Raw genomic sequence first — 72,089 nt, forward strand, 5'->3', positions numbered from 1 at the left:
CACACATAAATTAAATAATTGCTAATTCAAGACCACACATAAAGTTTATTTGGTTATGTATTTTATTAGTAGTTCGCGTGGAGAATGGTTATGTGTGCGCTGATATACATCATAAGTTAAATCTATGGATTTTTGCCAATAAATATGTGTGGATTTTTAATAGTGTATTATTATTATTATTATTGACATATATTTTTAGATTTACTAACGGTATACATGGGACCCTCCGTAGCCGTACGGTAAGACGCGCGGCTACAAAACAAGACCATGCTAAGGGTGGCATCGTGATAGCCTTATGATATACTAATGCATTATATATTTCTTCAGTGTAAACTACAATTTATGATCACAAGATAATCTCTACTGTTCAAAGTGAGGCTTCGCCTTAAATGCACCATTATTTTCAGTTCAGCTCGAAAATATTGGCATCGTGAAAGTATTTGAAAGAATGATATGATATTTTCGTATGCATGTTGTTAGATTCAAACGATTTCAGAAGTTGGAGGTTTGATTGCTTTATTCAATACGCATTTTAAGATATTGTATACAAATGTTGGTATAATTTCATTTTAAATTAATAAAACACACCCAAAACTGTGTTCCTATAACATATGCGGTATCTTCATAATTTTATTTTCAAGTATTTTTTTAAATGACTTTTCAATATACATGTACCTAATGCAACTTAAAAACGAAAGAATTTTTAAATTTACTTTTGGTTTTTATTATTTATTATTTTATTGGGAGCAGGGAAAAGCCCGCTTGAGTTGAACAATTTTTAAATCTCACTCAAACGGGCGCAAAACCTCCTCATCTTTTCTGTATATAAACAAGGTACAATTATTTAAATTGTCTTATAACTACATTTTACATCATGAAGTTACTTAAATCTAGACCTAGCTACATAGTCCAACTACTACTGTGGGTTATTAAATTTATTAATAATAACATTTCTTTTTAAATTTATTTCCCGTTCTCCGAGGCGTTGCTGGATCCCGACCAGTGCTGCATCTTACGCTCGATGGTACATGAAAATAAACAAAACGCAAATCAGTAGTAAACTGCAAAACTCAACGAAATAAGACTATAAATAGAAACTGTTTTAAACGTATAAATTATTTTTCTTTACATAAATCAATCATACAACAGTGGTGCTTATACTGGGTAGAACAAGTGCCTCACGCTTGAGAACACCTGGGTGGGACACTTGAAGCATTGTCCTATCTATAACTATTATAAGAATACATCAACTAAAGATAATAAATTGACATCTGTGAGAGACTTTGAACATTTTAGAAATTCATTCTATTTGTTGAAGTTTTTCGGGATACATGTCCCAGAAGATGAAACTCCATGAAATTTTCGATATAGGCAATTTATAGAATAGCGTAGAAATTGTTCTACTAAAACATTTGTTAAGCTTGTGACTGCTTTGAAATCCATTTCCAAAATAAAATCATTCTTTTTGCCTTTCTGGTATACGAACATCTATAGGATCACTTTAAAATACCCTTTTATATAGGAGGCCCCGAAACCCACAATGTTATTATTCGACTCAATTCGGAGAACTAATGTGATGTCTGTGTGTGAGTGTTAGCGTAAGTACGCAACTAATCTCCCTCATTTACCCTTAAACGATATACTTGCATCTAAACACATTCGCGTCTACAAAGAAACATAGCTAGGATACATACGCTCCACAATCAGGAAAGAGTGCTGCGTCTACAAAGAAACACAGCTTGGATACATACGATCCACAATCAGGAGAGCGCTGCGTCTACAAAAAAACAGCTTGGATACATACGCTCCACATCTGGGAAAGAGTGCCGTGTCTACAGAGAAACACAGCTTGGATACATACGCTCCAAAAGCAGGAAAGAGTGCTGCGTCTACAAAGAAACACAGCTTGGATACATACGCTCCACATTTAGGAAAGAGTGCCGTGTCTACAGAAACACACAGCTAGAAGACATACGCTCAACATTGAGGTAAGAGTTCCGAGTCTACAGAAAAACACAGCTTGGATACATTCGCTCCACAATCAGGAAAGAGTGCTGCGTCTACAAAGAAACACAGCTTGGATACATACGCTCCACAGTCAGGAAAGAGTGCCGTGTCTACAGAGAAACACAGCTTGGATACATACGCTCCACAACCAGGAAAGAGTGCCGCGTCTACAGACAAACACAGCTTGGATACATACGCTCCACATTTAGGAAAGAGTGCCGTGTCTACAGAGAAACACAGCTTGGATACATACGCTCCAAAAGCAGGAAAGAGTGCTGCGTCTACAAAGAAACACAGCTTGGATACATACGCTCCACATTTAGGAAAGAGTGCCGTGTCTACAGAGAAACACAGCTTGGATACATACGCTCCAAAAGCAGGAAAGAGTGCTGCGTCTACAAAGAAACACAGCTTGGATACATACGCTCCACATTTAGGAAAGAGTGCCGTGTCTACAGAGAAACACAGCTTGGATACATACGCTCCACAATCTGGAAAGAGTGCTGTGTCTACAGAGAAACACAGCTTGGATACATACGCTCCACATTTAGGAAAGAGTGCCGTGTCTACAAAGAAACACAGCTTGGATACATACGCTCCACATTTAGGAAAGAGTGCCGTGTCTACAAAGAAACACAGCTTGGATACATACGCTCCACAGTCAGGAAAGAGTGCCGTGTCTACAGAGAAACACAGCTTGGATACATACGCTCCACATTCAGGAAAGAGTGCCGTGTCTACAGAGAAACACAGCTTGGATACATACGCTCCACAATCTGGAAAGAGTGCTGTGTCTACAGAGAAACAATGCTTGGATACATACGCTCCACATTTAGGAAAGAGTGCCGTGTCTTCAGAGAAACACAGCTTGGATACATACGCTCCACGATCTGGAAAGAGTGCTGTGTCTACAAAGAAACACCGCTTGGATACATACGCTCCACAATCTGGAAAGAGTGCTGTGTCTACAGAGAAACAATGCTTGGATACATACGCTCCACATTTAGGAAAGAGTGCTGTGTCTACAGAGAAACAATGCTTGGATACATACGCTCCACAATCTGGAAAGAGTGCTGTGTCTACAAAGAAACACCGCTTGGATACATACGCTCCACAACCAGGAAAGAGTTCTGTGTCTACAGAGAAACACAGCTTGGATACATACGCTCCACATTTAGGAAAGAGTGCCGTGTCTACAGAGAAACACAGCTTGATACATACGCTCCACAATCTGGAAAGAGTGCTGTCTACAAAGAAACACAGCTTGGATACATACGCTCCGCAATCAGGAAAGAGTGCTGTGTCTACAGAGAAACACAGCTTGGATACATACGCTCCACATTTAGGAAAGAGTGCCGTGTCTACAAAGAAACACCGCTTGGATACATACGCTCCACAATCTGGAAAGAGTGCTGTGTCTACAGAGAAACAATGCTTGGATACATACGCTCCACATTTAGGAAAGAGTGCCGTGTCTTCAGAGAAACACAGCTTGGATACATACGCTCCACAATCTGGAAAGAGTGCTGTGTCTACAAAGAAACACCGCTTGGATACATACGCTCCACAACCAGGAAAGAGTTCTGTGTCTACAGAGAAACACAGCTTGGATACATACGCTCCACATTTAGGAAAGAGTGCCGTGTCTTCAGAGAAACACAGCTTGGATACATACGCTCCACAATCTGGAAAGAGTGCTGTGTCTACAAAAGAAACACCGCTTGGATACATACGCTCCACAATCAGGAAAGAGTGCTGTGTCTACAGAGAAACACAGCTTGGATACATACGCTCCACATTTAGGAAAAGAGTGCCGTGTCTACAAAGAAACACAGCTTGGATACATACGCTCCACAGTCAGGAAAGAGTGCCGTGTCTACAGAGAAACACAGCTTGGATACATGCGCTCCACATTTAGGAAAGAGTGCCGTGTCTACAGAGAAACACAGCTTGGATACATACGCTCCACAATCTGGAAAGAGTGCTGTGTCTACAGAGAAACACAGCTTGGATACATACGCTCCACATTTAGGAAAGAGTGCCGTGTCTACAGAGAAACACAGCTTGGATACATACGCTCCACATTTAGGAAAGAGTGCCGTGTCTACAGAGAAACACAGCTTGGATACATACGCTCCACAATCTGGAAAGAGTGCTGTGTCTACAGAGAAACAATGCTTGGATACATACGCTCCACATTTAGGAAAGAGTGCCGTGTCTTCAGAGAAACACAGCTTGGATACATACGCTCCACAATCTGGAAAGAGTGCTGTGTCTACAAAGAAACACCGCTTGGATACATACGCTCCACAACCAGGAAAGAGTTCTGTGTCTACAGAGAAACACAGCTTGGATACATACGCTCCACATTTAGGAAAGAGTGCCGTGTCTTCAGAGAAACACAGCTTGGATACATACGCTCCACAATCTGGAAAGAGTGCTGTGTCTACAAAGAAACACCGCTTGGATACATACGCTCCAATCAGGAAAGAGTGCTGTGTCTACAGAGAAACACAGCTTGGATACATACGCTCCACATTTAGGAAAGAGTGCCGTGTCTACAAAGAAACACAGCTTGGATACATACGCTCCACAGTCAGGAAAGAAAGCCGCGTCTACATAGGAACGCAGCATGGATACATACGCTCCACATTTAGGAAAGAGTGCCGTGTCTCCAGAGAAACACAGCTTGGATACATACGCTCCACAATCTGGAAAGAGTGCTGTGTCTACAGAGAAACAATGCTAGGATACATACGCTCCACATTTAGGAAAGAGTGCCGTGTCTACAGAGAAACACAGCTTGGATACATACGCTCCACAATCTGGAAAGAGTGCTGTGTCTACAAAGAAACACCGCTTGGATACATACGCTCCACAACCAGGAAAGAGTGCTGTGTCTACAGAGAAACACAGCTTGGATACATACGCTCCACATTTAGGAAAGAGTGCCGTGTCTACAGAGAAACACAGCTTGGATACATACGCTCCACAATCTGGAAAGAGTGCTGTGTCTACAAAGAAACACAGCTTGGATACATACGCTCCACAATCAGGAAAAGAGTGCTGTGTCTACAGAGAAACACAGCTTGGATACATACGCTCCACATTTAGGAAAGAGTGCCGTGTCTACAAAGAAACACAGCTTGGATACATACGCTCCACATTTAGGAAAGAGTGCTGTGTCTACAGAGAAACAATGCTTGGATACATACGCTCCACATTTAGGAAAGAGTGCCGTGTCTTCAGAGAAACACAGCTTGGATACATACGCTCCACAATCTGGAAAGAGTGCTGTGTCTACAAAGAAACACCGCTTGGATACATACGCTCCACAATCCAGGAAAGAGTTCTGTGTCTACAGAGAAACACAGCTTGGATACATACGCTCCACATTTAGGAAAGAGTGCCGTGTCTACAGAGAAACACAGCTTGGATACATACGCTCCACAATCTGGAAAGAGTGCTGTGTCTACAAAGAAATACAGCTTGGATACATACGCTCCACAGTCAGGAAAGAGTGCTGTGTCTACAGAGAAACACAGCTTGGATACATACGCTCCACATTTAGGAAAGAGTGCCGTGTCTACAAAGAAACACAGCTTGGATACATACGCTCCACAGTCAGGAAAGAGTGCCGTGTCTACAGAGAAACACAGCTTGGATACATACGCTCCACATTTAGGAAAGAGTGCCGTGTCTACAGAGAAACACAGCTTGGATACATACGCTCCACAATCTGGAAAGAGTGCTGTGTCTACAGAGAAACACAGCTTGGATACATACGCTCCACATTTAGGAAAGAGTGCCGTGTCTACAAAGAAACACAGCTTGGATACATACGCTCCACAACCAGGAAAGAGTGCCGTGTCTTCAGAGAAACACAGCTTGGATACATACGCTCCACAATCTGGAAAGAGTGCTGTGTCTACAGAGAAACAATGCTTGGATACATACGCTCCACAGTCAGGAAAGAGTGCCGTGTCTACAGAGAAACACAGCTTGGATACATACGATCCACAATCAGGAGAGCGCTGCGTCTACAAAAAACACAGCTTGGATACATACGCTCCACATTTAGGAAAGAGTGCCGTGTCTACAGAGAAACACAGCTTGGATACATACGCTCCAAAAGCAGGAAAGAGTGCTGCGTCTACAAAGAAACACAGCTTGGATACATACGCTCCACATTTAGGAAAGAGTGCCGTGTCTACAGAGAAACACAGCTTGGATACATACGCTCCACAATCTGGAAAGAGTGCTGTGTCTACAGAGAAACACAGCTTGGATACATACGCTCCACAGTCAGGAAAGAGTGCCGTGTCTACAGAGAAACACAGCTTGGATACATACGCTCCACAATCTGGAAAGAGTGCCGTGTCTACAGAGAAACACAGCTTGGATACATACGCTCCACATTTAGGAAAGAGTGCTGTGTCTACAGAGAAACACAGCTTGGATACATACGCTCCACAAGCAGGAAAGAGTGCTGCGTCTACAAAGAAACACAGCTTGGATACATACGCGCCACATTTAGGAAAGAGTGCCGTGCCAACACAGAACCACAGCTTGGATACACACGCTCCACATCTAGGAAAGAGTGCCGTGTTTACAGAGAAACACAGCTTGGATACATACGCTCCACAATCTGGAAAGAGTGCTGTGTCTACAGAGAAACAATGCTTGGATACATACGCTCCACATTTAGGAAAGAGTGCCGTGTCTTCAGAGAAACACAGCTTGGATACATACGCTCCACAATCATGAGAGTGCTGTGTCTACAAAGAAACACCGCTTGGATACATACGCTCCACAATCAGGAAAGAGTGCTGTGTCTACAGAGAAACACAGCTTGGATACATACGCTCCACATTTAGGAAAGAGTGCCGTGTCTACAAAGAAACACAGCTTGGATACATACGCTCCACAGTCAGGAAAGAGTGCCGTGTCTACAGAGAAACACAGCTTGGATACATACGCTCCATATTTAGGAAAGAGTGCCGTGTCTACAGAGAAACACAGCTTGGATACATACGCTCCATAATCTGGAAAGAGTGCTGTGTCTACAAAGAAACACCGCTTGGATACATACGCTCCACAACCAGGAAAGAGTTCTGTGTCTACAGAGAAACACAGCTTGGATACATACGCTCCACATTTAGGAAAGAGTGCCGTGTCTTCAGAGAAACACAGCTTGGATACATACGCTCCACAATCTGGAAAGAGTGCTGTGTCTACAAAGAAACACCGCTTGGATACATACGCTCCACAATCTGGAAAGAGTGCTGTGTCTACAGAGAAACAATGCTTGGATACATACGCTCCACATTTAGGAAAGAGTGCCGTGTCTTCAGAGAAACACAGCTTGGATACATACGCTCCACAATCTGGAAAGAGTGCTGTGTCTACAGAGAAACAATGCTTGGATACATACGCTCCACATTTAGGAAAGAGTGCCGTGTCTTCAGAAAAACACAGCTTGGATACATACGCTCCACGATCTGGAAAGAGTGCTGTGTCTACAAAGAAACACCGCTTGGATACATACGCTCCACAATCTGGAAAGAGTGCTGTGTCTACAGAGAAACAATGCTTGGATACATACGCTCCACATTTAGGAAAGAGTGCCGTGTCTTCAGAGAAACACAGCTTGGATACATACGCTCCACAATCTGGAAAGAGTGCTGTGTCTACAAAGAAACACCGCTTGGATACATACGCTCCACAACCAGGAAAGAGTTCTGTGTCTACAGAGAAACACAGCTTGGATACATACGCTCCACATTTAGGAAAGAGTGCCGTGTCTTCAGAGAAACACAGCTTGGATACATACGCTCCACAATCTGGAAAGAGTGCTGTGTCTACAAAGAAACACCGCTTGGATACATACGCTCCGCAATCAGGAAAGAGTGCTGTGTCTACAGAGAAACACAGCTTGGATACATACGCTCCACATTTAGGAAAGAGTGCCGTGTCTACAAAGAAACACCGCTTGGATACATACGCTCCACAATCTGGAAAGAGTGCTGTGTCTACAGAGAAACAATGCTTGGATACATACGCTCCACATTTAGGAAAGAGTGCCGTGTCTTCAGAGAAACACAGCTTGGATACATACGCTCCACAATCTGGAAAGAGTGCTGTGTCTACAAAGAAACACCGCTTGGATACCCACGCTCCACACCCAGGAAAGAGTGCTGTGTCTACAGAGAAACACAGCTTGGATACATACGCTCCACATTTAGGAAAGAGTGCCGTGTCTTCAGAGAAACACAGCTTGGATACATACGCTCCACAATCTGGAAAGAGTGCTGTGTCTACAAAGAAACACCGCTTGGATACATACGCTCCACAATCAGGAAAAGAGTGCTGTGTCTACAGAGAAACACAGCTTGGATACATACGCTCCACATTTAGGAAAGAGTGCCGTGTCTACAAAGAAACACAGCTTGGATACATACGCGCCACAGTCAGGAAAGAGTGCCGTGTCTACAGAGAAACACAGCTTGGATACATACGCTCCACATTTAGGAAAGAGTGCCGTGTCTACAGAGAAACACAGCTTGGATACATACGCTCCACAATCTGGAAAGAGTGCTGTGTCTACAGAGAAACAATGCTTGGATACATACGCTCCACATTTAGGAAAGAGTGCCGTGTCTACAGAGAAACACAGCTTGGATACATACGCTCCATAATCTGGAAAGAGTGCTGTGTCTACAAAGAAACACCGCTTGGATACATACGCTCCACAACCAGGAAAGAGTGCTGTGTCTACAGAGAAACACAGCTTGGATACATACGCTCCATAATCTGGAAAGAGTGCTGTGTCTACAAAGAAACACCGCTTGGATACATACGCTCCACAGTCAGGAAAGAGTGCCGTGTCTACAGAGAAACACAGCTTGGATACATACGATCCACAATCAGGAGAGCGCTGCGTCTACAAAAAAACACAGCTTGGATACATACGCTCCACATTTAGGAAAGAGTGCCGTGTCTACAGAGAAACACAGCTTGGATACATACGCTCCAAAAGCAGGAAAGAGTGCTGCGTCTACAAAGAAACACAGCTTGGATACATACGCTCCACATTTAGGAAAGAGTGCCGTGTCTACAGAGAAACACAGCTTGGATACATACGCTCCACAATCTGGAAAGAGTGCTGTGTCTACAGAGAAACACAGCTTGGATACATACGCTCCACAGTCAGGAAAGAGTGCCGTGTCTACAGAGAAACACAGCTTGGATACATACGATCCACAATCAGGAGAGCGCTGCGTCTACAAAAAACACAGCTTGGATACATACGCTCCACATTTAGGAAAGAGTGCCGTGTCTACAGAGAAACACAGCTTGGATACATACGCTCCAAAAGCAGGAAAGAGTGCTGCGTCTACAAAGAAACACAGCTTGGATACATACGCTCCACATTTAGGAAAGAGTGCCGTGTCTACAGAGAAACACAGCTTGGATACATACGCTCCACATTTAGGAAAGAGTGCCGTGTCTACAGAGAAACACAGCTTGGATACATACGCTCCACAATCTGGAAAGAGTGCTGTGTCTACAGAGAAACAATGCTTGGATACATACGCTCCACATTTAGGAAAGAGTGCCGTGTCTTCAGAGAAACACAGCTTGGATACATACGCTCCACAATCTGGAAAGAGTGCTGTGTCTACAAAGAAACACCGCTTGGATACATACGCTCCACAATCAGGAAAGAGTGCTGTGTCTACAGAGAAACACAGCTTGGATACATACGCTCCACATTTAGGAAAGAGTGCCGTGTCTACAAAGAAACACAGCTTGGATACATACGCTCCACAGTCAGGAAAGAGTGCCGTGTCTACAGAGAAACACAGCTTGGATACATACGCTCCATATTTAGGAAAGAGTGCCGTGTCTACAGAGAAACACAGCTTGGATACATACGCTCCATAATCTGGAAAGAGTGCTGTGTCTACAAAGAAACACCGCTTGGATACATACGCTCCACAACCAGGAAAGAGTTCTGTGTCTACAGAGAAACACAGCTTGGATACATACGCTCCACATTTAGGAAAGAGTGCCGTGTCTTCAGAGAAACACAGCTTGGATACATACGCTCCACAATCTGGAAAGAGTGCTGTGTCTACAAAAGAAACACCGCTTGGATACATACGCTCCACAATCTGGAAAGAGTGCTGTGTCTACAGAGAAACAATGCTTGGATACATACGCTCCACATTTAGGAAAAGAGTGCCGTGTCTTCAGAGAAACACAGCTTGGATACATACGCTCCACAATCTGGAAAGAGTGCTGTGTCTACAAAGAAACACCGCTTGGATACATACGCTCCACAACCAGGAAAGAGTTCTGTGTCTACAGAGAAACACAGCTTGGATACATACGCTCCACATTTAGGAAAGAGTGCCGTGTCTTCAGAGAAACACAGCTTGGATACATACGCTCCACAATCTGGAAAGAGTGCTGTGTCTACAAAGAAACACCGCTTGGATACATACGCTCCACAATCTGGAAAGAGTGCTGTGTCTACAGAGAAACAATGCTTGGATACATACGCTCCACATTTAGGAAAGAGTGCCGTGTCTTCAGAGAAACACAGCTTGGATACATACGCTCCACAATCTGGAAAGAGTGCTGTGTCTACAAAAAAACACCGCTTGGATACATACGCTCCACAATCAGGAAAGAGTGCTGTGTCTACAGATAAAAAAACAGCGCGGATACATACGGTCCACATTTAGGAAAGAGTGCCGTGTCTACAAAGAAACACAGCTTGGATACATACGCTCCACAGTCAGGAAAGAGTGCCGTGTCTACAGAGAAACACAGCTTGGATACATACGCTCCACATTTAGGAAAGAGTGCCGTGTCTACAGATAAAAAAACAGCGCGGATACATACGGTCCACATTTAGGAAAGAGTGCCGTGTCTACAAAGAAACACAGCTTGGATACATACGCTCCACAATCAGGAAAGAGTGCTGTGTCTACAGATAAAAAAACAGCGCGGATACATACGGTCCACATTTAGGAAAGAGTGCCGTGTCTACAAAGAAACACAGCTTGGATACATACGCTCCACAATCTGGAAAGAGTGCTGTGTCTACAGAGAAACAATGCTTGGATACATACGCTCCACATTTAGGAAAGAGTGCCGTGTCTACAGAGAAACACAGCTTGGATACATACGCTCCATAATCTGGAAAGAGTGCTGTGTCTACAAAGAAACACCGCTTGGATACATACGCTCCACAAGCAGGAAAGAGTGCTGTGTCTACAAAGAAACACAGCTTGGATACATACGCTCCACAGTCAGGAAAGAGTGCCGTGTCTTCAGAGAAACACAGCTTGGATACATACGCACCACAATCAGTAAAGAGTGCCGTGTCTACAGAGAAACACAGCTTGGATACATGCGCTCCACATTTAGAATAGAGTGCCGTGTCTATAAAGAAACACAGCTTGGATACATACGCTCCACAGTCAGGAAAGAGTGCCGTGTCTACAGAGAAACACAGCTTGGATACATACGATCCACAATCAGGAGAGCGCTGCGTCTACAAAAAAACACAGCTTGGATACATACGCTCCACATTTAGGAAAGAGTGCCGTGTCTACAGAGAAACACAGCTTGGATACATACGCTCCAAAAGCAGGAAAGAGTGCTGCGTCTACAAAGAAACACAGCTTGGATACATACGCTCCACATTTAGGAAAGAGTGCCGTGTCTACAGAGAAACACAGCTTGGATACATACGCTCCACAATCTGGAAAGAGTGCTGTGTCTACAGAGAAACACAGCTTGGATACATACGCTCCACAGTCAGGAAAGAGTGCCGTGTCTACAGAGAAACACAGCTTGGATACATACGATCCACAATCAGGAGAGCGCTGCGTCTACAAAAAAACACAGCTTGGATACATACGCTCCACATTTAGGAAAGAGTGCCGTGTCTACAGAGAAACACAGCTTGGATACATACGCTCCAAAAGCAGGAAAGAGTGCTGCGTCTACAAAGAAACACAGCTTGGATACATACGCTCCACATTTAGGAAAGAGTGCCGTGTCTACAGAGAAACACAGCTTGGATACATACGCTCCACATTTAGGAAAGAGTGCCGTGTCTACAGAAAAACACAGCTTGGATACATACGCTCCACAATCAGGAAAGAGTGCTGCGTCTACAAAGAAACACAGCTTGGATACATACGATCCACAATCAGGAGAGCGCTGCGTCTACAAAAAACACAGCTTGGATACATACGCTCCACATTTAGGAAAAGAGTGCCGTGTCTACAGAGAAACACAGCTTGGATACATACGCTCCAAAAGCAGTAAAAGGGTGCTGCGTCTACAAAGAAACACAGCTTGGATACATACGCTCCACATTTAGGAAAGAGTGCCGTGTCTACAGAGAAACACAGCTTGGATACATACGCTCCACATTTAGGAAAGAGTGCCGTGTCTACAGAGAAACACAGCTTGGATACATACGCTCCACAGTCAGGAAAGAGTGCTGTGTCTACAAAGAAACACAGCTTGGATACATACGCTCCACAATCAGGAAAGAGTGCTGTGTCTACAGAGAAACACAGCTTGGATACATACGATCCACAATCAGGAGAGCGCTGCGTCTACAAAAAAACACAGCTTGGATACATACGCTCCACATTTAGGAAAGAGTGCCGTGTCTACAGAGAAACACAGCTTGGATACATACGCTCCACAATCAGGAAAGAGTGCTGCGTCTACAAAGAAACACAGCTTGGATACATACGCTCCACATTTAGGAAAGAGTGCCGTGTCTACAGAGAAACACAGCTTGGATACATACGCTCCAAAAGCAGGAAAGAGTGCTGCGTCTACAAAGAAACACAGCTTGGATACATACGCTCCAAAAGCAGGAAAAAGTGCTGCGTCTACAAAGAAACACAGCTTGGATACATACGCTCCACATTTTGGAAAGAGTGCCGTGTCTACAGAGAAACACAGCTTGGATACATACGCTCCACATTTAGGAAAGAGTGCCGTGTCTACAGAGAAACACAGCTTGGATACATACGCTCCACAATCTGGAAAGAGTGCTGTGTCTACAGAGAAACACAGCTTGGATACATACGCTCCAAAAGCAGGAAAAAGTGCTGCGTCTACAAAGAAACACAGCTTGGATACATACGCTCCACATTTTGGAAAGAGTGCCGTGTCTACAGAGAAACACAGCTTGGATACATACGCTCCACATTTAGGAAAGAGTGCCGTGTCTACAGAGAAACACAGCTTGGATACAGACGCTCCACAATCTGGAAAGAGTGCTGTGTCTACAAAGACACACCGCTTGGATACATACGCTCCAAAAGCAGGAAAAAGTGCTGCGTCTACAAAGAAACACAGCTTGGATACATACGCTCCACATTTTGGAAAGAGTGCCGTGTCTACAGAGAAACACAGCTTGGATACATACGCTCCACATTTAGGAAAGAGTGCCGTGTCTACAGAGAAACACAGCTTGGATACAGACGCTCCACAATCTGGAAAGAGTGCTGTGTCTACAAAGACACACCGCTTGGATACATACGCTCCACAATCTGGAAAGAGTGCTGTGTCTACAAAGAAACACAGCTTGGATACATACGCTCCACAGTCAGGAAAGAGTGCTGCGTCTGCAAAGAAACACAGCTTGGATACATACGCTCCACATTTAGGAAAGAGTGCCGTGTCTACAGAGAAACACAGCTTGGATACATACGCTCCACAATCTGGAAAGAGTGCTGTGTCTACAAAGACACACCGCTTGGATACATACGCTCCACAATCAGGAAAGAGTGCTGTGTCTACAGAGAAACACAGCTTGGATACATACGCTCCACAATCTGGAAAGAGTGCTGTGTCTACAAAGAAACACAGCTTGGATACATACGCTCCACAGTCAGGAAAGAGTGCTGCGTCTGCAAAGAAACACAGCTTGGATACATACGCTCCACAATCTGGAAAGAGTGCTGTGTCTACAGAGAAACACAGCTTGGATACATACGCTCCACATTTAGGAAAGAGTGCCGTGTCTACAGAGAAACACAGCTTGGATACATACGCTCCACAATCTGGAAAGAGTGCTGTGTCTACAAAGAAACACAGCTTGGATACATACGCTCCACAGTCAGGAAAGAGTGCTGCGTCTGCAAAGAAACACAGCTTGGATGCATACGCTTCACATTTAGGAAAGAGTGCCGTGTCTACAGAGAAACACAGCTTGGATACATACGCTCCACATTTAGGAAAGAGTGCTGTGTCTACAAAGAAACACAGCTTGGATACATACGCTCCACAATCAGGAAAGAGTGCTGTGTCTACAGATAAAAAAACAGCGCGGATACATACGGTCCACATTTAGGAAAGAGTGCCGTGTCTACAAAGAAACACAGCTTGGATACATACGCTCCACAGTCAGGAAAGAGTGCCGTGTCTACAGAGAAACACAGCTTGGATACATACGCTCCACATTTAGGAAAGAGTGCCGTGTCTACAGAGAAACACAGCTTGGATACATACGCTCCACAATCTGGAAAGAGTGCTGTGTCTACAGAGAAACAATGCTTGGATACATACGCTCCACATTTAGGAAAGAGTGCCGTGTCTACAGAGAAACACAGCTTGGATACATACGCTCCATAATCTGGAAAGAGTGCTGTGTCTACAAAGAAACACCGCTTGGATACATACGCTCCACAACCAGGAAAGAGTGCTGTGTCTACAGAGAAACACCGCTTGGATACATACGCTCCACATTTAGGAAAGAGTGCCGTGTCCGCCGAGAAACACAGCTTGGATACATACGCTCCACAATCTGGAAAGAGTGCTGTGTCTACAAAGAAACACCGCTTGGATACATACGCTCCACAATCAGGAAAGAGTGCTGTGTCTACAGAGAAACACAGCTTGGATACATACGCTCCACATTTAGGAAAGAGTGCCGTGTCTACAAAGAAACACAGCTTGGATACATACGCTCCACAGTCAGGAAAGAGTGCCGTGTCTACAGAGAAACACAGCTTGGATACATACGATCCACAATCAGGAGAGCGCTGCGTCTACAAAAAAACACAGCTTGGATACATACGCTCCACATTTAGGAAAGAGTGCCGTGTCTACAGAGAAACACAGCTTGGATACATACGCTCCAAAAGCAGGAAAGAGTGCTGCGTCTACAAAGAAACACAGCTTGGATACATACGCTCCACATTTAGGAAAGAGTGCCGTGTCTACAGAGAAACACAGCTTGGATACATACGCTCCACAATCTGGAAAGAGTGCTGTGTCTACAGAGAAACACAGCTTGGATACATACGCTCCACAGTCAGGAAAGAGTGCCGTGTCTACAGAGAAACACAGCTTGGATACATACGATCCACAATCAGGAAAGAGCGCTGCGTCTACAAAAAACACAGCTTGGATACATACGCTCCACATTTAGGAAAGAGTGCCGTGTCTACAGAGAAACACAGCTTGGATACATACGCTCCAAAAGCAGGAAAGAGTGCTGCGTCTACAAAGAAACACAGCTTGGATACATACGCTCCACATTTAGGAAAAGAGTGCCGTGTCTACAGAGAAACACAGCTTGGATACATACGCTCCACATTTAGGAAAGAGTGCCGTGTCTACAGAGAAAGACAGCTTGGATACATACGCTCCACAATCAGGAAAGAGTGCTGTGTCTACAAAGAAACACAGCTTGGATACATACGATCCACAATCAGGAGAGCGCTGCGTCTACAAAAAAACACAGCTTGGATACATACGCTCCACATTTAGGAAAGAGTGCCGTGTCTACAGAGAAACACAGCTTGGATACATACGCTCCAAAAGCAGTAAAGAGTGCTGCGTCTACAAAGAAACACAGCTTGGATACATACGCTCCACATTTAGGAAAGAGTGCCGTGTCTACAGAGAAACACAGCTTGGATACATACGCTCCACATTTAGGAAAGAGTGCCGTGTCTACAGAAAAACACAGCTTGGATACATACGCTCCACAATCAGGAAAGAGTGCTGCGTCTACAAAGAAACACAGCTTGGATACATACGCTCCACAGTCAGGAAAGAGTGCCGTGTCTACAGAGAAACACAGCTTGGATACATACGATCCACAATCAGGAGAGCGCTGCGTCTACAAAAAACACAGCTTGGATACATACGCTCCACATTTAGGAAAGAGCGCCGCGTGTAAACAGCACCCCAGCCTGGATACACACGCTCCCGAAGCAGGAAAGAGTGCTGCGTCTACAAAGAAACACAGCTTGGATACATACGCTCCACATTTAGGAAAGAGTGCCGTGTCTACAGAGAAACACAGCTTGGATACATACGCTCCAAAAGCAGGAAAGAGTGCTGCGTCTACAAAGAAACACAGCTTGGATACATACGCTCCAAAAGCAGGAAAAAGTGCTGCGTCTACAAAGAAACACAGCTTGGATACATACGCTCCACATTTTGGAAAGAGTGCCGTGTCTACAGAGAAACACAGCTTGGATACATACGCTCCACATTTAGGAAAAGCGTGCCGTGTCTACACAGAACCACAGCGTTGATACATACGCTCCACAAGCAGGAAAGAGTGCTGTGTCTACAGAGAAACACAGCTTGGATACATACGCTCCAAAAGCAGGAAAAGTGCTGCGTCTACAAAGAAACACAGCTTGGATACATACGCTCCACATTTTGGAAAGAGTGCCGTGTCTACAGAGAAACACAGCTTGGATACATACGCTCCACATTTAGGAAAGAGTGCCGTGTCTACAGAGAAACACAGCTTGGATACAGACGCTCCACAATCTGGAAAGAGTGCTGTGTCTACAAAGACACACCGCTTGGATACATACGCTCCAAAAGCAGGAAAAAGTGCTGCGTCTACAAAGAAACACAGCTTGGATACATACGCTCCACATTTTGGAAAGAGTGCCGTGTCTACAGAGAAACACAGCTTGGATACATACGCTCCACATTTAGGAAAGAGTGCCGTGTCTACAGAGAAACACAGCTTGGATACAGACGCTCCACAATCTGGAAAGAGTGCTGTGTCTACAAAGACACACCGCTTGGATACATACGCTCCACAATCAGGAAAGAGTGCCGTGTCTACAAAGAAACACAGCTTGGATACATACGCTCCACAGTCAGGAAAGAGTGCTGCGTCTGCAAAGAAACACAGCTTGGATACATACGCTCCACAATCAGGAAAGAGTGCTGCGTCTGCAAAGAAACACAGCTTGGATACATATGCTCCACAATCTGGAAAGAGTGCTATGTCTACAGAGAAACAATGCTTGGATACATACGCTCCACATTTAGGAAAGAGTGCCGTGTCTACAGAGAAACACAGCTTGGATACATACGCTCCACAATCTGGAAAGAGTGCTGTGTCTACAAAGACACACCGCTTGGATACATACGCTCCACAGTCAGGAAAGAGTTCTGTGTCTACAGAGAAACACAGCTTGGATACATACGCTCCACATTTAGGAAAAGAGTGCCGTGTCTTCAGAGAAACACAGCTTGGATACATACGCTCCACAATCTGGAAAGAGTGCTGTGTCTACAAAGAAACACCGCTTGGATACATACGCTCCACAATCTGGAAAAGAGTGCTGTGTCTACAGAGAAACAATGCTTGGATACATACGCTCCACATTTAGGAAAGAGTGCCGTGTCTTCAGAGAAACACAGCTTGGATACATACGCTCCACAATCTGGAAAGAGTGCTGTGTCTACAAAAAACACCGCTTGGATACATACGCTCCACAATCAGGAAAGAGTGCTGTGTCTACAGATAAAAAACAGCGCGGATACATACGGTCCACATTTAGGAAAGAGTGCCGTGTCTACAAAGAAACACAGCTTGGATACATACGCTCCACAATCAGGAAAGAGTGCCGTGTCTACAGAAAAACACAGCTTGGATACATACGCTCCACATTTAGGAAAGAGTGCCGTGTCTACAGATAAAAAACAGCGCGGATACATACGGTCCACATTTAGGAAAGAGTGCCGTGTCTACAAAGAAACACAGCTTGGATACATACGCTCCACAATCAGGAAAGAGTGCTGTGTCTACAGATAAAAAACAGCGCGGATACATACGGTCCACATTTAGGAAAGAGTGCCGTGTCTACAAAGAAACACAGCTTGGATACATACGCTCCACAATCTGGAAAGAGTGCTGTGTCTACAGAGAAACAATGCTTGGATACATACGCTCCACATTTAGGAAAGAGTGCCGTGTCTACAGAGAAACACAGCTTGGATACATACGCTCCATAATCTGGAAAGAGTGCTGTGTCTACAAAGAAACACCGCTTGGATACATACGCTCCACAACCAGGAAAGAGTGCTGTGTCTACAGAGAAACACAGCTTGGATACATACGCTCCACATTTAGGAAAGAGTGCCGTGTCTTCAGAGAAACACAGCTTGGATACATACGCTCCGCAATCAGGAAAGAGTGCTGTGTCTACAGAGAAACACAGCTTGGATACATACGCTCCACATTTAGGAAAGAGTGCCGTGTCTACAAAGAAACACAGCTTGGATACATACGCTCCACAGTCAGGAAAGAGTGCCGTGTCTACAGAGAAACACAGCTTGGATACATACGATCCACAATCAGGAGAGCGCTGCGTCTACAAAAAAACACAGCTTGGATACATACGCTCCACATTTAGGAAAGAGTGCCGTGTCTACAGAGAAACACAGCTTGGATACATACGCTCCAAAAGCAGGAAAGAGTGCTGCGTCTACAAAGAAACACAGCTTGGATACATACGCTCCACATTTAGGAAAGAGTGCCGTGTCTACAGAGAAACACAGCTTGGATACATACGCTCCACAATCTGGAAAGAGTGCTGTGTCTACAGAGAAACACAGCTTGGATACATACGCTCCACAGTCAGGAAAGAGTGCCGTGTCTACAGAGAAACACAGCTTGGATACATACGATCCACAATCAGGAGAGCGCTGCGTCTACAAAAAAACACAGCTTGGATACATACGCTCCACATTTAGGAAAGAGTGCCGTGTCTACAGAGAAACACAGCTTGGATACATACGCTCCAAAAGCAGGAAAGAGTGCTGCGTCTACAAAGAAACACAGCTTGGATACATACGCTCCACATTTAGGAAAGAGTGCCGTGTCTACAGAGAAACACAGCTTGGATACATACGCTCCACATTTAGGAAAGAGTGCCGTGTCTACAGAAAAACACAGCTTGGATACATACGCTCCAAAATCAGGAAAGAGTGCTGCGTCTACAAAGAAACACAGCTTGGATACATACGATCCACAATCAGGAGAGCGCTGCGTCTACAAAAAACACAGCTTGGATACATACGCTCCACATTTAGGAAAGAGTGCCGTGTCTACAGAGAAACACAGCTTGGATACATACGCTCCAAAAGCAGTAAAGAGTGCTGCGTCTACAAAGAAACACAGCTTGGATACATACGCTCCACATTTAGGAAAGAGTGCCGTGTCTACAGAGAAACACAGCTTGGATACATACGCTCCACATTTAGGAAAGAGTGCCGTGTCTACAGAAAAACACAGCTTGGATACATACGCTCCACAATCAGGAAAGAGTGCTGTGTCTACAAAGAAACACAGCTTGGATACATACGCTCCACAGTCAGGAAAGAGTGCTGTGTCTACAGAGAAACACAGCTTGGATACATACGATCCACAATCAGGAGAGCGCTGCGTCTACAAAGAAACACAGCTTGGATACATACGCTCCACATTTAGGAAAGAGTGCCGTGTCTACAGAGAAACACAGCTTGGATACATACGCTCCACAATCAGGAAAGAGTGCTGCGTCTACAAAGAAACACAGCTTGGATACATACGCTCCACATTTAGGAAAGAGTGCCGTGTCTACAGAGAAACACAGCTTGGATACATACGCTCCAAAAGCAGGAAAGAGTGCTGCGTCTACAAAGAAACACAGCTTGGATACATACGCTCCAAAAGCAGGAAAAAGTGCTGCGTCTACAAAGAAACACAGCTTGGATACATACGCTCCACATTTTGGAAAGAGTGCCGTGTCTACAGAGAAACACAGCTTGGATACATACGCTCCACATTTAGGAAAGAGTGCCGTGTCTACAGAGAAACACAGCTTGGATACATACGCTCCACAATCTGGAAAGAGTGCTGTGTCTACAGAGAAACACAGCTTGGATACATACGCTCCAAAAGCAGGAAAAAGTGCTGCGTCTACAAAGAAACACAGCTTGGATACATACGCTCCACATTTTGGAAAGAGTGCCGTGTCTACAGAGAAACACAGCTTGGATACATACGCTCCACATTTAGGAAAGAGTGCCGTGTCTACAGAGAAACACAGCTTGGATACAGACGCTCCACAATCTGGAAAGAGTGCTGTGTCTACAAAGACACACCGCTTGGATACATACGCTCCAAAAGCAGGAAAAAGTGCTGCGTCTACAAAGAAACACAGCTTGGATACATACGCTCCACATTTTGGAAAGAGTGCCGTGTCTACAGAGAAACACAGCTTGGATACATACGCTCCACATTTAGGAAAGAGTGCCGTGTCTACAGAGAAACACAGCTTGGATACAGACGCTCCACAATCTGGAAAGAGTGCTGTGTCTACAAAGACACACCGCTTGGATACATACGCTCCACAATCTGGAAAGAGTGCTGTGTCTACAAAGAAACACAGCTTGGATACATACGCTCCACAGTCAGGAAAGAGTGCTGCGTCTGCAAAGAAACACAGCTTGGATACATACGCTCCACATTTAGGAAAGAGTGCCGTGTCTACAGAGAAACACAGCTTGGATACATACGCTCCACAATCTGGAAAGAGTGCTGTGTCTACAAAGACACATCGCTTGGATACATACGCTCCACAGTCAGGAAAGAGTGCCGTGTCTACAGAGAAACACAGCTTGGATACATACGCTCCACAATCTGGAAAGAGTGCTGTGTCTACAAAGAAACACAGCTTGGATACATACGCTCCACAGTCAGGAAAGAGTGCTGCGTCTGCAAAGAAACACAGCTTGGATACATACGCTCCACAATCTGGAAAGAGTGCTGTGTCTACAGAGAAACACAGCTTGGATACATACGCTCCACATTTAGGAAAGAGTGCCGTGTCTACAGAGAAACACAGCTTGGATACATACGCTCCACAATCTGGAAAGAGTGCTGTGTCTACAAAGAAACACAGCTTGGATACATACGCTCCACAGTCAGGAAAGAGTGCTGCGTCTGCAAAGAAACACAGCTTGGATGCATACGCTTCACATTTAGGAAAGAGTGCCGTGTCTACAGAGAAACACAGCTTGGATACATACGCTCCACATTTAGGAAAGAGTGCTGTGTCTACAAAGAAACACAGCTTGGATACATACGCTCCACAATCAGGAAAGAGTGCTGTGTCTACAGATAAAAAAACAGCGCGGATACATACGGTCCACATTTAGGAAAGAGTGCCGTGTCTACAAAGAAACACAGCTTGGATACATACGCTCCACAGTCAGGAAAGAGTGCCGTGTCTACAGAGAAACACAGCTTGGATACATACGCTCCACATTTAGGAAAGAGTGCCGTGTCTACAGAGAAACACAGCTTGGATACATACGCTCCACAATCTGGAAAGAGTGCTGTGTCTACAGAGAAACAATGCTTGGATACATACGCTCCACATTTAGGAAAGAGTGCCGTGTCTACAGAGAAACACAGCTTGGATACATACGCTCCATAATCTGGAAAGAGTGCTGTGTCTACAAAGAAACACCGCTTGGATACATACGCTCCACAACCAGGAAAGAGTGCTGTGTCTACAGAGAAACACAGCTTGGATACATACGCTCCACATTTAGGAAAGAGTGCCGTGTCTTCAGAGAAACACAGCTTGGATACATACGCTCCACAATCTGGAAAGAGTGCTGTGTCTACAAAGAAACACCGCTTGGATACATACGCTCCGCAATCAGGAAAGAGTGCTGTGTCTACAGAGAAACACAGCTTGGATACATACGCTCCACATTTAGGAAAGAGTGCCGTGTCTACAAAGAAACACCGCTTGGATACATACGCTCCACAGTCAGGAAAAGAGTGCCGTGTCTACAGAGAAACACAGCTTGGATACATACGATCCACAATCAGGAGAGCGCTGCGTCTACAAAAAACACAGCTTGGATACATACGCTCCACATTTAGGAAAGAGTGCCGTGTCTACAGAGAAACACAGCTTGGATACATACGCTCCAAAAGCAGGAAAGAGTGCTGCGTCTACAAAGAAACACAGCTTGGATACATACGCTCCACATTTAGGAAAGAGTGCCGTGTCTACAGAGAAACACAGCTTGGATACATACGCTCCACAATCTGGAAAGAGTGCTGTGTCTACAGAGAAACACAGCTTGGATACATACGCTCCACAGTCAGGAAAGAGTGCCGTGTCTACAGAGAAACACAGCTTGGATACATACGATCCACAATCAGGAGAGCGCTGCGTCTACAAAAAAACACAGCTTGGATACATACGCTCCACATTTAGGAAAGAGTGCCGTGTCTACAGAGAAACACAGCTTGGATACATACGCTCCAAAAGCAGGAAAGAGTGCTGCGTCTACAAAGAAACACAGCTTGGATACATACGCTCCACATTTAGGAAAGAGTGCCGTGTCTACAGAGAAACACAGCTTGGATACATACGCTCCACATTTAGGAAAGAGTGCCGTGTCTACAGAAAAACACAGCTTGGATACATACGCTCCACAATCAGGAAAGAGTGCTGCGTCTACAAAGAAACACAGCTTGGATACATACGATCCACAATCAGGAGAGCGCTGCGTCTACAAAAAAACACAGCTTGGATACATACGCTCCACATTTAGGAAAGAGTGCCGTGTCTACAGAGAAACACAGCTTGGATACATACGCTCCAAAAGCAGTAAAGAGTGCTGCGTCTACAAAGAAACACAGCTTGGATACATACGCTCCACATTTAGGAAAGAGTGCCGTGTCTACAGAGAAACACAGCTTGGATACATACGCTCCACATTTAGGAAAAGAGTGCCGTGTCTACAGAAAAACACAGCTTGGATACATACGCTCCACAATCAGGAAAGAGTGCTGCGTCTACAAAGAAACACAGCTTGGATACATACGCTCCACAGTCAGGAAAGAGTGCCGTGTCTACAGAGAAACACAGCTTGGATACATACGATCCACAATCAGGAGAGCGCTGCGTCTACAAAGAAACACAGCTTGGATACATACGCTCCACATTTAGGAAAGAGTGCCGTGTCTACAGAGAAACACAGCTTGGATACATACGCTCCACAATCAGGAAAGAGTGCTGCGTCTACAAAGAAACACAGCTTGGATACATACGCTCCACATTTAGGAAAGAGTGCCGTGTCTACAGAGAAACACAGCTTGGATACATACGCTCCAAAAGCAGGAAAGAGTGCTGCGTCTACAAAGAAACACAGCTTGGATACATACGCTCCAAAAGCAGGAAAAAGTGCTGCGTCTACAAAGAAACACAGCTTGGATACATACGCTCCACATTTTGGAAAGAGTGCCGTGTCTACAGAGAAACACAGCTTGGATACATACGCTCCACATTTAGGAAAGAGTGCCGTGTCTACAGAGAAACACAGCTTGGATACATACGCTCCACAATCTGGAAAGAGTGCTGTGTCTACAGAGAAACACAGCTTGGATACATACGCTCCAAAAGCAGGAAAAAGTGCTGCGTCTACAAAGAAACACAGCTTGGATACATACGCTCCACATTTTGGAAAGAGTGCCGTGTCTACAGAGAAACACAGCTTGGATACATACGCTCCACATTTAGGAAAGAGTGCCGTGTCTACAGAGAAACACAGCTTGGATACAGACGCTCCACAATCTGGAAAGAGTGCTGTGTCTACAAAGACACACCGCTTGGATACATACGCTCCAAAAGCAGGAAAAAGTGCTGCGTCTACAAAGAAACACAGCTTGGATACATACGCTCCACATTTTGGAAAGAGTGCCGTGTCTACAGAGAAACACAGCTTGGATACATACGCTCCACATTTAGGAAAGAGTGCCGTGTCTACAGAGAAACACAGCTTGGATACAGACGCTCCACAATCTGGAAAGAGTGCTGTGTCTACAAAGACACACCGCTTGGATACATACGCTCCACAATCTGGAAAGAGTGCTGTGTCTACAAAGAAACACAGCTTGGATACATACGCTCCACAGTCAGGAAAGAGTGCTGCGTCTGCAAAGAAACACAGCTTGGATACATACGCTCCACATTTAGGAAAGAGTGCCGTGTCTACAGAGAAACACAGCTTGGATACATACGCTCCACAATCTGGAAAGAGTGCTGTGTCTACAAAGACACATCGCTTGGATACATACGCTCCACAGTCAGGAAAGAGTGCCGTGTCTACAGAGAAACACAGCTTGGATACATACGCTCCACAATCTGGAAAGAGTGCTGTGTCTACAAAGAAACACAGCTTGGATACATACGCTCCACAGTCAGGAAAGAGTGCTGCGTCTGCAAAGAAACACAGCTTGGATACATACGCTCCACAATCTGGAAAGAGTGCTGTGTCTACAGAGAAACACAGCTTGGATACATACGCTCCACATTTAGGAAAGAGTGCCGTGTCTACAGAGAAACACAGCTTGGATACATACGCTCCACAATCTGGAAAGAGTGCTGTGTCTACAAAGAAACACAGCTTGGATACATACGCTCCACAGTCAGGAAAGAGTGCTGCGTCTGCAAAGAAACACAGCTTGGATGCATACGCTTCACATTTAGGAAAGAGTGCCGTGTCTACAGAGAAACACAGCTTGGATACATACGCTCCACATTTAGGAAAGAGTGCTGTGTCTACAAAGAAACACAGCTTGGATACATACGCTCCACAATCAGGAAAGAGTGCTGTGTCTACAGAGAAACACAGCTTGGATACATATGCTCCACAATCTGGAAAGAGTGCTGTGTCTACAGAGAAACACAGCTTGGATACATACGCTCCACATTTAGGAAAGAGTGCCGTGTCTACAGAGAAACACAGCTTGGATACATACGCTCCACAATCTGGAAAGAGTGCTGTGTCTACAAAGAAACACAGCTTGGATACATACGCTCCACAGTCAGGAAAGAGTGCTGCGTCTGCAAAGAAACACAGCTTGGATGCATACGCTTCACATTTAGGAAAGAGTGCCGTGTCTACAGAGAAACACAGCTTGGATACATACGCTCCACATTTAGGAAAGAGTGCCGTGTCTACAGAGAAACACAGCTTGGATACATACGCTCCACATTTAGGAAAGAGTGCCGTGTCTACAGAGAAACACAGCTTGGATACATACGCTCCACAATCTGGAAAGAGTGCTGTGTCTACAAAGACACACCGCTTGGATACATACGCTCCACAGTCAGGAAAGAGTGCCGTGTCTACAGAGAAACACAGCTTGGATACATACGCTCCACAATCTGGAAAGAGTGCCGTGTCTACAGAGAAACACAGCTTGGATACATACGCTCCACAATCTGGAAAGAGTGCTGTGTCTACAGAGAAACACAGCTTGGATACATACGCTCCACAATCTGGAAAGAGTGCTGTGTCTACAGAGAAACACAGCTTGGATACAAATAAAATTAAAAAACCAACAGCGGACTGAACCGATTTGCCACTCTTCACCGTTTGAACAGCCACATTTCAATTAATCAATGGTCATTTTTCTGTTTCAATCGCAGTAATGCGGTTGTAATTTTCCCGTAATGAATCTTACATATATGATAATATTCTTGTATTTGACTACTGAAATTCGAACTTTTCGCATTTTAAGGCCTGATATCTTGCTCTGTGCAGGTATGCCCATAGTGCCCCATAGAGACTGGTTTTGGAAAAAAAAAGTTTTATGCTAAATTCAGATTTGTATCAATACAAACATGTGTGCACAATATTCAATTTTAATATATCTTTTGATTGTGGTGTAGTATTATCAATTCAGTGCAAATCCGAATTATAGCCGCCAACAAAGTTGGATTTTTCTCACAATTCGTACGTTAAACCTAACTTCGGAAGTGGTGCGCTGTTTTCATTTGGTGATGTGCTATACAGTGCACTACTTCCGAAATTAGGTTTAACGTATGGATAGTGAGAAAAATCCAATTTCAATAGCGGCTATAATTCGATTTTCTACTGAATTTATAATATTTGTAGGTAGTATTTGAATCAGTTTTGTGTCAAAACCTTATTCATAAACTTCAAATCTTATAATAATTTTGCATATGCTGCGAAAATTTGTGTATTTTCATGTTTGAATTGAATTTGGAGCATCCTCTTAAAGATCGTATAACTTTTACGTGATAAAACTTGTCAATAAGCTCAAAATGAGGGTGGCTCATATTGCCCCTACTGCCCCTATTTTGTTTGGTGCATAACGCTTGAACTGACCCCTCCAGAGTTGCGCAGAATAGATACGTTTTTATAGTTATCCCATGGGAAAACTGTCAAAACGTACGTAAACGTATCTATTCTGCTCAGCTCTTCCCTCGAACATCGTTTCGCCACCACCGCCAGAAAAAAAACTTACTTACCAAGACTTAGTTTCGCCATCTGCAGACATCCTGGAGAATGCCCATGTGACATGCAAGACCAATGCGCCTTAGTCTGCGCCACTCCGGCCTTGGTCTGCAAAAATTCAATGAAACAGATAATAAATAAACAAAACTCAAAAATTTTAGTCAAAATAATGTCACCTACCTGTGGCTTTCTGCGATGCGGGCGCGGCTTCCTGCCATTTTGGATTTGGACATGAAACATTCAAATGATCTCGGGTACTTATTCAAAAGGTCGTATGTGATTTTGTAAACAAAGATTCAAACGTCGATTTTTCCCCTCTGATGGCACACCCACGCAAACCATCACCTCCGACAGGTGGGGAGGGCTTTGGCTACCTGTTGATGGTGTTGGTTTGCGTGGGAGTGCCATTAGATATTGGACAAATCAACGTATGAATCTTTGTTTACAAAATCAAATACGTCCTTTTGGACGAGAATATCCTTTTTAAACACAACATTCAACATTACACGATTAAAGTAAAATACTTAGATATAGGAGTAGTGCAGCATTGAACCTTGTGCTCGATAGGCCTTTTCATGTAAGGGGCTGTTCAGATATTACGTATCCCCTAAAAATCGTTTACTGCAGTCATGTCATTAATTGACCTTTGGGGTTGTTCAAAAGTTACGTCCATGGCTTAAGGGGGGAGGGGGTCTAGAATTTGTGACAGGTTGTGACAGGGGGAGAGGGGAGGTCTCGTTTTGTGTTATGTTATTTAAGAAACAATATGATTAGCTAAAAATGTTTAAATTTGCGATTAAAGCCCCAAACGCAATACAACGGAACGGCGACGGAAACGGCAAATTTGACAGAAAATATATGGGCTAACTGTCAAATTTTCCGTTTCCGTCACCGTTCCGTTGTATTGCGTTCGGGGCTTAAGAGCAAGATTACCGGTGGTGAGTTTAAGCCGTTTGGCAGCGCAGTATCATTACTTGACACATTACCGGTCGCTACTAAACGCGCTGCTATAACAGTAGCGCGACTGACGGGTGACCAAATTTGGTAGCGCGATAAGAGCGCTGCTATTTGATGAACTGTCAACTGTCAAACGTCACCGGTACGGAATACAGCAACCAAATTGAGAGCCGAAAATAGTGACCGATACGGAAACGAGTGACGAAACTAAAATGAAAGCACTGCGCGGGTGATTAAAATGCTCGCGACCGATAATGATGCTCTAAGAGAGTCAATTCTCACCTGGACTCAACCAAGAAAACTAGTGATAACCATACGAATATCTTAGGTTTTTTTGCTGTAAGAATTAGTTATAAGTTTTATATGATTTTCTTATGAATGAACCGAGAATGATTTTCATAAGTTTGTCTTATGAAAATATTAAGTCTAATCAGTGCACGTGAAGTAATTCATAAGGGAATCTTATGAACATCAAAAGTTGATTTTTATGAAGGTCATGATATTTTCAACACGATTTTTATATATTGCGCTTTTTGCTCTTTATAAGAGTTTTGCGAGATTTTTTTTCTCACAGTCATCTTTTTCTCACACTCAATACACTCAAAAAACTTTGATTTTCCGTGTATAATATTTGTGTGTGAGTGCTCAATCTGAAAACAAATAGACGTCAAATCACGGCGGGAATCGATTTAGTGTACACGCTTACATGTGACTCACGAGTAATGGGTTATAATTGGGTAAATTTCAGTAACAAAAATCGACCAACCCGAAATGAGAGTGAGTGTGAGAAAAAGAAGCGGGCAAATCACAATCTACACATAACTCTTCAAATTGGTGAAATCGTTCAAATCCAACTACAAATGAACTCCCCCAAGAAATTACGACGTTTGAGCGGGGCGCATAATGAACGCAAAATGAACTTTTGTTCGAGAAGTCGACCCGCTCAAATGTCAAAATCCGTCGGGTGAGTGAATTCGATAAACCCCTGCATAAGTCTATTGCGACCGGCCTAAGGCCCTGTTCAGATATTACGTATCCGCTAAAAATCGTTTACTCATTAATTCAACACAGTTGTTTCTTAAGGGCCGAAGTCGCAAATGTAAACAAATCGAGTTTATTTCATAAAATGAACCCCCTGAAAATGTAGGGGAAATGACGGCTTTGGCAGGTTTTGTTCTATCGTTGACAGGGGTTTTTTTGTTGACCAAATTTTATGAAATTCGGTTTCAACATTCTTTGATATGCAAAGTGTGTTTAGGCCAAATTTGAGCATAATTGGTTATAGAAAACCCCCCTAACAATAATAGAACAAAATCCGCCAAAGCCGTCATTTCCCCTACTATATGTAGCATACTTAAATTTCTATAAAACGTTGTTTTATTGTTGTAAAATAAGGAAAACGCAAAAAGGCGATATTACATTTTTATTTGTTTTGCCTTCTGGTGCAATTTCGCCCATTTTCTCCATAGTAAAAATCTGCAACAAAACGGCTAAACTGAATTCAAGTTTTGCAATAGGACACTTAGTTGGATTCAATAGCGATAATAGTCATAATAGCAAAAAGGGTGTCTAATAATCTAACAAAATTCTATCTTAAGAGATTTCAAGACAAAATTTTCAAAACGACTTATCTGCTTTTGTAAACAAAGATTCAAACGACGATTTGACGAATCTGATAGCTTCCCCACGCAAACCAACATCATCAATAGGTAGGTGAAGGATTCCGCTACCTGTTGATGGTATTGGTTTGCGTGGGAGAGCTATCAGATTCGTCAAATCGTCGTTTGAATCTTTGTTTACAAAAGCAGATAAGTCGTTTTGAAAATTTTGTCTTGATTTTTTTGTTAAGTGTCTGAAAATTGTAAAAATCAACACTTTCGTAAAATTCACATAGGAACATAATAAAAACTTACCTTTTAGCCAAAATCCATCAACTAATTAGAAGAGATTTTTAGTATAAAACAGCGGCCCTACCCTTTTATCCATCCGGACAAATCTGATATAGGAATAAGTAGCCATGTCAAATATGCGTGGAAGAAGGCTTCGACTGCTGTGGCGGCATTATCGAGGATGATGTCCAACAGCTCCAAGGTGTGCGCCAGTAGACGTAGGCTACTGGCAAGCGTTGCCGCATCTATTCTTAGGTACGGCGGCCCGTCCTGGGCAAAAGCACTGGGGGTAACCAGTTACCTGCAGAAACTGGAGAGCACCTACCGCTTGATGTGTCTCAGGGTGATATCGGCCTACCGCACAGTATCGCACGACGCATCCTGCATGATAGCGAGTATGATGCCAGTTGGGCTGGTCATCCGGGAAGACGAGGAGTGTTTTGACCTACGTGGCACCAGAGGAGCCCGCGAGCGTACCAGGGTGACTTCGGTTGCCAGATGGCAGCGCGAGTGGGATAACTCCTCGAAAGGTGGACCGGCTGATTCCTAACATATCAAGCTGGGTGGGGAGACCCCATGAGGAGGTTCACTTCCATCTGACACAATTCCTGTCAGGCCATGGATGTTTCCGACAGTACCACCACAGGTTTGGGCACGCGGAGGTCCCCGTCTGCCCTGACTGCCCAGGTGTTGACGAAACTGCAGAGCACATACTGTTCGTATGTCCTCGTTTCGACGTCGAAAGAAGAGCAATGCTAGACGTTTGCGGCCGGGACACAACTCGCCATTATATTGAGAATCTGATCTCAACATTTTGGTTTGACCAACATAGCTTTCAAGCACATTCCAATCAAAAGCAACTGCAATCACTGCAATCAAAAGCTTTCATGTTTTTCTGTTGATTGCGCTATTCAAATTAATTCATGAAAAAAATATTACTTACACGTAAAAAAATTTAATGTTGTTTATTATTAATATTTCTAATACTTTTTTGCCAAAGCAGGCGCTTAATGACATGTATAAGAAAAAACTTATACATCGCATTAGTCACATACATTCGAAAACTTATACTTTTTATTAACTTATGAATGTTATTAGCTTTTTGATATGGAATCATTCATTGGGTGGCATAATGAAGAGTATAAGTATTTTCGAATGGTTTTTTGCCATAACATATAAGGTTATTTTTTTACGTGTAGGTCGTTTTGAAAAGTTAAGCAAGAATTTTCCATCATCTTCCGTTGTCTATTCAAATCTTGGCTTTGTCTCAGATCTGCGACCAGTATTGCAAAATGTCGTGACCATCATCAGATGATCAGATATGAAAAAAACCACTACGCTTTTAAACGATGTTCTTTAAGGTAGCCTCACACCTCGGGAATTTGGTCCGCGGATTTTTTCCCCATGTATTTTTACATATGCGATGTTTTCGGGATTTGGGCACGGAAAATTAAAATCCCGGCCCCATTTAAAATGCACGGGGACCAAAATCCGGAGGAAAATTTTCCAGAGGTGTAAGGTGGCCTTTACTGACAATCACTGCAAGCGCATCATGACATGTAGAAGCTGACACGTGAGTACCTTAGTTAAGCGCCAAGTGTGACACCCAGATTGACAACCACCAGCTAAGAGCCATAAAGAGCATCAGGTCGGTCAGCTGTCAAAAGTGCAGGTGAGCACCGTTATTGATTGATTTTGTTGTCGTTTGATTGCACTGACGTCGTTATTAATTGTAAATCAATAATAAATTGGGTTCATTCACAAATTACATAACGCTAAAATCATTGACGAATACATAGACGGAGGGGTGGCCATTTTTTCGGGCACCACTATATACCCCTGGGGAGTGACGGATTACAATTATTACAATCACTCGACCATTGAGAAGCCCCTCAATTCTAATCACGTCAGTTTGACAACAGTTGTCAGTTGTCAGCTTATTTGTTTATTTCTCGGGTACTTTTTCAAATCGGCGTATGTAACATTTTGATCAAGCTGAGAAATTGGGCTTAGAAGTTTTCAGATTTTATTTTTATTCCTATTTAGAAACTAAACATTTTTATAGCAAATGAATTCACCTCAACGATATTGTGCATTTAGACCAAAACTGTTTATATGACGCTGATGAACTGGCAGCAAGGCCCACTTCGGACGAGATTCTCACGGAAAAATAAAATAAATATGCAGCACTGCACGGTGTCATCTGTCACAAAATCGAGCTTGTTTTGTCGCTGAAAACGTCGCTGGCACCAAATTGAGGTTCGGAAGTCGATTTCCACACTTCCGAAAGCTCTTCCGACAATGTTTTGATAGCAAATTCAAATTTTGTTCTGACGTTCATGATGTCGGAAGTAAGTTCGGAAGTAAAACGTCGGAAGTCGGAATACAATTTAGTGCTGGCGACACAATACATTATGAAAATGTTCATCGTCACTGACTTTGAAATCTACACAACGTGTGAACATTTCAGTTATTTTGATAAAAATATATGTTACAACGTTCTGCAACAGATAAATCGCATACGTCGTTTTGATAAGTCAGCATAACCGAGGTCATGCTACTTTCGTCGAAAGGTTACGCTGCTCTGTATACGCTGTATTGTTGATACGTCGAAATGTTGCGTCAAGTTGAAACGTTTCACACGGATGCGACAAAAAAATTGCAACACTTACAACACGATGTAACAACATTTACTGCAAAAAAAAACAACGTAAAATATTTTTCTTAAGGGAAATCAAAAAAATCAAGCAACAAGCTTAATTTTGAAACCAGCGATGCAAAAGTACAAGCAGACGCACGTTTTAAACTATTTAGTTGCTCGAAAAAACTTTTTAAAGTACATTTTCTGCTAAGCGATGTATGTGCAATATTTTCAACAATGATGTTACATCGTTTTGAAAAAAAAATGATTGACATTTTTAATTTTCATGTAGCTTTGAAGATATACACATTTTTAGATAAATTTGATGCCATATACTGTTGAAAACGGGTTTGTTTACACTTTGCGATATACGCCGTTTTGTAAAAGTACCCGAGATTTGTTTTTCCAGGCTCGTTACTCCGATGTTTGTTTTTGTTTTCGAATTTTTCAATCGCGTTCAAAATGTTTGTGCAAAAACGAATGAACCGTGTTAAATTGGTTCCTTTTGGTGTATGGAAATATTGATCCAGCTTTGTGTTGCCTTGTGTTGGAACCGATCAAGGGATTCTACGACAAATTCATCCTGCTGATGGATTTCAACTCCCTTTACCCCGCAGCATCATCCAAGACCAAGAGTACAACATTTGTTTCGCTAAGTTGCTACCAGCGCCGACGACCGATGCAGTAGATGAGAACATAGCCGCTCAGATCCTTCAAACAAGTGAAATGGGAATATTGCCCCACTAAATTCACAAACTCGTCGAGAGCAGAAAATCACCCGGTCTGTCTCAGGAACATAGAATGCAGTACAATATTCGCCAGAGAACACTGAAGCGCTCATCCCTGTACGGATGTGCTCAGTACATGGCCGCTCTGATCACACTGAAAGGTCGAGAAATTCTTATGAATACCAAAAGCATCAACAACACTTGTAATCAAATTTCTTTTCCTTTCTTGCCCAACAGGTTATTTATGACGACACGACACACAGTATCATGATCAACACCAACAGCATCGATTATGACGAGGTGTTCAAGATCGGTGTTAGCATCAAGCAGATCGTCATTGAAACAAACTAATGGGTGAAGCTGGACATCGACGTATTGTACAAGTACGAACTGCTGTTGAAGAAAAAAAGTACGTGACCGTTTCGATAGCCAAGATTGGGGAAAAAATCGAATGCAACCAGGAGTTGAAAAGTTTTGATGTCATTCGGAGGAGTTGGTCGAGGCTGACGGTAATTACTGGAACCGTAACATTGAATGAAATCCTGTCAAACAAGCCGATTGAAGAGCGGATAGATGACCCCATCTCATGACCCCACTACAGCAGTTTCTCTTCTGGAAGTAAAGCAAATAACAAGACCGCTTAATGACTATCAGCTACCTATGACTCTTGCAATATGGATGAATAAAACAATGAATTTAATACGAAACGACGTAATTGTGTACATAATTTATGAGGATGGAACATCCGCAGCAGCCATGAAGCAAGCTCATCACATCGATGAAATGAAAGATCCGGTCAAAAAGTCAAATTAAAACCAGTCGTGGATTATTATCTATCGCAGTAGGCCTTTCCAGTAGTGACCTTGCAGTTTGTCCTGGGTTGTGTTAAGATTAATTGATGGATTGAGATTGATTAAAAATGAATGATTGAGATTGATTGATCAACTGATTAATTTAAATTGATTTATTGATTGATTAAGATTGGTTAAAATTGATTGATTGAGATAGAGATAGAGATTGATCGATTGATATTGATTAGGATAGATTACTTGATGGATTTAGTGATATTATTTGATTGAGATTGATTGAATGCTTTTGCTTGATTGATTGATTGAGATTGACTGATTGAATGATTTTATTGATTGAAACTGATATATTAATATTAAATGCTTGATTAGTTGATTGATTGATTGACTGAAGCTTGATTGAATGATTGACTGATTGATTGAAATTGATTTATTGATTGATTAAGGTTGATTGATTGAGACAGAGGTTTATTTGTTTTATTGAGATTGATTGATTGATTTATTGATTGTGATGGATTGAATAATTGAGATTGACTAATTGATTGAGATTGATTAATTGGTTTTATTCATTGATTGAGATTCATTGATTGATCGATTGAGATTGATTATGGTTGATTGAGTGATAATGTTGGATTGAGATTGATTGATTCATTGATTTAGATTGATTGAATTATTAAGATTAATTGATTGATCTATTGAGATTGATTAATACTGATTGATTGGCTGATCGATTAAGATTGATTTTTTGATCGATTGAGATTGATTAAGATTGATTGGTTGAGTGCTATTGTTTTATTGAGATTGATTGATTAAGATTGATTAGTTGAGTTTTTTTTTAAGCTTTATTAATGTGTTTTAGATTAGTTGAGTGCTATTGTTTTATTGAGATTGATTGGTTGATTCATTGATTGAGATTGATTAATTGAGGTTGATTTATTGAGAATAATGGATTGCTTTTAAATTGATTTATTAAGATTGATTGATTCATTATTTAGTTGATTAACTGAGCTTGGTTGAATGATTGATGGATTGAGATTGATTGATTGTTTGATTGATGGATTGCGATTGATTGATTAAGATTAATTGATTGGTGAGGATTGTTTGATTGCTTGATTGAGATTGATTAATCGAGATTAATTGATTATTTGAGATTGATTGACTTAAGGATTAATTGAGATTGATCTCAAGATTAATTGATTGGTTGAGATTGTTTTTTTTTAATATGATTGATTGATTTTAATGAATGAGATTGATGGATTGAGAATGATTAATTGATTTTTTTATTGATTTAGATTGATTGTCTGAGCTTGATTGAATCATTGAGATTAATTGATTTTCGGAATTAATTGACTGAGCTTGATTGAATGATTGATATTTATCGAGTGTGTTTGATTGATAGATTGAGATTGATTGAATAAGCACAGACAGTCTGTGGAATAAGATTTATTTTATTTTATTTATTTTTTATTATCTTTATTACGGAGACTTCCAGCAATCATTGGGTGAAGTTGGTGCCCTCGAAGAACAATTCATTTTCAAAGCTGACCCCTGCCGGTGAAGACAATCGGTAGTCAGAGTCCTTACCGCCAAGATGGGTGTCATCGGCTGCAGACTTTGAAGATGCTATCATCGATTGACAGGATTGACTCATCAATAGTACCGCCACCAAGAGTGATAAACATAACGTTTTACTCGCTGGTGGTCTTTTCATCCAGATTGTGGACAACGGCAGCTGCTATTAGTTCATCAAAAAGAAGATGTGACTGACTCTGACTTTGCAGGTCATTGTAAGTGAAAAGGCAGCATCGAGGGCAGCATCATCCTAACACAACGGCGTTGGACACCGTTTTTAACAAGTGCTTCATGTTCGCCTCGTATCTAAAAGGTCAAACTTGCGATAGATTGCGATAGACAGGCACTTGATGTTGCGATGTGAGCGGGAGATGTTACGATCCAACCGCGGTCTGTGCAGTTGATGTTGATGATGTTGATGAAATAATACGAATTCAGGTGTGGGTTTATGTCAGACCAGGAGTACCAAATATGGCGATTCGATCCCGAAAGTTTTGATGACGAGAAGCGTGTTTTCTCTCCCGAGTCGGTTGGTACATGAATGAGGTGTCCGGTGCTGGGAATACTGTTGTTGAGATGCGGAATGATCTCGATTATGCTGAGGTTGTTGTACAGGCCACTGTAAATAAAGGATGAAATGTATCAGTTTGCTTGTAATATTTCTGGGGAAACAACAATATCTTATAAATCACGAATACTTACCGCTTTTCGAAACTAGGACTGCCGATTGTCTACTGTACTATCCGGCTGCTGTCGTAGCAGAACGTATTCCCTAAATTTCACCAGAAGACTCATCGTCGTCGTCAATTCTGGTCTTTTCATATTCGAATCCCGGGATGTCGGGCATCTCGTACGAAAAATTGTTTATTTTCAACAGCTCTTGGTTGAGTATTTACTTCTCCAAATGAATAGAGTGTGCGTGATTCCGCCGATTCCGCAGTATTCCTCTCAAAGTGGTTGTGATAGTTTTGCTGCAACTGGATTACCACCCACTTTTGCTTTACACATCCTATACAGTATCATTAGTGTTTGTGATTCCGGTTTTGGAGAAGTCTTTCGGTTGTTTGCTGGATGTTCGGTTGGACCCAATGGCAATGATGAAATCGTCCTCCACTTACTTTATTATCCGATGAGACGACATAAACAACCGGCCATTGTGATTGACCTTTAGTGTCATTGACGTCATTGTTGATGTGATAAAAGACACCATCTATAATTTGAATTAACTAGTAATAAAATAAAAGACTTACCACAAAACAATTAATTTCACCTTATGAAATCTATGAAATGTATTGAACCATCCAGACTATCCCGAAAGCTATCGTTTTTTTATTAATCATCAATTATTTACCAATAAGATTTAAGTTTAAGAATTTAAGAATTAAGAATTTAAGTTTTGAAAATTTTGTCTTGACTTGTGAGAAGAATCAAATGATTTTGTTGTTGCAGTTTGGATTTGACAGTTGGCCCGAAAGTGTGAGAGCGAAACAAACAGACAAAATGTCAAAAGGTTGGGAGGGGTCAGTCAATTCGTTGGTGAAATTAAATGTAATTCGTCAACCACGAGGGGTATTTTTCTCAAAATGAAGAAGAAGACATGGTGCCCGAATTTAAAATGATTTGTACCGGACATTGCGGTCTATGTATTAGTCTATGCTAAAATGGAACATTTTCAGCAACCACCCACCCACCCTCGTATCGTATTTTGTATGGAAGGGTTCTAAAATTTGTATGGGCCGTAACGCTCGGACAGACACCCTCCCACCCCCTAAAGCGTTATGTAATTTGTGAATGGCCCTTAACTAAGTTTTTCCAAATTCAATCTAGACTATCTTTTGAAAAGGGCCAAACTTTGTTTTGCTGAATTTTTCAAATGGATATAATCGAAAAACAACGCATCCTACAAAAAAGTGTTGTATGGGTGACTATCGCAAAATCAGTCAAACTTTCTAATAAAGATATTGGAAACAATTCAAATTAAGCCCTACGCTAAAAAAAATCCGTTTAAAAAATTAAAACTCGATTTGCAAAAAAACGCCCTTTTTGATTTGAATGAAATTGTGTCTCACGATAGGTGATTATGTTCTCTACCAACCGTCCATACATCGCAAGCTGGGCACTTTGAAGGAAAAAAAGTTTTTCTAACAAAAACTTTTTCTTGTCGGAATTATTTTCAGTGTATTTTCATCCGTTGTGACCAGTTACGACCTAAACATTGTACTCTGCCTGACTGTACAGGAATATTGAATATATGTATATATGTATATGTTAAATCCACTGACACTACTTGACACTGAAAAAAAACGAGCAATGGGTAATGTTTTCAGCATAACCGCGAGTAGACGTAGGACTTGTATAAACGTAACGTTTTTACATTTAACTTCTAACTTTTGAATCTATGGAGTTTGATTATAGTATTGATATTAGAAACGACAAATTCCATGCTGTGTAGAATTATTAGCAATTTGTTTATTCAAAACTTCTGGAAATAAAACTAATAATTAAATACATATTAATTAGAATTGCTTTGTTTCTAACTATTAAGCCCGTATTTACTCAAGCAAATGTAGGGCATTAATAGATTTCTTATTGGACTGAAAGTTTCGCTAATAAAGACAAAAACAAGATTTCTTATTGATGATAGTATTTGAAGTTTAAAAATTCTATTTATAGAATTTTCAAACTTGGGCAAAATGTGCTATTTTAAGGGAACTGTCCCGTTTTCCAAACAAAGAAATGCAGCACCAATTTCGTTGCTTCTTTTTGCTAACATACGTGCTAACTGATGAATAAATCACAACAATAAGAAACAAGTCAAGGAGCAGTACCCCTACTAATATATCAACGAAAAATTATTTAATGTTTCGATTCCAAACTCCGAGTCTACAACAAGTTTAATAATACAATTTCTCAGAAAATGAAAAACAAAGAATAAGATAGTTTATTTAAATATTCTTCTGGAAATTATTTTTTGCTGACTTTTTTAAAACATTTACATGATTGGGATCGCAGCAAGCCATGCGCGCTGATGGTTGCTTTTAAATTTGCTGTCACGTTTTTGTTCGTTTCCGCAAGAAATAGATTCAGCTGATGTATATTTTTGCATAAGTACTAGAAGAAAAAAGTTTAAGTTATCTGAAGTTTGAGATTTACGAGTTTGGTGACATTTACTCAAGTGTATTCTTATTAGAGCGCGCGAAATCGTTTGTGTAGTTTGTATACGCGGATGTGTTTGGTGAAAATATGTTTGAATGTGTAATAATACCAGGAAAATATGGATCATTAACGAAATGCTCGAATTAGCGCTGGAAGAGTAGTGATTTTTTCGTGGACACTAGTTGTGGTCTTTTCTTCCTCAGTTCATTCATACGGAATTGATCAATTTGGTGAGATTGTTTCAATTTGTTTTTATATGATTCCAAAACTAAATACGCGCTGGATTTAAAAATCCGGAAGTTTGTTTATGGATCCATCATCCAATTGATAATGGTAGCATAAACAGGCGGGGCTTATTGCAAGTGAAAGTAACCTCGGACTGGACTGGACTGGACCAGTGAGTTACCAGGCAGTCTGAAATGGGTTACTGGAGCTGCAGTAGAGCTAACACCTTCTAACTTCCGGGCTAAAGCTGACTTTATTAAAGACAGCTTTCTTCCATAATACCACTGCCGGACAGTGGGGGTTAGATTGAAGATACACACACACACACACACACACACACACACACACACACACACACACACACACACACACACACACACACACACACACACACACACACACACACACACACACACACACACACACACACACACACACACACACACACACACACACACACACACACACACACACACACTTTTTTTTAAACATTTACATGTAATACAGCGAAATTTTCCAATCTAAAATGGATATGACCACTATTGCTGATTGTGCATCTTTAATTGCTATTCTGCAAATAAATGAAAGTAATTATTTTAATCAAATTTTTATTTTCATCAGTATAGTTGTTTTTTTTTTTGCTGGGGAATCAGAACTGTTATAGTATAACCATGTTTTAATGTACGTGTCGTTTAGTACCAAGCACAACTTAACATATGGTCAGTCATATGACATGACTCGTACCCATCCTGGGATCATGTGGATTATGAAACCAAACACCTGGATGAGCAGACCAAATCTCTCTAATGTAATTTTTCTTCATCCACCACCGCTACCCTCGCTGCCTCAGCCATCATCACTCAGCCATCATCATCATCACTCATTAGCCGTGAACTCCGAGCGATGCGATGGGCGATTGCATCCATCGCAACCGACCATCATTAAACACAGAATGATAAAAAATGCGCCCAATTCTTGCATGCATATTCGCAGATCCACCGGCAGCTCTACCGCTGGTGACTGCATGCTCTCGCTGTGAAGGTAAACAGCGAACGAACGAACGAAACGAAAAATGCGCGAGCAAAAAGCACGCTGCTGTCACAAACTGTAATGACTCACACACGGCAGGCACTGCTTCTTTTATACACAAAAAAAATCTTCCGCTTGACCCGAAGGCCCGTGACATACCGCATTCTGATGTCCGTGTTAGGAATGCACGGAATTGGTTACATATGAAATTTTTACTGTCTTTGACAAGAATTGAAAATTTCAATAGCTTATCGTTAATAATCTTAAGTTTCAATAAAATAGGCAAAATGGTGGAGAGTGTCCGAGTCGATTGATATATATTATCAATTCAGTGCAAATCCGAATTATAGCCGGTAACAAAGTTGGATTTTTCTCACAATTCGTACGTTAAACCTAACTTCGGAAGTGGTGCGCTGTTTTCGTTTGGTGATGTGCTATACAGCGCACTACTTTCGAAATTAGGTTTAACGTATCTTCTTCATTACATCCCCCACTGGGACATTGCCGCCTCGCAGCTTAGTGTTCAATTAGCACTTCCACAGTTATTAACTGCGAGGTTTCTAAGCCAAATTACCATTTCTGCATTCGTATATCATGAGGCTAACACGATGATACTTTTATGCCCAAGGAAGTCGAGACAATTTCCAATCCGAAAATTGTCTAGACCGGCACCGGGAATCGAACCCAGCCACCCTCAACATGGTCTTGCTTTGTAGCCGCGCATCTTACCGCACGGCTAAGGAGGGCCCTGTTTAACGTATGGATTGTGAGAAAAATCCAATTTCAATAGCGGCTATAATTCGATTTTCTACTGAATTTATAATAAATCTTAAAAATCCATCAAAAGATAAAGGCGCTAGAAACGTTCAAAATCTTCCCTTCCAGCGTAACGCTCTCGATTTCCAAAAATCTAAATGACACCCAGTATAGTAAAGAAAGACGTAAGTCCTACGTCAAAAATTATTCCGACAAGAAAAAAATGTTGTTAGAAAAACTTTTTTCCCTTTCGAGTGTTATGCTACGTTTAGACAAGGCACCCGGATAAAAATTGACAGTAACTTGTAAGACATAACCCATTGAAATACAATAGATTGTGTGGCAAACAATACAAACTATTGTATGCTTATTGTAAAATGTTCACGGTTGTAAAAGATCTTTATTGTACGTACATTAAAATAACAATATATTTAAATGTTTCCGAAATAATCTATTATATTTTTATTGTTCGCTTATGTTTAGTATTGCTCATACAAAAACTAAACAAATTTTAAAAGTATTCGGTTTGGATGATCTGGAAATCCGTCTAATGTTATTGAATTGATATAACTTTGGAATATTTCATGGATTTATTCTATTGATGAAATAACAATTGAAAACAATAAAATTACAATAGCTTTGTTTGTTAAATAAATAAAAATGTTATACCAATTCTCAAGTATATATTTTCATATTGCAGGTCTTGTTGCACGTCTAGAAATGTTATGCAATACAAAATTGATTTAAAAAAAATGAAAGGGAACAAAAACTTTTGCTTATCATTTTACTCGGAGAATGGCTGGATTCATTTGAGCGTGTACAGTTTTGTTTATAATAAGCCATTTTATAAAAAGCTCAAATGACAGGAGACCTAACACTAATATTTACATTTTACATTTGCGAAAATGGAATGAAATGATGATGATGATGGCGAAATGATGATGGTTTGCATGCAAATTTACCAAAACAAAGACCGAGCCGTCCACTCAAAATTTCGATCAGCTGTTCGAATCTGTCTCATAAAATGGCTTATTAGAGCAAGATTACCGGTGGTGAGTTTAAGCCGTTTGGCAGCGCAGTATCATTACTTGACACTTTACCGGTCGCTACTAAACGCGCTGCTAGAACAGTAGCGCGACTGACAGGTGACCAAATTTGGTAGCGCGATAAGAGCGCTGCTATTTAATGAACTGTCAACTGTCAAACGTCACCGGTACGGAATACAGCAACCAAATTGAAAGTTGAAAATAGTGACATTCTTTTATAATTTACATTTTTCACAAGTTTATATCTATATGTAAATATTGTCTATTCGGAACAAAGTTAGTACGCTTTTTAAACCGATGTTGGATTTTTCTCCAGTTACAGGCAACCCACTTAACTTTGGAAGTAGTGCGCTGGATTCGTCTAAATATATGCTAAACAACCGAAGGAAAATAAAATAATTTGTAAAACAATTAATTGTATTGTATTTCTATTGTAATATTGGAGTATAATGTATTCTAAATCCTGTTGTATTTCTATTGTAAAACAATAGAAACAGTAATTGAAAACATTTAAAACACAATGTTTTCTATTGTTTTGTCGCTCGAAATCATCCCATTGAAGTACCGTAAAATCAATTGTTTTGCTCCGAATTTTGTATGGAAATTTTTCGATTTTTTATTGTAAAGATACATAACAACCCCTTTTTAATTGTAAAAGTCCCATTTACCATTCATTTTATCGTGGAAAACCATTATTTCTCATGTGATTTTATTGTCAAAATTCCATTATATTCAATGGTAAAAATTATGTTTTAAATGGTGTTGTAACAATAAAATTTATGATATTTTAATGATATTTTTTATCCGGGCAAGTGGATTGAGCAAGTCGTTTGAATCGAACGCGAACTTAACGTGTGAACACCTTAATTCAATTCACTTGAACGAAAAGAAAGTTGAACATGTTCAACTTTTGGCAAGTCAATTGAATTCAACTGAGTTGTTCAATTCACTTGTCCTGTCAACTATTTTTAAAATCGAAAACAAAAACCGAAAAAGTGCTGCACGTTTCAACCGGCCTGAAAAATTCACCCGATGTTCATTCAAAATCGGGCCAATATTAAAAGAACAGCACTTTTCCTTTTCTTGTTTTAAATTTTAAAAATACTTAGAGGCGTCAAAAAATATGTAGTCTATGGGAAAGTTGACCTTAAATAAGCCAAAGAATCGTTTGAGCAAATAAAAATTGTTGACGGGAAAGGGATCGTTAAAAAATTACTTCCATGGTTTTCTGCATTTTCAACCCCCCTCCCCACTATTGTCACAATCTGTCACAAATCACTGACCCCCTGTACATACAACTGCAATATATAAAATTGTTCGTCTTCTCTGTACACTATTAAATAATGTTTTACAAGAAACTTAGTGCTGCGGATAGAGCCGCTTTTGTGCTCTCAAGCAAGTTGCGGGATATTTTGAAATCAATCCCATAAGCAAAATTATTTTGCAGTTACTTGGCTGTCAAACATTTCCCGCTCTTCGAATTTCTCTTTCCATGCTGCATGAAGGCGCACAAATGCGCGAGACTCTACATGACTTTACGATGGTTTACATACATTCCGGCTCCAATAAGCTGCTGAATCTTGGGAAATCTCGTAACGAGTGCATTCTAGATGCATTCTTACTAATTTTTCACTCGACATATAATGTGAATATATTTTTTAAAAATAATGCAAAACTCAAACAAAGTTTATTTTTATTTTTTCCCCAAATAATAACAATACTTCTCAATATAAGATTTAAAACGAACATAACCACAATCTTCAATGTTTGGCTTCGGCACAATAGAAAATTTTGACAATTTCACTTTGACAACCAAATCGATTCTATCCGCATCACCCACACTCAGGTGAGCTATCTTAGGAATATCATAAGCCTCATCTTATGAAGCGTGAAAAAATAATCGAATTCCATTCTCATTGAGTCTCTTATGATAATTATTGGCCTGTAATAAAATCCATTTTTTGTCTTATGAAGGTCATAGGAGTTATCTATAGAAAAACAAAACATAAGACACCTCCTATAATTTTCATTACAGCTCTTCATGTGAAATACTCATAAGACGAATCTTATTATTATAAGTTCAGTAGAAAATCGAATTATAGCCGCTATTGAAATTGGATTTTTCTCACAATCCATACGTTAAACCTAATTTCGGAAGTAGTGCGCTGTATAGCACATCACCAAATGAAAACAGCGCACCACTTCCGAAGTTAGGTTTAACGTACGAATTGTGAGAAAAATCCAACTTTGTTAGCGGCTATAATTCGGATTTGCACTGAATTGATAATAAATGGTATGTTAATATGGCGAAATGTGTTTTGGACGCAGTTCTCACCGCAGACTTACTGACCATCAGCCGGAAAAAAACTGAATATATCGTCGTTGGATACCAGTTAGTAGTCAGTTCTAAATTGGTGGTTCAATATATAGTGAGTAATGTAGTATTCAGAGTAAGCGGCTAATGATTTTAGTTTGTATAAGTGATTCTAGACTATGAATTGATTCTGCTATTGCGAATAGCACATCAAACATAAGCAATCTTCTTCTTCTTCATCTTCTATGGCTCTACATTCCAACTGGAACTTGGCCTAGCTTTTCAACTTAGTATTCTATTAGCATTTCCTCAGTAATTAATTGAAAGCTTTTCTATGCCCGCCATTGCATGAGTATGTATCTTGTGTGGCAAGTACAATGGATTCACTATGCCCAGGGAATCGAGAATGTTTCCAACCCGAAAACACCCAAGACCGGACCAAGAATCGAACTCGCCATCTCCGGATTGGCAATCCTACGCCTTTGCTCACAAGGCTACTGGAGACCCCGAAAACATAACATAAGCAATCATATATGCCAATTTCGTGAAATCACATATTTCGCGTGCCCCAATTTACCGTACAATGTGGCAAGTTTCACATTAGACTTGATTCGAACTCTCAATGTTGCATATGCACTAATACTGATCTCTATCATGAAAAAATGTAAACAATGCCCTCATGAAACTTCACTCTCCATTTGAACACGGGTAAAAAAAATGACGGATGACGTCATGATGCAATGGTTCATTGCTGCCGCCGCAGTGTGAGATGGTGTTGATAGCGCCATCGGGTTGAAAAGTAACGACGAAGATTCCGATTCCACCGTCGTCAGTTTGTTGTCGATTTTAAAAACGAACAGTCGCGCCGCTATTCAATGGCAGATTCCATTCAGCCGTTTTCGGCTGGAATACGACAAGTAAATTTTTCCTCTTGTTATGGTTTCTTATTTCTAAAATCCAAATTTATATTTTAAAGGAAATTGTTGACGCAAGATACCAGTTCATCTATAACTTTCGTGCCGTCCCACCTGCGGAAGAGGAAATCTCCGACGAGTAAACGACTCTCGAATCACCCAACTGGTGCAATGCAACCATCTTTGCGGAATGTCTATCGGATTACTTTATTTATGGGGACTGTACACCTCTAGTGGTGTAAAGTAGTGTAAAGGGCCGACGGAAAGGATCTTCATTCTGAGCGATGTCCAGCTATCGCTTTAACCTGTTGCCATTTTCCGGTCGACCTATTTTATTTCTTTATTGAAACTTCGTCGCCATGTCTACCAGATGAATCCGCTATTATTGAAATGAGTAAAGTTTGCGAAGTAGAATTTTATATTACATTAGTTTAAATCTCCTCATGCAAAATGGAAATTGTAAACTTTCCTTAAAATAAAAATAAAATATTGCGCTTTTTGCACTTTATAAGAGTTTTGCGAGATTTTTTTCTCACAGTCATCTTTTTCTCACACTCAATACACTCAAAAAAGTTTGATTCTCCGTGTATAATATTTGTGAGTGAGTGCTCAATCTGAAAACAAATAGACGTCAAATCATGGCGGGAATCGATTTAGTGTACACGCTTACATGTGACTAACGAGTAATGGGTTATAATTGGGTAAATTTCAGTAACAAAAATCGATCAACCCGAAATGAGAGTGAATGTGAGAAAAAGAAGCGGGCAAATCACAAACTACACATAACTCTTCAAATTGGTGAAATCGGCAATATTACGCTGAACAATGATCTAAGATGGTTTTGTTTTGTATTTCTCTCTCTTTTGATTTCGTGAAAAAGCACAATAAGATATATATACACCCAAAAAAATCTGCACGTTGTTTCCACCTGAAAAAGTACGTAGATTTTTTCCACCTGAAATTCACGTAACCTCTACCTGATTTGTCGATAGAATTTTCATTCTACGTGAAAATCAGGTAAGTTCTACCGGAGTTTTGGATCGAATTCACCGGACACGTAAGTTTAACCTGAATTTTCTGAAGCATTTGCAGTTACGTGTGCACGTAAATGTACCTGAAAATTCAGGTGGAAACAACGTTTAGATTATTTGGAGTGTAATATATCGTATACACAGCAAAAACAGTTGTTGAATATTACATTCGAAACAGATGCACATAGGCTATTCCGTCAGAGCTGTGATATTACACACGTTGGATGTACACGTCAATTCGTGAGTAGCAGCGCCGGTGTAATTTTTTTCATGATGTAATTTTGATCGATGGCGTATTCGGCGGTAACGTACAGAGATACAGTGTAATTTTGGAGATGGTTGACACACCTAGTTCGAGGGCTTTATCGGATTACAAATACAAAAAAATGATTTTTTATTTATTATTAATGATATTTTATTGTTAGTAATTAATTGAAAGCTATAGTTACATTATTTATTCTTTCATTACTGAAACTGTTCTAATAAAAACAATAAAACTGAAAAAAGTTAACTTTACTTTGATTTATATTAAGGACACACCTGTGGTACTTTTACCATGGTACAAGAGGAAAAGAAAATTATTCCAAGACTATCTTTAATAAAGACAAAACATAATTGGTATGGTACTTATTTCAAGATTCTTGTACCATGGTACTGATACCACCAGTGTGTCATTAGCATTATTCAGGTCAATACTGGAATGTCCACTCGGCTTAGTTACCGTCTTCATCGTTCCCTTAATTGTGTCGAAGTGCGAAGCTCATCCATAAATGTCGCCCAGACATACGATGGACCTACAGCTGAATCGCACATTACCGATGCTGACAAGAGATTATTCCACCGGCGCGAAACTGTTCGACCATCTTGCCGGCTGATCTGTTCGCCATCGGGTAACGACTGTTTTCTTGATACTGTGGCTCTGGGGAACTGCTATAGGACGGAGATGCATCAACCTTACGAGAAAAAAAAAATGCAAAAGTCAATCGCAATAATTAGGGGAACGGTTTGCCACTTCATCTCATAGCTCCTATTTCAATCCCATCAAAAACAAAGCAATGGAAAGAAATTTGGTTTGTTTATTATTTTTGTGATTTTTCAGCAGTGAGCACGCATGTTGACAAAAAGAAGCGACGAATTTGGTGCCGTATTTCTTTGTTTAGCGATGAGATGGCTATATGTACAGTGAGATGGAGATCGGAACATTTCCCCTATATAGAGCCAAAAATAAGAAACAAATGTTAAATGGCCTGTTTCGTTCCCAGAAAGATTCGGTTGGCCATCTCCAAAAGATTCGCTTAGGATTACAGAAGCATTGCAAACTTTATTATTTATGGACGGTATTCTCCAGAGAAACTGAACAGAATTCAGCTCGGATTCCGAAGGGAATATTTGTGGAAATCTTTTCAGGACTCCTTCCGGATTTTGGCTGGAAATCCTTCCAGTATTTTGCAGAGATTTCTTCCGTGATTCCGCAGGGAATACTTCTGGGATGGGAAGCAGATACATTCTGGGAGATTCCACTTGGAATTGTTTAGAATCCTTTTGTGATCTCGCTGAGATACCTTCCTGCCCGAGCAGCACAAGTCAGACGAAAATGATTGCAGCAACTAGATTGTGACTAAATCTGGTCATACATGAGTTGCAGTAACCGATGTAGAACATGTGTGATGCTAGGATGTATGGGTTAGGTATAGGGCTCTTTCTGGGATTCCGCGGGATTTTGCTGGGAATCCTTTCGGGATTGCTTCCGGTATTCCGTAGAATTCTTCTGGAATTCTGCTACGAATCTTTCCGGGATTTTGCTGGGAAAACTTACGGAATTCCACTGGGATTCCTTCAGGAATTCAGCAGGGAATCCTACCGGGAGTTGCCAGAGAATCCTTGTGGTATTATGCAGAGAATTAGGTTGGAAAATCCTTGAATTAAGAATTAAATTGAATTAAGTTGGAAATACTTCCGGGATTTCGCAGAGAATTCTTCCAGGATTCTGCAAAGCATCCTTCCGGGATTTTGCCGAGAATCCTTCCGAAATTCCTTCTTTCAGGACGCTCAGTTTTACGGAATTACGAAAATTTCAGACATCTTTTTGGTGAGCCTTCTATTTTGTTAGTTTCAGGTTCGTTTTTAATATTATGTCTTATGGGGTACACTTATTTTCATTTACAGCGAAGAAGGTAGGGGGTACCTTAATGAATGCTAAAGCTCGAAGGGATACTTCTCAAGAAAAAGGTTGAGAGCCGCTGACTCACGGGATTACGCTGATATTTCTAACGGCAGTTTCCAGATAATCCTTCCGGAATTTCGCTAGAAATCTTTTCGAGATTCCGCTGGGAAACCTGCCGGGATACTGCAAATAATTCTTCCGGGATTTAGCAGAGAATCCTTCTAGCATTCCGCCGAGGATCCTTCCGGAATTCAGCTAGGAATCTTTCTGGGATTTCAATGGGAATAATTTCAGGATTCCGATGGGAATTCTTTCGAGATTCCGCTTGCATTTCTTCCGGAAGTTTGTAGAGAATAAGGCAAAGACAAAGGTGCTGTTTGAACAAGATGGCGCCACAACATTTAAAGTAAAATGAATTTCCTTGTATGGACAAATCATCCGTTCTCATTAACTACGCATCGCATCAATATGAAACCTAGGTCAAAAAGCAACAAATAATTTTTAGATTTTTTGTTCCCACGACTTGTTTTACAGTTCTAAACAATAAAAGAGATTTCATTGTACCTCCATACGAAATTCTAGCTTTATACTTTCAATTTCTTCAAGACTGTTCTCCACCTCGTGTGTGTGGAAGGAACATTGAAAGCTTACGATATCGAACAGCAGATGTCACTAGTGTATATGCAATATTACATTGATACAAACACACGGCAACACCACCTGTCGCCTGATAATGGAAATATTGCAATTATACCGTCAGGTGTAGTGGCTGTTGCTAAAATATTTAGGAAGGGCCTCAAGCGGAATTTTTGCTAGAACGCAACTGACGATCTCCTATTATTCCGGAATTCCTTATTAATTTATTTATTCAGACTAAGGCAGAAGTGGCCTGTGCGGTATATAAAAGTCTTCTCCATTCGGCTCGGTCCAAGGCTACACGTCGCCAACCACGCAGTCTACGGAGGGTCCGCAAGTCATATTCCACCTGATCAATTCACCTTGCCCGCTGCGCACCTCGCCTTGTTGTGCCCGTCGGATCGTTGTCGAGAACCATTTTCACCAGGTTACTGTCCGACATTCTGGCTACGTGCCCGGCCCACCGCAGTCGTCCGATTTTCGCGATATGGACGATGGATGGTTCTCTCACCAGCTCATGCAACTTGTGGTTCATTCGCCTCCTCCACGTACCCGCCCAGTGCGCGTTGGTCCTCCACGAGCATCGTCCAGGTCTCGTGTCCGTAGAGGACTACCGGTCTAATGAGCGTTTTGTAGATTGTCAGTTTGGTACGGCGGCGAACTCTATTCGATCGGAGCGTCTTGCGGAGTCCAAAGTACGTACGATTTCCAGCCACTATGCGTCTCCGAATTTCTCTGCTGGTATCGTTATCGGCAGTCACCAGTGAGCCCAAGTACACAAATTCTTCTACCACCTCGATTTCGTCACCACCGATGCAAACTCGCGGTGGGTGGTTCACATTGTCTTCTCTTGAACCTCTTCCTATCATGTACTTTGTCTTCGACGTGTTAATGACTAGTCCGATCCGCTTGGCTTCCCTCTTCAGTCTGATGTAGGCTTCCTCCATCTTCTCAAAGTTACGTGCCATAATATCTATGTCGTCGGCGAAGCCAAATAGCTGGACGGACTTATTGAAAATTGTACCACTCGTGTTAATCCCTGCTCTTCGTATTACCCTTCCGAAGCGATGTTGAATAGCAGACACGAAAGACCATCACCTTGCCGTAACCCTCTGCGCGTTTCGAAGGGACTCGAGAATGTCCCTGAAACTCGAACTACGCACATCACCCGATCCATCGTCGCTTTGATCAACCGTGTCAGTTTATCCGGAAATCCGTGTTCGTGCATAAGCTGCCATAGCTGGTCTCGATCGATTGTATCATATGCGGCTTTGAAGTCGATGATGTGTGGGCACGTTGTATTCGCGGCATTTCTGCAGTACTTGGCGAATGGCGAACATGGTCCGTGGTGGAGCGTTCGCCCATAAATCCCACCTGGTACTCCCCATGAACTCCCTTGCAATTGGTGCTAGTCGACGGCATAAAATTTGGGAGAGTACCTTGTAGGCGGCATTCAGCAATGTGATTGCGCGATAGTTGCTACAATCCAGATTATCGCCCTTTTTGTAGATGGGACACGAAACCTTCCATCCACTCCTGCGGCAAAACTTCCTTCTCCCAAATCTTGTTAATGACCCAGTGCAGCGCTCTAGCCAGTGCCTCACCACCGTGTTTAAATAGCTCTTCTGGTAGTTGGTCAACCCCAGAGGCTTTGTTGTTCTTCAGTCGGCCAATCTCCTCCTGGATTTCCTGGAGATCCGGAGCCGGTGAAATTATGTCCTATGCGCGTTCTCCCTGGTCCATCACCATACCGCCATCTTCGTCTGCCACATCACTATTCAGGAATTCTTCATAGTGCTGCCGCCACCTTTGGATCACCTCACGCTCGTTCGTAAGAAGGATCCCGTTTATGTCCTTACAGGCTGTGGCACGTGGCCCTTACGTGAACGGTTTAACTTCTCATAGAATTTTCGTGTGTTCAGTTGGTCAGTCTCTTCACGGTTTCGATCTTCCTGCTGGTGCCTTTTCCTCCGGAAAATCAAGTTTTGTCTGTTCCGCGCCCGTTTATATCGTGCCTCGTTCGCCCTCGTGCGGTGTTGCAGCAATCTCACCCATGCTGCATTCTTCTCTTCTACTAACTGCTCACATTCGCCGTCATACCAGTCGTTTCTCTGATCCGGGGGCACCGTGCCAAGTGCAGCGGTTGCGGTGCTTCCAATGGCGGATCGAATATCTCTCAGCCATCTTCAAGAGACGCTGGCGCCTAGCTGCTCTTCCGTTGGGAGTGCCACTTCCAGCTGCTGCGCGTATTCTTGGGCTAGTCTACTGTCTTGTAGCCGCCCAATGTTAAGCCGCGGCGTCCGACTTCGACGCGTGTTGTACACCGTCGAGAGTTTTGAGCGTAGGCATACTGCAACGAGGTAGTGGTCGGATTCAATATTCGCACTGCGGTAAGTGCGGACGTTCGTGATGTCGAAGAAGAAGTTACCGTCGATTAGAACGTGGTCGATTTGGTTTTCCGTTTCTTGGTTAGGTGATTTCCATGTGGCTTTGTGGATATTTTTGCGGGAAAAGAAGGTGCTTCAGACTACCATTCCGCGGGAGGCTGCAAAGTTTATGCATCGTTGGCTGTTGTCATTCGATACGGTGTGCAGACTATCCGGTCCGATGACCGGTCTATACATTTCCTCCCTTCCTACCTGTGCGTTCATGTCACCGATGACGATTTTGACGTCCCGCAGTGGGCATCCATCGTATGTCTGTGCGTAGAACGCTTCTTTCTCGTCGTCGGGTCTCCCTTCGTGTGGGCAGTGCACGTTGATGATGCTATAGTTGAAGAAACGGCCTTTAATCCTCAGCTTGCACATCCTTGCGTTGATTGGCTGCCACCCAACCACACGATGGCGCATCTTACCCAGCACTATGAAGCCGGTTCCCAGCTCGTTAGTGGTGCCACAGCTTTGGTAGAATGTAGCCGCTCGATGCCCGCTTTTCCACACTTTCTGTCCTGTCCAGCAAATCTCCTGCAGCGTCACGACGTCGAAGTTGCGGGGATGTAATTCGTCGTAGATCATCCTGTCGCAACCTGCGCAACCTAGCGACTTACAGTTCCATGTTTCAAGCTTCCAATCGTGATCCTGTATTCGTCGCCTAGGTCTTTGCCGATTATATCGAGTCGCATTATCTCTTATATTGTTCGTAATGATTGGTTTTCCAGGCGGCTTATTGGGCCTGCGCAAACCTCCTGTCTCGTCGGAGGGCCGTCGTGTCAGGGCTGTTTAGCGTCAAACCTAACACCAGGACTTGAGCTTGTGCGCTTTGAGCGGCACACGGTCGCTTTGGTGGGGCCTACTTGCGGATACATGCAGCTTTTTATAGAGGTTTAACAGTGCCCACTGTCAAACCCCACCACATCCTAGGCAAGCCCCACAACTCGCAGATGGCCTGGGAAGGGATCGTCAAGCCCTTGGACATAAGTAACACCAAGCATTACAATATTGCACATGTATCAATCACAAATCGGGATGCTAATTGCATTAGATCAGTTTTAACGATGTGAAGGTGCATTTATTTATCAACTGTCAAACAACGAAACTCTAAATCAGCATTACGAATGCAGCGATGCATTACTAATGCTTTATTTCAACATTTCAAAGTAATGAACCATTAATTCGGTCTTATAATTGCCCTTTTCCACTTTAAGTCAACTTTTAAATAGGGCTGTGTTTTTTACAAGCATATATAGCTTCATGGTTACTTGGGTGGACTCCGGTCAGAAATACCAGCGTAATTACGTAAGTAATTCCCAGTGAAATAAAAAAAATATATCCTAACGGGATTCCGAAAGAATTCTCTGCGGAATCTCGAAAATCCCTAAAAGATTTTGATTCTGAAGAAAATGATTCTCTGTGGAATGTCGGAAAGATTTTCTGTGGAATTTTGGAAGAATTCTCTACGAAATCCTGGAAGGCGTCCAAGCAAGAACACGGATGGATTCCCACCGGAATCACAGAAGAAATTTCTGCAAAACCTTGGAAAGTTTTCCAACTTAATCCCGGAAGAATTCTTTGCAGCTTCGGGAGGATCTCTGCAGAATCCCAGAAGGATTCTCAGCAAACTTCCGGTAGGATTCTCTGCAAAATTGCTGAATGAATCCCAGCGGAATTTCATAAGTTTTCCTCCCGTAGAGGTTCATAGCAGAATTCCGGAAGAATTATATGTGGAATCCTGGAAGAATTCTCTACGGAATACCGAGATCTCCGAAAATATAACTGCTCCCCATCCCAGGAGAATTCTCTGCTGAATCACGGAAGAAATCTCTGCAAAATACCAGAAGGATTTCCAGCCAAATTCAGGAAAAATTCTCTGCGGAATCTCCATGAAGGAATGGAATGCTGGTAGGTATGGTACTCCAAAGGGATCCTGAAGTCCCAGCGGAGTCCTGGAAAGATTTCCAAATGAATTCCAAAATCTCGAAAGAAGGATTCCCAGCCTAATCTCGAAAGGAATCTCTGAAGCATTTGAAGCGGGGCACGACAAATGCTGGGTAAAGCAACCCATTGGTACTTCACGTACCTGAAAGAATAAAAGACCCCATCCTCGCGGTCCTTAGCCTCTATCCAGCAACTCATCCTTACCCTGTGGTGCTGGCCGGACACGAGCAACCTTAGGGAAGATCGGTGAACCAACATGGTCGTATGCTGACAGGGAGGGAGGGGTTTGCTTCTTCCGGAGGTGCAAATCTTACTGAGCGTCTGTTCTCCATGTTAGGGCGGCTGATCATCGTCCGAGTGCCAGCGAGGGACTCTATGAAAAACAAAACTCATGGTACACCGAGAACAAAGAGGAATAATCCTCCGGAAATTTAGGGTCAGTGTCAGGCGTCTGCAAGCCTGCCTTTAAAAAAATAAGCAACGAACAATCAACAAGAGAGGCCGGACCTGAAACCATCGGCGAGGACTCCGCGACGAGAAAGGATCATGGATTAAACTGGTTCGTGGAACTGCAAATCTCTCAACTTTACCGGAGTACACGCATACCGCCGATGTGCTCAAGACCGTGGATTCGGCATCGTAGCGCTGCAGGAGGTTTGTTGGAAGGGATCAATGGTGCGAACGTTTAGAGGTAATCATACCATCTACCAGAGCTGCGGCTGGCAACAAGAGCTGGGAACAGCTTTCATAGTGATGGGCGATATGTGAAGGCGCGTGATCGGGTGGTGGCCGATCAATGAAAGAATGTGCAGGTTGAGGATCAAAGACCGGTTCTTCAATTTCCGCATAATCAACGTCCATAGCCCACACTCCGGAAGCACTGATGATGATAAGGACGCATTCTACGCGCAACTGGAACGTGAGTGCGACAGCAGCCCAAGCCACGACGTCAAAATCATCATAGGAGATTTGGCTCAGGTTGGCCAAGAGGAGGAGTTTAGACCGACTATTGGGAGGTGCAGCGCTCACCGGCTGACGAACGAAAACGACCTACGACTAATTGATTTCGTCGTCTCTCTCCAAGAATATGGCCATTCGCAGCACCTACTTCTAACACAGCCTCCCGTATCGTATCCCAGATCACCACTGCAGATTGTCACAAATCGATCACGTTCTGATTTGATGGGACGGCACTTCTCCGACATTATCGACGTCAGGACATATCGTGGCGCTAACATCGACTCTGACCACTATCTGGTGATGGTGAAACTGCGCCCAAAACTATCCGTCATCAACAATGTTCGGTACCGACGACCACCCTTTGCATACGCGCAGTATCTCGAGGCAGCGTTGCCGGAAGAGGGTGACCTCGATGAGGCCCCTCTTGAGGACTCCTGGAATACAGTCAAAGCAGCTATTACCGACGCAGCGGAGAACAACGTCGGGTATATGGGACGAAGTCGACGGAACGATTGGTTCGACGAAGATTGCAGACAGATTCTGGAGGAGAAAGACGCAGCGGGGGCGGTCACGCTGCAGCAAGGTACCCGGCAGAACGTGGAACGTTATAGACGGAAGCGGAGACAACAGACCCGCCTTTTTCAGGAGAAGAAACGTTGGCTGGAAAAAGTGGATTGCGAGGAGATGGAACAGCTGTGCCGTTGTCAAGAAAAACGCAAGTTGTACCAGAAGCTCAACGCATCCTGCAAAGGCTTCGTGCCGCGAGCCGAAATGTCGATAAGATGGAGCATCTCGACGGACGAACGTGTGGTGATTGGTGGTAAAGCAGCACTACGAGGAACATTTGAATGGCGCTGAGAGTACAAGCAGGATGAAAGTCCAAGGCAGCGGAGGAGATGACTACGTCAGTTCAACGGACGATGGAAGCCAATCAGCCCCCTGCTTGAGGAAAGTTAAGGATGCCATCCAACAGCTAAAGACTGATAGACTGATAGTCAGAATCTGAAAGAAAGTGGAAGGAAGGGGTTATATGTCTCATCTACAAGAAAGGCGACAAACTGGAGTGTGGGAACTTTCGAGCGATCACCATCCTTAATGCCGCCTACAAAGTGATATCCCAAATCATCTTCCGTCGTCTGTCCCCATTAGTGAATAAGTTCGTGGGAATTTATCGTCAGCTTCGTTGACGGCCGCTCGACAACAGACCAGAATAAGTTCGGGAATTTACCGCTTCAGCTTGCTGACGGCCGCCCGACAACAGACCAGATTCTCATCAATGGCAAACTTTTTACTGCATGGCAAAATGCCGTGAATATTTCAAAAATGCCGGTACTAGGTCCCAACGCACCATCTGTTCGTTGGATTTCGTAGAGCTGATGGAAAATTATGCTATGGAGAATTATGGACGAGAACAGCTTCACTGGGAAGCTTACCAGACTGATCAAAGCAACGGTGGATGGTGTGTAAAAAACTGCAAGGTGAAGATTTCGGGCGAACACTGGCGAACACTCCAGTTCGTTCGAACTGCGTCGGGGACTAATACAAGGCGATGGACTTTCGTGCCTGTTGTTCAACAACATTGCGCCAGAAGGTATCATGCGAAGAGCCGGGTGCAACAGCAGGGGCAATGATTGCGCTAGAAGGTTCACCAGATCGAGTCAATTTCACAGGTACGATTTCATGGATGATGACATTGTCGGTCGAACGTTTGGGTAAAGGTGGCAGAACTGGTACACCCGCCTGAAACGTGAAGCAATCTGGACTGGTAGAATGCGTCCGAACGTTTGCAAAGGTGGCAGAACCGTACACCCGCCTGAAATGAAGCAACTTGGATTTGGTGGTGAATGCGTCAAGACAAAGTACATGCCTGTTTGGCGGAACTGAGCACGACAGGGCCTGCCTGGGCTATTGATAGACGGGGATACCTTTCTGAGGTGGTTGAGGAATTCGTCAACCTAAGATCCTTTGCTAACGGCTGATAAAAATGTTAGTCGTGAACAATTCGAAGGCGCATCATCTGTGAGTCGGGCCTACCAACGGGCTCCAGAAGAAATTGCGAGGACAAAAAGATTTGCCATAGCACCAAATGTGTCATGTACAAGACGCTAATAAGACCGGTATGTCCACTAAGCGACATGAAACATGGACAATGCTCGAGGAGGACTTAAGTGCTACACTCGGAGTATTCTCTAAGACGTTAAAGACGCTGCGCACCGTCTTTGGCGGTGCAATGAAATATGGACAATGCTCGAGGAGGACTGGTGCCACTGGAGTATTGAGAGACGGTGCCAAAGACGGTGTGCACCGTCTTTGGCGGTGCAAGAAGACGGTGGTGTGTGTGGTGGCGAAGAATGAACCACGAGCCTGCCGCCCAGCCTCTACGGCGAACCCAGTATCCAGAAGGTAGCTAAAGACGGAAGGCATGATATAGACATGTTGCAAGAATGCCGGACAGCAACCAACCCTGCAAAGATGGTGTTCGCTTCCGATCTGGCAGGTACGAGACGGCGTGAGCGCAGCGAGCGAGATGGAAACCAGGTGCAAAACGACTTGGCGAGCAAGGTTTTGCAGCGCCAAAAAGACGGAAGGGTACGATGGGCAGGGACATGTTGCAAGAACAGCGACAGCACCCTGCAAAGATGGCAGGCCTCGCTTCCGATCTGGCAGGTACGAGACGGCGTGATGCCGCAGCGGAGCGAGATGGCAAAACTTCAGGTGCAAAACGACTATGAGCGTTTTCCAGCGAAATCATGAGATTTTAGCGAAAAAAATTCAGCCGAATTCGGAAGCATTTCCAGTGGAATCCTGAAAAGTCTCTTGTCTGAATTTGCAGGATCATGCGAAATTTTTAGCGAAAAATTCCAAGTTAGATCCAGAAGATTCGAAGCATTTGCGGAATCCTGAAAATGATTCCCGGAAGAATTTCTGAAATACGTAGTGAGATTCGAAAGATATTTTGCAGGATTCTCATGTTGAAAGGAGTCACAACGTTAGATCCTGGAAGGACTCTCAGAATGAACTTCTCAAAGGATGCTGGGTTATTGCAAATATACAACTGAGATCCTGAATAATATCGGAAGGAATATTGATTCCTGAAAGGAGTCACAACGTTATGATCCTGGAAGCAATCAAAGCGGGATGCCGGGTGATTCTAACCGAATCCTGAATACCCAGCGAATATTGATTCTTGAAGGATTCCGTTATGAATCCTCACTAACGATTTCAATAACTCCCCTTCACTAACTTCACCTAACTCCCTGGAGAATTTCGTTGTGAATCCCTCACACAAAATTGCATTGGGGGAATCCCCAAAGTTAGCGATTTCATAGGTAATTAGGAATCCCTGAAGGATTTTGTCATGACTCTCCAAGCGAATTCAATGGGAATCACCAAACGATTCCGAAAAGATTTCATTGGGTATCCCTAAAGCAATCCATTGAAAATCCCCAAACGATTTCATTGAGAATCCACAAAGTATTCCATTCCAAAGATTCCATATTGAATCCCCAAACGATTCGTAATGAATCCTCAAACGATTTCACCGTGAATCACTAAACACCCCCCATTGTGAATCTCCTAAAGGATTCCATTGGAAATTCCATTGGGAATCCAAACGATCCATTGGCAATCTTCAAAGAATTTCTTGAATTTGATTTCGTGAAAGATCCTATAATGAATCCCCAAACTATTTGATCGGGAATCACCAACCGAGTTGATGGGGAATTCTTGAAGGATCCCATTGGGAATCTCTGGAAGATTCCGTTATGAATCTTCAAACGATTTTTCTGGGAATCCCAAAATAATATCTTTGGGAATCCCTGGAAGATTCTGTAATAGCCTAGGAATTAATTTAATTTGAAATCCTCAAGCTTCATTTCATCGGGATTTCCAAAAAGAATTCATTTGATGGTGTCGTGAAAGATTCCATTGGGAACCACCAAATAGTTCAATTAAGAATTCTATTACAGAATTCAGATATATCTTCTTAACCAGAATCCTCAAACGATTTAATTGGAAACACTACATGGATTCTAATGCGGAATTCTGATGGATTATATTACGAAACCCTGTACGAAGAATTGCATTAGAATTTGTAAAGCGATTCGTAATGAACTCCCCAACGATTTCATTGAAAATCCCAAATGATGATTCAATTAGGAAATTCCTCAAATAAACTATTAGAGTTCGGAATCCCTGAGGGATCCTACCACGGATCCCTCAAAGATCCTGATTCGCTTCATTGGAAATCATTTAATGATTTCTATTATGAATCCAAAAAGGATTACATTATGGAACCCTGTAAAGAATTCCTTTCTTGGATTCTTTTCTGAAGGATTGCATTAATGAAATCCCTCAAACGATTACTATTTCAAGAATTTCAAAAGGATTCCGGCTGGGAATCCTTTGAGCAGGAATCCTTTTGGCAATGATATCCGCAAACGATTTCGTTCGAAATCTTCAAACCATTTCATCGGGAACCCCCAAACGATTTCTTTTGGATTTGTGACCCAGAGGATTCCATAATAAATTCCCAAACGATTTCAATGGGAAGTATTCAATAAATTGAGTTTCACTGAGGAATTCCTAAAGTGACTCCAATTGGGACAGACCGTCAAAAGATTGCACCAGGTTTCCCAGAAGGATTTTGTAATGATTCTTTCAACGATTTAATTCGAAATCTTCATAATTTCAATAGGAATCACTAATTGATTTAATTGACAGTCCTCAAAGGATACTATTAGGAATCATCAAAGTTATCCATTTCGAATCCCTGAAGGATTCCGATATGATCCCCAAAGAATTCCCATTGAGTCGTTTTGAAAATTTTGTCTTGTATTAAAAGTTTAAAAAGGATATTCTCGTCCAAAAGGACGTATTTGATTTTGTAAACAAAGATTCATACGTTGATTTGTCCAATATCTAATGGCACTCCCACGCAAACCAACACCATCAACAGGGCAAAGCCCTCCCACCTGTCGGAGGTGATGGTTTGCGGGTGTGCCATCAGAAGAAAAATCGACGTTTGAATCAGTTTACAAACGATTTCATTGACAATTGAATAAGTACCGAGATCATTTGAAACCTCCAAATCCAAAATGGCGAGGAAGCCGTTGCCTTAGCATCGCAGAAAGCCACAGGTAGGTGACATTATTTTGACTAAAATTTTTGAGTTTTTGTTTATTTATTATCTGTTTCATTGAATTTTGCAGACCAAAGGATGCCGGAGTGGGAAACAGGCTCATTGGTCTTGCATGTCACATGGGCATTCTCCAGGATGTCTGCATATGGCAGAAACTAAGATCTTGGTAAGTAAATTTTTTTCTGGCGGTGGTGGCGAAACGATGTTCGAGGGAAGAGCTAGATTAATCTCCAAACGATGTCAATGATAATTACCAAAAGTTTTCCCATGGATAACTATAAAATGAACTCTTGAAGAAATCCCTTGGGAATCCCTGAAGGAGTTCAAGCGTTATGCACCAAACAAAAAAGGATTCCACTGGTAATTGAGCCAAATGATTCACCTTCATTTGAGCTTATTGACAAGTTTACGATTTCACGTAAAATTTAAACGATCTTTAAAGAGGATGCTCCAAATTCAATTCAAACATTGAAAATACACAAATTTTTCGCAGCATATGCAAAATTATTATAAGATTTGAAGTTTATTGCAAATCAAGGTTTTAAAGAAATTCAAAGAATTCCGTCAGGAATCCTCAAATAATTACATTACCTACAAATATTCCATGGCATAATTAGTAGAAAAGGAATTATAGCCGTTATTGAAATCGGATTTTTCTCACTATCCATACGTTAAACCTAATTTCGAAAGTAGTGCACTGTATAGCACATCACCAAATGAAAACAGCGCACCACTTCCGAAGTTAGGTTTAACGTACAGTGTGAAGAAAAAATCCAACTTTGGCGGCTATAATTCTTAAGATTTACACCGGAATTGATAATACTACACTCTATTGATAATGAATTGAATAACAAAAGATATATTAAAATTGAATAGTGTGCACACATGTTTGTATTGATACAAATCTGAATTTAGCATAAAACTTTTTTCCAAAACCAGTCTCTATGGGGCACTATGGGCATACCTGCACAGAGCAAGATATCAGGCCTTAAAATGCGAAAAGTTCGAATTTCAGTAGTCAAATACAAGAATATTATCATATGTAAGATTCATTACGGGAAAATTACAAACTGCATTACTGCGATTGAAACAGAAAATGACCATTGATTAATTGAAATGTGGCTGTTCAAACGGTGAAGAGTGGCAAATCGGTTCAGTCCGCTGTTGGTTTTTAATTTTATTTGTATCCAAGCTGTGTTTCTCTGTAGACACAGCACTCTTTCCAGATTGTGGAGCATATGTATCCAAGCTGTGTTTCTCTGTAGACACAGCACTCTTTCCAGATTGTGGAGCGTATGTATCCAAGCTGTGTTTCTTTGTAGACACAGCACTCTTCCAGATTGTGGAGCGTATGTATCCAAGCTGTGTTTCTCTGTAGACACGGCACTCTTTCCTTACTGTGGAGCGTATGTATCCAAGCGGTGTGTCTTTGTAGACACAGCACTCTTTCCAGATTGTGGAGCGTATGTATCCAAGCTGTGTTTCTCTGTAGACACGGCACTCTTTCCTGACTGTGGAGCGTGGCGATCCAAGCGGTGTGTCTTTGTAGACACAGCACTCTTTCCAGATTGTGGAGCGTATGTATCCAAGCTGTGTTTCTCTGTAGACACGGCACTCTTTCCTAAATGTGGAGCGTATGTATCCAAGCTGTGTTTCTGTAGACACGGCACTCTTTCCTAAATGTGGAGCGTATGTATCCAAGCTGTGTTTCTCTGTAGACACGGCACTCTTTCCTAAATGTGAAGCTGTATGCATCCAAGCTGTGTTTCTTGCAGACGCAGCACTCTTTCCTGACTGTGGAGCGTATGTATCCAAGCTGTGTTTCTTTTGTAGACACAGCACTCTTTCCAGATTGTGGAGCGTATGTATCCAAGCTGTGTTTCTCTGTAGACACGGCACTCTTTCCTAAATGTGGAGCGTATGTATCCAAGCTGTGTTTCTTTGTAGACAGCACTCTTTTCCAGATTGTGGAGCGTATGTATTCAAGCTGTGTTTCTCTGTAGACACAGCACTCTTTCCAGATTGTGGAGCGTATGTATCCAAGCTGTGTTTCTCTGTAGACACGGCACTCTTTCCTTACTGTGGAGCGTATGTATCCAAGCTGTGTGTTTTTGTAGACACAGCACTCTTTCCAGATTGTGGAGCGTATGTATCCAAGCTGTGTTTCTCTGTAGACACGGCACTCTTTCCTGACTGTGGAGCGTATGTATCCAAGCTGTGTTTCTTTGTAGACACAGCACTCTTTCCAGATTGTGGAGCGTATGTATCCAAGCTGTGTTTCTCTGTAGACACGGCACTCTTTCCCTAAATGTGGAGCGTATGTATCCAAGCTGTGTTTCTCTGTAGACACAGCACTCTTTCCAGATGTGGAGCGTATGTATCCAAGCTGTGTTTCTTTGTAGACACAGCACTCTTTCCAGATTGTGGAGCGTATGTATCCAAGCTGTGTGTTTCTTCTGTAGACACAGCACTCTTTCCTGACTGTGGAGCGTATGTATCCAAGCTGTGTGTCTTTGTAGACACAGCACTCTTTCCAAATGTGGAGCGTATGTATCCAAGCTGTGTTTCTCTGTAGACACGGCACTCTTTCCTAAATGTGGAGTGTATGTATCCAAGCTGTGTTTCTCTGTAGACACAGCACTCCTTTCCAGATTGTGGAGCGTATGTATCCAAGCTGTGTTTCTCTGTAGACACAGCACTCTTTCCTAAATGTGGAGCGTATGTATCCAAGCTGTGTGTTTTTTGTAGACACAGCACTCTTTCCAGATTGTGGAGCGTATGTATCCAAGCTGTGTTTCTCTGTAGACACAGCACTTTTTCCTGATTGTGGAGCGTATGTATTCAAGCTGTGTTTCTCTGTAGACACAGCACTCTTTCCTAGATTGTGGAGCGTATGTATCCAAGCTGTGTTTCTCTGTAGACACAGCACTCTTTCCAGATTGTGGAGCGTATGTATCCAAGCTGTGTTTCTCTGTAGACACGGCACTCTCTTTTCCAATTGTGGAGCGTATGTATCCAAGCTGTGTTTCTCTGTAGACACAGCACTCTTTTCCTAAATGTGGAGCGTATGTATCCAAGCTGTGTGTTCTGTTTTGCAGACGCAGCACTCTTTCCTGACTGTGGAGCGTATGTATCCAAAGCTGTGTTTCTTTGTAGACACAGCACTCTTTCCAATGTGGAGCGTATGTATCCAAGCTGTGTTTCTGTAGACACGGCACTCTTTTCCTAAATGTGGAGCGTATGTATCCAAGCTGTGTTTCTCTGTAGACACGGCACTCTTTCCTGATTGTGGATCGTATGTATCCAAGCTGTGTTTCTCTGTAGACACGGCACTCTTTCCTGACTGTGGAGCGTATGTATCCAAGCTGTGTTTCTTTGTAGACGCAGCACTCTTTCCTGATTGTGGAGCGTATGTATGTATCAAGCTGTGTTTTTCTGTAGACACGGCACTCTTTCCTAAATGTGGAGCGTATGTATCCAAGCTGTGTTTCTCTGTAGACACGGCACTCTTTCCCTAAATGTGGAAGCGTATGCATCCAAGCTGTGTTTTCTTTGCAGACGCAGCACTTTTCCTGACTGTGGAGCGGGTATCCAAGCTGTATCCAAGCTTCTTTGTAGACGCAGCACTCTTTCCAGATTGTGGAGCGTATGTATCCAAGCTGTGTTTCTGTAGACACGGCACTCTTTCCTAAATGTGGAGCGTATGTATCCAAGCAGTTTCTCTGTAGACACGGCACTCTTTTCAGATTGTGAGTTATGTATCCAAGCTGTGTTTCTTTGTAGACACAGCACTCTTTCCTGCTTGTGGAGCGTATGTATCCAAGCTGTGTTTCTTTGTAGACACAGCACTCTTTCCTGACTGTGGAGCGTATGTATCCAAGCTGTGTTTCTCTGTAGACACAGCACTCTTTTCCAGATTGTGGAGCGTATGTATCCAAGCTGTGTTTCTGTAGACACAGCACTCTTTCCTAACGGTGGAGCATATGTATCCAAGCTGTGTTTCTCTGTAGACACGGCACTCTTTTCCTAAATGTGAAATGTATGCATCCAAGCTGTGTTTCTTTGCAGACGCAGCACTCTTTCCTGACTGTGGAGCGTATGTATCCAAGCTGTGTTTCTTTGTAGACACAGCACTCTTTCCAGATTGTGGAGCGTATGTATCCAAGCTGTGTTTCTCTGTAGACACAGCACTCTTTCCTGATTGTGGAGCGTATGTATCCAAGCTGTGTTTCTCTGTAGACACGGCACTCTTTCCTAAATGTGGAGCGTATGTATCCAAGCTGTGTTTCTTTGTATACGCAGCACTCTTTCCTGACTGTGGAGCGTATGTATCCAAGCTGTGTTTTCTTTGTAGACACAGCACTCTTTTCCAGATTGTGGAGCTGTATGTATCCAAGCTGTGTTTCTCTGTAGACACAGCACTCTTTCCTGATTGTGGAGCGTATGTATCCAAGCGGTGTGTCTTTTGTAGACACGGCACTCTTTTCCTAAATGTGGAGCGTATGTATCCAAGCGGTGTTTCTTTGTAGACACAGCACTCTTTCCAGATTGTGGAGCGTATGTATCCAAGCTGTGTTTCTTTGTAGACACGGCACTCTTTCCTAAATGTGGAGCGTATGTATCCAAGCTGTGTTTCTCTGTAGACACAGCACTTTTTCCAGATTGTGGAGCGTATGTATCCAAGCTGCCTGTGTTTTTGTAGACACAGCACTCTTTCCAGATTGTGGAGCGTATTTATCCAAGCTGTGTTTCTCTGTAGACACGGCACTCTTTCCTGCCTGTGGAGCGTATGTATCCAAGCCGTGTTTCTCTGTAGACACGGCACTCTTTCCTAAATGTGGAGCGCATGTATCCAAGCTGTGTTTTTTTGTAGACGCAGCGCTTTCCTGATTGTGGATCGTATGTATCCAAGCTGTGTTTCTCTGTAGACACGGCACTCTTTCCTGACTGTGGAGCGTATGTATCCAAGCTGTGTTTCTTTGTAGACGCAGCACTCTTTCCTGATTGTGGAGCGTATGTATCCAAGCTGTGTTTTCTGTAGACACGGCACTCTTTCCTAAATGTGGAGCGTATGTATCCAAGCTGTGTGTTTCTCTGTAGACACGGCACTCTTTCCTAAATGTGGAGCGTATGTATCCAAGCTGTGTTTCTTTGTAGACGCAGCATTTTTTCCCTGCTTTTGGAGCGTATGTATCCAAGCTGTGTTTTTCTGTAGACACGGCACTCTTTCCTAAATGTGGAGCGTATGTATCCAAGCTGTGTTTCTTTGTAGACACGACACTCTTAAATGTGGAGCGTATGTATCCAAGCTGTGTTTCTCTGTAAACACGGTACCCTTTCCTAAATGTGGAGCGTATGTATTCAAGCTGTGTTTCTTTGTAGACGCAGCACTCTTTCCCTGCTTTTGGAGCGTATGTATCCAAGCTGTGTTTCTCTGTAGACACGGCACTCTTTCCTAAATGTGGAGCGTATGTATCCAAGCTGTGTTTTGTAGACGCAGCGCTCTTTCCTGATTTTGTAGCGTATGTATCCAAGCTGTGTTTCTCTGAAGACACGGCACTCTTTCCTAAATGTGGAGCGTATGTATCCAAGCTGTGTTTCTCTGTAGACACAGCACTCTTTCCTGGTTGTGGAGCGTATGTATCCAAGCGGTGTTTCTTTGTAGACACAGCACTCTTTCCAGATTATGGAGCGTATGTATCCAAGCTGTGTTTTCTCTGTAGACACAGCACTCTTTCCCTGATTGTGGAGCGTATGTATCCAAGCAGTGTTTCTTTGTAGACACAGCACTCTTTCCAGATTGTGGAGCGTATGTATCCAAGCTGTGTTTCTCTGTAGACACGGCACTCTTTTCCTAAATGTGGAGCGTATGTATACAAGCTGTGTTTCTCTGTAGACACGGCACTCTTTCCTGACTGTGGAGCGTATGTATCCAAGCTGTGTTTCTTTGTAGACACGGCACTCTTTTCCTAAATGTGGAGCGTATGTATCCAAGCTGTGTTTCTCTGTAGACACGGCACTCTTTCCTAAATGTGGAGCGTATGTATCCAAGCTGTGTTTCTCTGTAGACACGGCACTATTTCCTAAATGTGGAGCGCATGTATCCAAGCTGTGTTATTTTGTAGACGCAGCGCTTTCCTGATTGTGGATCGTATGTATCCAAGCTGTGTTTCTCTGTAGACACGGCACTCTTCCTGACTGTGGAGCGTATGGATCCAAGCTGTGTTTCTTTGTAGACGCAGCACTCTTTCCTGATTGTGGAGCGTATGTATCCAAGCTGTGTTTCTGTAGACACGGCACTCTTTCCTAAATGTGGAGCGTATGTATCCAAGCTGTGTTTCTCTGTAGACACGGCACTCTTTCCTAAATGTGGAGCGTATGTATCCAAGCTGTGTTTCTTTGTAGACGCAGCATTTTTTCCTGCTTTTGGGGCGTATGTATCCAAGCTGTGTTTCTCTGTAGACACGGCACTCTTTCCTAAATGTGGAGCGTATGTATCCAAGCTGTGTTTCTTTGTAGACACGACACTCTTAAATGTGGAGCGTATGTATCCAAGCTGTGTTTCTCTGTAAACACGGTACTTTTCCTAAATGAGCGTATGTATTCAAGCTGTGTTTCTTTGTAGACGCAGCACTCTTTCCTGCTTTTGGAGCGTATGTATCCAAGCTGTGTTTCTCTGTAGACACGGCACTCTTTCCTAAATGTGGAGTATGCATCCAAGCTGTGTTTCTTTGCAGACGCAGCACTCTTTTCCTGACTGTGGAGCATGTATCCAAGCTGTGTTTCTTTGTAGACACAGCACTCTTTCCAGATTGTGGAGCGTATGTATCCAAGCGGTGTTTCTTTGTAGACACAGCACTTCTTCCAGATTGTGGAGCGTATGTATCCAAGCTGTGTTTCTCTGTAGACACGGCACTCTTTTCCTGACTGTGGAGCGTATGTATCAAGCGGTGTGTCTTTGTAGACACAGCACTCTTTCCAGATTGTGGAGCGTATGTATCCAAGCTGTGTTTCTCTGTAGACACGGCACTCTTTCCTTACTGTGGAGCGTATGTATCCAAGCGGTGTGTCTTTGTAGACACAGCACTCTTTCCAGATTGTGGAGCGTATGTATCCAAGCTGTGTTTCTCTGTAGACACGGCACTCTTTTCCTGACTGTGGAGCGTATGTATCCAAGCGGTGTGTCTTTGTAGACACAGCACTCTTTCCAGATTGTGGAGCGTATGTATCCAAGCTGTGTTTCTCTGTAGACACGGCACTCTTTCCTGACTGTGGAGCGTATGTATCCAAGCTGTGTTTCTCTGTAGACACAGCACTCTTTTCCTAAATGTGGAGCGTATGTATCCAAGCTGTGTTTCTCTGTAGACACGGCACTCTTTTCCTAAATGTGGAGCGTATGTATCCAAGCTGTGTTTCTTTGTAGACGCATTTTTCCTGCTTTTGGAGCGTATGTATCCAAGCTGTGTTTCTCTGTAGACACGGCACTCTTTCCTAAATGTGGAGCGTATGTATCCAAGCTGTGTTTCTTTGTAGACATGACACTCTTTCCTAAATGTGGAGCGTATGTATCCAAGCTGTGTTTCTCTGTAAACACGGTACCCTTTCCTAAATGTGGAGCGTATGTATCCAAGCTGTGTTTTTTTGTAGACGCAGCACTCTTTCCTGCTTTTGGAGCGTATGTATCCAAGCTGTGTTTCTCTGTAGACACGGCACTCTTTCCTAATTGTGGAGCGTATGTATCCAAGCTGTGTTTTTTTGTAGACGCAGCTCTCTTTCCTGATTGTGGAGCGTATGTATCCAAGCTGTGTTTCTCTGAAGACACGGCACTCTTTCCTAAATGTGGAGCGTATGTATCCAAGCTGTGTTTCTCTGTAGACACAGCACTCTTTCCTGGTTGTGGAGCGTATGTATCCAAGCATTGTTTCTCTGTAGACACAGCACTCTTTCCAGATTGTGGAGCGTATGTATCCAAGCTGTGTTTCTCTGAAGACACGGCACTCTTTCCTAAATGTGGAGCGTATGTATCCAAGCGGTGTTTCTTTGTAGACACAGCACTCTTTCCAGATTGTGGAGCGTATGTATCCAAGCTGTGTTTCTCTGTAGACACGGCACTCTTTCCTAAATGTGGAGCGTATGTATCCAAGCTGTGTTTCTCTGTAGACACGGCACTCTTTCCTAAATGTGGAGCGTATGTATCCAAGCTGTGTTTCTTTGTAGACACGGCACTCTTTCCTAAATGTGGAGCGTATGTATCCAAGCTGTGTTTCTCTGTAGACACAGCACTTTTTCCAGATTGTGGAGCGTATGTATCCAAGCTGTGTTTCTGTAGACACGGCACTCTTTCCTAAATGTGGGAGCGTATGTATCCAAGCTGTGTTTTTTGTAGACGCAGCGCTCTCCTGATTGTGGGAGCGTATGTATCCAAGCGGTGTTTCTTTGTAGACACAGCACTCTTTCCTGATTGTGGAGCGTATGTATCCAAGTTGGTGTTTCTCTTTGTATACACAGCACTCTTTTCCAGATTGTGGAGCGTATGTATCCAAGCTGTGTTTCTCTGTAGACACGGCACTCTTTCCTAAATGTGGAGCGTATGTATCCAAGCTGTGTTTCTCTGTAGACACGGCACTCTTTCCTAAATGTGGAGCGTATGTATCCAAGCTGTGTTTCTCTGTAGACACGGCACTCTTTCCTAAATGTGGAGCGTATGTATCCAAGCTGTGTTTCTCTGTAGACACAGCACTCTTTCCAGATTGTGGAGCGTATGTATCCAAGCTGTGTTTCTTTGTAGACACGGCACTCTTTCCTAAATGTGGAGCGTATGTATCCAAGCTGTGTTTCTCTGTAGACACGGCACTCTTTCCTGATTGTGGAGCGTATGTATCCAAGCGGTGTTTCTTTGTAGACACAGCACTCTTTCCAGATTGTGGAGCGTATGTATCCAAGCTGTGTTTCTCTGTAGACACGGCACTCTTTCCTAAATGTGGAGCGTATGTATCCAAGCTGTGTTTCTCTGTAGACACGGCACTCTTTCCTGACTGTGGAGCGTATGTATCCAAGCCAAGGGGTGTCTCACAGCTATCGATGGCAGCGGATTTCAATCGAAATAAAGTCGATTTTTATAAAATGGTACTATTCAATCAATATTGCAACACACCTTCTGCGGCACTGAACTGTAATTTTTATCTAAGCAAACGGTGATTTTACTCGTTACCAGTGACATCAATCGAGTTGTTTATTTTTTCAGCAACAAATACACTTTGGCATGATTTTGAATTTGACATTATTATTTATATTAGGGTAAGACACCCAGAAATCGCCCTCCCCCCAGTTTTCGCCCACCTATTTTAAAACCTTCATTTCTCGAAAACTAGTTGTTGGAAACAGTTAAAGTTCAGGTTTTTTCATAATTGGTTGATGCTTGTATGGAAAAACTTCAACTGTAACTGTTTTCAGCAACTAGTTTACGCGAAATGAAGATTTTAAAATAGGTGGGCGAAAACTGGGGGGAGGGCGATTTCTGGGTGTCTTACCTAATTGATAATAAATTGTTTTCTAATTTTAGGTTTTGGTTGTTATGCTTAAGGACATCTCAGTTCAGGACGAACCTATCTCTAGTTTGGATACTACTGAAACAAAACCCAGTATTGAACATTTAATTACAAATATCGAATCTGAAGTTTCGCAGCTGCAGCCGTTGAAAATGTGATATTTTATTGTCCTCAGACTATTGAGTTGTTTGATTAAAAAATAGCTTTCCTAACCTATTGCCTCATGTATATTCGGCAACATTTTCTTACGAGAGTTCGCATATGGTTTACACGCTCTGTCCGAGACTTAATTTTTATGCTCTGACATGGTACTCTTTGTGGTACCCGTATAAAAAACCTGAGTATAATCTTTCATTTCCTTAACTACTCTAGAATATATTTTCATTTTCGAATCACTTAAGTCGCGAGTCGTACGTCATCAATTCAATTTGATTTGAGAGTAGTGTGGTGGAAGTCTGCAGTCCAGAATTTAAATTCCGAGTCGGTGCGAGGTGTAACGACGTCTGTCTAGCTTTCCACGCTCCGTAATGGCGGCTGATCGGTGACACTAGCTGGAGGATAACTCACGGACAAAAGGGACTTTTCTACCTTCCCCTCATCCAAGAACAAAATGTTGTTGTGGAAAGCTAAATACTATGGCCAACAGACAGAATTCACGTGTTTCATTCTGGAAAAGACGATGTTATCGGGCAGCTCTACAAACAAATTCGATTGTACACTTGTGCAGGCGTCGCAAGAGGCGTCGTCATATTTCGACAACTGTCACTGTTCGATCTGACAGATGCTAAAATCGTTGCGTTGCTAAAATCAACTTTTGAGTCTGAATAGTTTCGATTTACATCGAAATAAAGTCGCTTCGGTTGCTTAGTTAATTTTTAGCAAATAAATTCAATTTATTCTATGTGAGACACCCCTTGACCCAAGCTGTGTTTCTTTGTAGACACGGCACTCTTTCCTAAATGTGGAGCGTATGTATCCAAGCTGTGTTTCTCTGTAGACACAGCACTCTTTCCAGATTGTGGGCGTATGTATCCAAGCTGTGTTTCTTTGTAGACACGGCACTCTTTCCTAAATGTGGAGCGTATGTATCCAAGCTGTGTTTCTCTGTAGACACAGCACTCTTTCCAGATTATGGAGCGTATGTATCCAAGCTGTGTTTCTCTGTAGACACGGCACTCTTTCCTGACTGTGGAGCGTATGTATCCAAGCTGTGTTTCTCTGTAGACACGGCACTCTTTCCTGACTGTGGAGCGTATGTATCCAAGCGGTGTTTCTTTGTAGACACAGCACTCTTTCCAGATTGTGGAGCGTATGTATCCAAGCTGTGTTTCTCTGAAGACACGGCACTCTTTCCTAAATGTGGAGCGTATGTATCCAAGCATTGTTTCTCTGTAGACACAGCACTCTTTCCAGATTGTGGAGCGTATGTATCCAAGCTGTGTTTCTCTGTAGACACGGCACTCTTTCCTAAATGTGGAGCGTATGTATCCAAGCTGTGTTTCTCTGTAGACACGGCACTCTTTCCTGACTGTGGAGCGTATGTATCCAAGCTGTGTTTCTTTGTAGACACGGCACTCTTTCCTAAATGTGGAGCGTATGTATCCAAGCTGTGTTTCTTTGTAGACACGGCACTCTTTCCTAAATGTGGAGCGTATGTATCCAAGCTGTGTTTCTCTGTAGACACAGCACTCTTTCCAGATTATGGAGCGTATGTATCCAAGCTGTGTTTCTCTGTAGACACGGCACTCTTTCCTAAATGTGGAGCGTATGTATCCAAGCTGTGTTTCTCTGTAGACACGGCACTCTTTCCTGACTGTGGAGCGTATGTATCCAAGCTGTGTTTCTTTGTAGACACGGCACTCTTTCCTAAATGTGGAGCGTATGTATCCAAGCTGTGTTTCTCTGTAGACACAGCACTCTTTCCAGATTGTGGAGCGTATGTATCCAAGCGGTGTTTCTTTGTAGACACAGCACTCTTTCCAGATTGTGGAGCGTATGTATCCAAGCTGTGTTTCTCTGAAGACACGGCACTCTTTCCTAAATGTGGAGCGTATGTATCCAAGCATTGTTTCTCTGTAGACACAGCACTCTTTCCAGATTGTGGAGCGTATGTATCCAAGCTGTGTTTCTCTGTAGACACGGCACTCTTTCCTAAATGTGGAGCGTATGTATCCAAGCTGTGTTTCTCTGTAGACACGGCACTCTTTCCTGACTGTGGAGCGTATGTATCCAAGCTGTGTTTCTCTGTAGACACGGCACTCTTTCCTAAATGTGGAGCGTATGTATCCAACCTGTGTTTCTCTGTAGACACGGCACTCTTTCCTGAATGTGGAGCGTATGTATCCAAGCTGTGTTTCTCTGTAGACACAGCACTCTTTCCAGATTGTGGAGCGTATGTATCCAAGCTGTGTTTCTCTGTAGACACGGCACTCTTTCCTCTGTATCCAAGCTGTGACACGGCTAAATGTGGAGCGTATGTATCCAAGCTGTGTTTCTCTGTAGACGCAGCACTCTTTCCTAAATGTGGAGCGTATGTATCCAAGCTGTGTTTCTCTGTAGACACGGCACTCTTTCCTAAATGTGGAGCGTATGTATCCAAGCTGTGTTTCTTTGTAGACGCAGCACATTTTCCTGCTTGTGGAGCGTATGTATCCAAGCTGTGTTTCTCTGTAGACACGGCACTCTTTCCTAAATGTGGAGCGTATGTATCCAAGCTGTGTTTCATTGTATACGCAGCGCTCTCCTGATAGTTCACCGTAGTTGTCGCAGCTGTGTTTCTCTGTAGACACGGCACTCTTTCCTGACTGTGGAGCGTATGTATCCAAGCTGTGTTTCTTTGTAGACGCAGCACTCTTTCCTGATTGTGGAGCGTATGTATCCAAGCTGTGTTTTTCTGTAGACACGGCACTCTTTCCTAAATGTGGAGCGTATGTATCCAAGCTGTGTTTCTCTGTAGACACGGCACTCTTTCCTAAATGTGGAGCGTATGTATCCAAGCTGTGTTTCTTTGTAGACGCAGCACTCTTTCCTGCTTTTGGAGCGTATGTATCCAAGCTGTGTTTCTCTGTAGACACGGCACTCTTTCCTAAATGTGGAGCGTATGTATCCAAGCTGTGTTTCTCTGTAGACACGGCACTCTTTCCTAAATGTGGAGCGTATGTATCCAAGCTGTGTTTCTCTGTAGACACAGCACTCTTTCCAGATTGTGGAGCGTATGTATCCAAGCTGTGTTTCTCTGTAGACACGGCACTCTTTCCTAAATGTGGAGCGTATGTATCCAAGCTGTGTTTCTCTGTAGACACGGCACTCTTTCCAAAATGTGGAGCGTATGTATCCAAGCTGTGTTTCTTTGTAGACGCAGCACTTTTTCCTGCTTTTGGAGCGTATGTATCCAAGCTGTGTTTCTCTGTAGACACGGCACTCTTTCCGAAATGTGGAGCGTATGTATCCAAGCTGTGTTTCTTTGTAGACACGGCACTCTTTCCTAAATGGAGCGTATGTATCCAAGCTGTGTTTCTCTGTAGACACGGCACTCTTTCCTAAATGTGG

General features: G+C 42.6%; 1 long non-coding RNA gene across 1 annotated transcript; it reads right to left on the minus strand.

Annotated features, from left to right (window-relative positions):
- Window positions 1–34,121: 34,121 nt before the first annotated feature.
- Window positions 34,122–36,708, minus strand: LOC134210073 (uncharacterized). Its single transcript, XR_009978800.1, has 3 exons — window positions 36,499–36,708; window positions 35,951–36,413; window positions 34,122–35,867 (listed from the first exon to the last, which is right to left on the minus strand). It is a non-coding gene; the product is annotated as an uncharacterized LOC134210073 (long non-coding RNA).
- Between the last annotated feature and the right edge of the window lie 35,381 nt (window positions 36,709–72,089).

This window comes from Armigeres subalbatus, chromosome 1, assembly GCF_024139115.2.
Source record: "Armigeres subalbatus isolate Guangzhou_Male chromosome 1, GZ_Asu_2, whole genome shotgun sequence".
NCBI lineage: Eukaryota > Metazoa > Arthropoda > Insecta > Diptera > Culicidae > Armigeres > Armigeres subalbatus.